This window comes from Rhipicephalus sanguineus, chromosome 11, assembly GCF_013339695.2.
Source record: "Rhipicephalus sanguineus isolate Rsan-2018 chromosome 11, BIME_Rsan_1.4, whole genome shotgun sequence".
NCBI classification, from domain to species: Eukaryota; Metazoa; Arthropoda; class Arachnida; order Ixodida; family Ixodidae; genus Rhipicephalus; species Rhipicephalus sanguineus.
This window is the reverse complement of record NC_051186.1, coordinates 67,373,094-67,445,182: the sequence shown is the minus strand read 5'-3', so window position 1 is coordinate 67,445,182 and position 72,089 is coordinate 67,373,094. Positions and strand designations below refer to the sequence as shown.

The 72,089-nt window shown below is 46.3% G+C and overlaps 1 long non-coding RNA gene across 1 annotated transcript; it reads right to left on the bottom strand.

Annotated features, from left to right (window-relative positions):
* Positions 1 to 21,171: 21,171 nt before the first annotated feature.
* On the bottom strand, positions 21,172 to 32,144 carry LOC119373966 (uncharacterized). Its single transcript, XR_005180041.2, has 3 exons — positions 31,562 to 32,144; positions 22,979 to 23,100; positions 21,172 to 22,103 (listed from the first exon to the last, which is right to left on the bottom strand). It is a non-coding gene; the product is annotated as an uncharacterized LOC119373966 (long non-coding RNA).
* Positions 32,145 to 72,089: the final 39,945 nt, after the last annotated feature.

The following is a 72,089-nucleotide window of genomic DNA, read 5'->3' as shown; positions in this document are numbered from 1 at the left end:
ATTTTTGAGAAGTAGGGAAGCAGGCACTATGCCATTTTTCGTCATTCTACGGAGAGCCGTGGTACCTGCTAAATGCATGTAAGGCATTATGCGCACTTTGTTGATGCTGTGCCTGATGATAATGAGGAATTATGGCGGAGACATTTGGAATGGGTTGGAAGCATTCAACAACCTACTCGTTGCACAATTCGCAGTGTGTGACGCCTGGTTACAGAATTCGCGTTGTGCGACGCTTGGTGCTTATTTTACTCTTGTACCACGCTATATTGCATATGCTAATGTGGTTCCTTCCCGACATGAAGCCTGTATAGGGTCTTTTTGCAAAGCAGTTTTAAGCACCTTTTGATCTGATAATGTTGATTACACTCCACAGCATATGGAAGTGCAGGATGGCCATACGGCACGCTGATGTGGACGCCCGTCCGGCGCGTCAATACTTCAAAGAAAGCGTAACCCGTTTTGTTGAAGAACAAAAACTTCTTGAAGATGTTCCTGATTGGTTAGATCGTGTAGAGCTTCTTTTACAAATGAAGGAGGTTTAGAGCGTCCTCATTAGTCCCAGTATGGCCTTTCCTTTTTTTCCTGTCGATCCCGCTCCCTTTTTACACAACCAGTGTTTGTATTGTAAATAGCGTTTCTTCTCGTGTTTGTTTGTTTCTTGTCAAAAGCAGGCAATAAAGAAAAAAAAAAAACTGGCATGGCTCAGAGGTTGAATACTGGGCTCACACGCAGAGGGCCCAGGTTCGAACCTCGTTCCATCCTGGAATTTTTTTTCCTATTTCGTTTTTTTTTTCTTATTTCGAGCGATAGTGGTTACGGACACCGGCGGCGGCGGCGGCAGCGGCGGCGGCACAGGCGGCGGCGGCGGACAACTACGGCGCCAAAAACGGCCGCTGAAATGATCTCATAACAGCTTTCGCTGTAAAAGAACGGTAAACGTAGAAATTAAAGACCCCCCCCCCCCTTATCGGGAAAATGGTGGCAAGCGAAGCTTGGCGTAGCTGACCTACTACTTCTCTTTCTTTCTTTCTTTCTTTCTTTCTTTCTTTCTTTCTTTCTTTCTTTCTTTCTTTCTTTCTTTCTTTCTTTCTTTCTTTCTTTCTTTCTTTCTTTCTTTCTTTCTTTCTTTCTTTCTTTCTTTCGCTATGCGCAATGCTCCGTGCCCGGAATGGGGCCTTCATCGACGTACATAGCAGCGCAACGCTTCAGTTGCAACAGGCAACTTCAGTTGCACAACACTTTAGTTGCAACAACGACGGTCAAGGGTTCATATCCAGGCAACAATGAAATGCGGTGACGTAAAATGAGAAGTGACCTCGATAACTCCGATAAGCTATCCGATCGCGCACCAAAAACGGCTAATCGCCGACAAGCCCATGATTGAGGGAGCATCAGTTATTGGAAAACGGCGCACACAAATCCACATGTGACCGGCGCTCCTTCAAGGACCCATGGGAAACATGCGCGCCGGATATCTCAAGATGGCACCGCGTGCTGCACAAACGCGGTGCTCGTGACTTACCTGCGCAGTTTAAGAGAGGCAGCCTGCGCGGTGCCTCGGGGGAGGTCCCTTGGCTGCCGCGAAGGGTAGATGCTGCAACCCTCGCTGGCCGATTGCTGGTATACCGCAGCTGATGGACTCCCCCTACCTGTCCTTTCTCTGCCTTTGTCTCCCTTTCATCAAAATTCAGTGTCACCTCTATGCCGTGTGCTACAGAGCTTCGTTGTTTACATACTTTCACACGTAATGGAATGGTTCGTGTTTATACCATGCTCTATATGTCTCTCGCTATGTCGTCTGATGATGCAGAACCACTACCGCGGCCATTGCACCACGTGCACATGCAGCCTCCTCCTCCTCCTTGGCCCTCCCGCCATTACCAGCCGTACGCTCCTGTGTCTCATCACGTGGAACCATCACGGCTTGCGCCAACGGCAGCAGCGGCCCCGGAGCCGGTCGTATATCGGCAGCCTGCCCATAAGTATGCCACAAGGTACGCCGAATTCTTCGATCTGTACGACGCATAGGAGAACTGGGATGCTTCGGTAGAGCAGGTACTTGGGCCGCCTGGTGAAGCACAGTTCGAACATGGAAATCCTGCACTCAGACGAGTGGCAAAGGAAGAACTGCCATGTGTGTCTTTTCCCTTAGTGTAATTGTTGGGGTTTTACGTTCAAAAACTAGGATATGATTATGGTAGATGCCTATCTTGTTCCTTTGACTCCACCGCGGTGGTGCACTGGCTGCGGAGCTTGGCTCCTGACCCGAAGGCCGCGAGTTTGATCCCGCCCGCGGCTGTATGGAGGCTAAATGCTAGAAGCCTGTGTACTGTTAGAGGTCGGTGCGAGCCAAAGAACACCAGACGGTCGAAATTTTCGGAGGCTTCCACTACGGCGTAGCTCATAATAATACCGTGCCTTTGGCACGTAATACTCCAGATATTATTGTTGACCTTCGCCTTGTTTTGAACTCTACTCGGATAACAGCGTAGCGATGGGTTGAAAGGAAAAAAATGTAGCGCCGGTTTGAAAGTAATACATATGATGCCGTGTTCAGAAGGAATATCGAAAGGAACGTGTGCTTTGCCTGTGATCAAGTTGGAAGAATCACTTATAAGTTTATTGGTTGATTGTCGCATTGACGTGTTGTAGAAAGACGCTGGAAAACAAGAAGAATTAGGGTAGTAACTGATGTAAACCTTCAAGATTACGTTCACGTAAGAGGCCTCAATGACGATCTTCTGTGCCTTATATCAGAGCAGTGTGCAAGATCAGAAGCTCCTGTGCTTCGGTGTCGTAAGGTTTCATTTACCTTCAGATAGATACTTCTGAGACTTCCAGACTTGCCTAGTCGTAATAAGACTTTGTAAGAAGTCATATCAGAGTTTTATTAGTGAGTGTGGCGAAGTTTTAGTATCGTGCTCCGTACTTACAACAACGCTTCAGAGCACGAAGACTGCGGTACTCAAAGAGAAGATTTATATATAGGAAAAGGAAGAAATTTCTTGGTGAAGCAAAATTTTCGGATAACACAGAGGCACAAAGCAGCCCACTCGCATGGCAAACATCCCAAGAAATGGTGACGGCGCACACTCGAGCACTCCACGCTGACCACATCGTTATCCCCGTCGCCAAGGTACTATGGCTTAACACTCCCCCTTTTTTTCAGCCGTACTTGCGCTTACTGCGGCGCTGTAAAAAAATTGAGGAGGGGTGAGGAGTGTAGGATAGGGTGTTTCAACTCCACCAACGTGAAACCTGTAGAGGGGCAAACCATGCAGTGTGCGCCGGTGTTTCCGACAGCGAAATGGGCAATACTAATGGGTAATGAGAGACAGAAGAAACATTAGACACAGAGACCCGCAGTCCACATTTAGTTAACGTGCACGATGCGAATCTTTATCGTTCAACTACGCACAAGAGAAATCTCCCACCGGCACTACATTGCAGGTCAAGATCCGGTGCCTATATATACGGGGGTGGCCGGTGAACGGTTGTGTAGCGCGAGCACTCCGTTTTTTCAATCAAGAGACCCGCTAGCAGGCGCTGCCTGCGTCGGCGTTGTCTCTCGCGGACGAGGGCTCGTTCTCGTTCCTTGATAGCTGGTAGCTCAGCCTTCATCGCAGAAAGAGCGTTTCCATAGTCAATGCGCACCATTTGCTCTATCTCGCCACACGGCGAGCGCTGAAGCAGTGGCGCCCTCTCTTGCGTTCAAGCAAATGGACCGTCACGACAGCAGACGACGATGCACGCCGACGCGCTGAGACCCTAGGGTGCTTCGCCTCTAAAAAATTGTTTCATTGCTGTTGCAGACGCCGCCAAAGCCTCCACAGTTTAGGGCCCGACCGTGTTTCGGGCTTTGAGAGCGACGCCCGGACCTCCGCAGGGGCGAGCCTCGCGGAGTCGCGGCACGGGAGTGGAGCAGCCACCTCCGGAGCCACCACCACGCGTGCAAAGACCACAAGGTGTGTTACCTCTACTTGAAGGTGAAGCTTCCTGTTGGCTAAACCTGCCGCTATTTTTTTTCCCGGTGACTTGTTGACAGTGGTCTTTCAATGACCAATATCAGCGCACACAGCCCAGCACGCATACGCTCAGCGCATTCAGTACGACCAATTGGTGAACGTTGTACCAGCGGCCGGTTATGTTCTCTACGAAATTATGCTTCGAACGAAAACCTGACCTAACATCCTCACTAGCAGAAAAACAGTCGCGTAGATAACCAGCGGTCACTACCGGTTGCCTGTGGCACTACCAGTGATACTATCGATGGACAACGTATGTGGTTCCAAGAAATGAGAGGCGCAGCCGAAGGGGGCAAGAGGTTGAGTTGGGTGACGAAATGAGAATATGTGCATACATGGAATGGAATGAGCTCGCACAGGACAGCTACGTTGAAGACCCCTTCGCTTTGCAGTGAACGCAAAGAATATGGCGACGACGATAAGGACGATATCGTTTAAAAGGTTGAAGCTTTCGAAGACTTCCGTACCTCTGCATGAAGCCTAGACTTCTTGATATTACCTAGAATGTTGCGACGGCCGCGGAAAATAGGTCAGCAGCAAACTGGGCGATTGTGGACAAAAAGTGTTGAACAGGGGGTTATATTCCGAAGCCAATATACTTTGCATTCACGTTTATCACGCCGACAATGAGATTTATAATCGTGTTCCCGGCGTATTTAGATTTGTTTACTTGTTTGGCTACTACTGACGAAACACATGTACCTTTGCAACAACGGTTGACTGAGCAGTGGTCCTTGAAATCGATGGTTCTGGTTTCAAGTCAAGAGTTACATTGAATATATGTGATATCGGAGCGTAACCTTGCTTAAAATAAGGAACAATTACCTCTCAGGATAGTTATTGAAAATTAATTCAATTATTCGAAGGATTGTGAGCAGCCAGGATCGTTGCGGCACCTGGCGCAGCAGATTTCAACCACGCGCTTCTTTCAACGTGGTCTCTCAGATCCGCTTCGACAGCGTGACGAAATACATTGTTAACCCAAGGAATACACCAGGGTGAGCAACCTGGGTGACCTTGCGCGTAAAACCTCATCCAGGTTGCCGTTGTTGCTGCCTTAGAACCTGACTACTACGTAAATGGGAATGATGTAGAGCGTTCGCACACGCCCACATATCATCTTCCATCGCAGGAGTGGAAACTCGTCGTCTTCGTCCTCGTCTTCGGAGACAGCCCGCGTCATCCGCATGATGAAGACGCAAAATTTTCCGAAAGCACCGCCCGACAACTGGCAGTCGGCGGTGCGGCTCGCCACGGTCGTGGTCCTTTCGGGCACCGTCTTCTCGCTCGTCATGCTGCTCGCCTTCGTTCTCCAGACGACAGTGCTGCTCCCCTGGGACACCGCGAACACCGACGTCGTCACGTGAGTCCGTCGCTGGCTCATATGTTATTAGATTATTTTTTTTAGGGGCGTAGCTCCTCTTAGTCTAACGTTGTCACGTCTCCGTTGTCCGCCGTAAACGGATCTCCCGTATGATGCAATAGATGACGCTGTCTCATAGAAGTACATACAAACTGCAGTTCAGGGACGATATTCTAGATGGCGCTGTACACAACCTGTGTCGTCATCACCATTTCTCGTCTAATTTCCTAGATGGCGTTGGTCCAATAGAATTGTGTGCAATATGGCGCTTGTGTGAATCAACACTAGATGGCGGTGGAAGTGCCGCTGCTCTCCGATTGGCTGCTGCGCGGGATGCGCGGGGAGCGAGCGCTCTATCATTCTCCTGGATCGTCGCCGTACGTGTCGGATCGTTGGCGGAGCATGGACGATGCGCAGCGGCGGGCGCTCGCTTGGCGGTGGCGCCAAGGACGCCGCTGCGAAACGGGCTCAACGAGAAGCGAATCCCAAGACCATGATTGCTTCAGGAGCTGCGCCCAAGCTCTTCGTCATTCACCCGTGGATATGCTGTAATTTTTTTACTCTCGCATCCACGTTTAGCCCCGCCACGGCGGTATAGTGGTGATGGCGCTCGGCTGCTGACTCGAAGGTCGCGGGATCGAATCCCGGCCGCGGCGGCTGCATTTTCGATGGAGGCGAAATTTCTCGAGGCCCGTGTACTTAGATTTAGGTGCACGTTAAAGAACCCCAGGTGGTCGAAATTTCCGGAGCCCTCCACTACGGCGTCTCTCATAATCATATCGTGGTTGTGGGACGTTAAACCCCAATTATTATTATTATTATTATTATTATTCTTATTATGCATCCACGTTTAGAGCGAGCATACGTAATCTTGACCCCAGCTATATTCAATCGGTGAGGCCAGCGTCAGAGATTGCGGGTTTGGTTTGGTTGCGTCAACTGATGGCGAGCGAGCACTAGCGGCCAGCATGCGATAAGGACAGGCCGGGCATTATCGCGGTCGTCCGTTCCACCTGAACCGCAGCGCCCCACAAAATATGGCTGCACCCTGCAAGCGATCAAAATTCTGTTCCATATACTTTGAGATTTGACTAGCTAACGCAGAGGCCGTTATTAAGGCGAAAGCCTTAGATGCCTCGTCAAACGCCAAGTGTGACCGTCGGTTTCTGCACGAGTGCAAAAGATCATCACGTTATGACGTCACGCCATGACGTCCTCATGATGTCAAAGATTGTGAAAGTCTGTGACTTATACGTGAGATTACTATGACGTCATCACATCACATCGTCGCTTGGTCGAAGGTAGGCCGATCCCGGAGGCAATGGAAAACCATGTTGGATGCAGAAAGCTGGGGATCAATGAGATCACCTTGGAAGAAAAAGAAGATGGTTTTCGCCTTTGAATCATCTTAGGCAAATCTATAAGAAACCATGCGACTTTTGGAAGTGCGAGATGTCGCCATTTGGCCTTCAGTGCGCGGTGGTAGGCCTGGTCGAGTAAAAATGTGAAGTACTCGCTAATGTGTATGTTTGGGCGAGCTGGTACGAGGCACTCTTAGAAGATCAAATGGCGCGAAAGACAACAGCGTTCTTGTCTGTGGCCTTCTTTTAGCGGTCCTCTGTCGTTTGAGCCGTTTTAGTTTCTAGTATGTCTTACCAACTTGCCAGAGAACCACTTCAGCTGCACTAGTACGTAGGCCCCTTTTTGATTGTTTCGCCGTTACAGCGCTGTCGCTGGTGTCCTTCTGTGGCTGATCTGTCTTTCGAGCTTTTTTTAATATCTAGCAAGCAGTCGCTTCAATCATTCCACGCGCGAGATTCTGTGTCACGCTGTCACCGAAAGCAATAACTCCGATTACGGCCCCTGGTCGTAATTGCAGTGGAATCTGGTTGGTACAATTCTACATAATGAGTTTTTTGGCCCGATAAGGTTTTATTTTTGCTCCCGGCGAACGTTACTCCCGGGCAACCTCTTCGGTTAACACAATTTTTGCATAAACGTTTTATTTTCCAGTTCCGATGAAAAAAGTCACAGTTTCGCCGCAACGGCGAAGCACTGAATGTGATAGCAACAAATTGGAATGTAAAGCGAAGAACGGAAAGCAGCTAGAAATTTCCAGCGCGTCACTCGAGCGCAAAGGACGCACGAAAAGAACACACACAGGACGAGCGCGAACTATTACGTGTCACAGCTCAACACTGAAAGCGCGCTGCTCAAACATAAAGGACGCATGAAACGAACGCACAGGTATACACAGGACGAGCGCGAACAAACAACTACCACCACAGTTACCTATTTCTGTTTGAACGACGCGCTCGTTTCACAAACGCGGCCCCTGCAGTGAGCGAAGGGACCTTCGTGCGCTCTGTAACTTCAGTGCGGACATCGCAGTGAAAGCACGAGACATACAAACAGACCATCCCCTTACCCCCACGCTAACTCCACGAAAAAAGCGCGCGCGCAGGCGACCATGCTCTGTAGGGCGCAGTGCACGCAGGCGTGAGCGCATCACTGAGATCGGGGCGACGACCTTTAAAGCGCGCCCCTCGTGCACTTCGCGCCATCTCGCTAGTGAGCAAGAAAGCACGCTGAAGTAAATGGTATATATAAATAGCTAGCTCTTCGTGGCCTAGCCGTCTAACGCCGAGCGCTGCGGAGCGAGAGGTCGCCCATTCGATTCCGCGCGTCGGAACGTATTTAGTAGTATGTATTGTTCATGTTTTATATTGTACTTGCATGTTATGTACTTCTAATCATTTCCGCCCTACTGCCATGTGTATGTACAGGTCACCAGGGCCTTTGTCAAGCCGTTCTCGCGGCTTTTAGCCTTGGCGACCTTCCAGTTGTGTCTGGTAAATGAAATTTGAATTTGAATTTTGAATTTGGGGGGGGGGGATCCTGGGTCCCCCGCTACGAAGTGTATCATAATTGTTTCCTGGCTTTCACGCGGGAAGCACGAGATTGTAAACCATGCCATTGTAACTTGTATTTTTAGCTTTTCATAATTTACTTGCTCACTTCCTCGTGTAAAGCATCGACAAGGCACTTCTGAGATAATAAAGTGAATCAATGAACAAAAATTCCCCTGAAAGACAGCCAGATAACATTTCGTCTAGCACTGTTAGCAAAATGGTAGCAACAGTGGGACTCGCGCGAAAGTGATGAGCTCCATCTGGTGAAGCCCATACTTGGCGAATGGAAGACCTGCCGTCACGAAGAATGGCTTATTGAAGTTACATTATGCCAACTCCGCATTGGGCGCACACACTTGGCACAAAAGTTTTTATTCACAAGTGAAGAACAACCAACATGTGAAAAATGCCAAGAGTCGTTAACGGTTGTACATATCCTAATCGCATGTCCCGGTGCTGCGACGCAGGGAGAAAAATATTTCAGCGAATGATACAAATAACACATACTTTTACACCCTACTCTGCTTCTAGAGGATCATCCTCTTGCACCCTTGTCTGATCTACTTAACGTTTTAAAAGAATGTGGTTTTCTAAATAAACTTTAGAATTATGCAGTTATACCTGTTCATTACTTAACACATTCTGGACGGCACAGCATAGCCGCAGCTGCTCTTGCGCCATAAAACCCGGTTTAAAGGGGCCCTGTAACATTTTTTTCAGGTAATCATCGAATAGCTTCCTTAAAGGAGTTAACTGTCTCACAAATAGACGGCAGCAAGAATTTTTAGAATCCGTCAAGTACGAGCGAAGTTACAGGGATTTGCCACACGCTTTAAGCGCTTTCTCTCTCCTTTCGTACTAGCGAGCGCGCTGAAAGCTACGCAGAGGGGGAATGAAAAACTGAGGGAGGGGCGAAGCATGTAGTGTGGGCCAGTGTTTCCCACAGAAAAATCACTGCTAATGGGCAATGAGAGACAGAAGAAAGACTAGACACAGAGACCCGCAGTCTGCTTTCAGTTAACGTGCACGCCGCGAATATTTATTGTTCAACTAGGCACAAGAGAAATCTCCCACCGGCACTACATTGCAGATCAAGATCCAGGGCCTATATATAGGGGGTGGCCGGTGAGCGGTTGTGCAGTGCGAGCAGGCGGTTTTTTCAATCACGAAAATCGCTAGCAGACTCTGCCTGCGTCGGCGTTGCCTCTCGCGGGCGAGGGCGCGTTCTCGTTCTTGCGAGCTGGTAGTTCAGTGTTTATCGCTGAAAGAGCGTTTCCATATTCAACGCGCGCCGTTCGCTTTCTCTCGCCACACGGCGAACGCTGAGGCGGTGGCACCGTCGCTTGCGCTCAATCAAATGGACCATCTTAAGAGAAAACGACGATGCACGCCGCGAGAGCAGACGACGATGCAAGCACGCCGACAAGCCGAGACCCTAAGATGCCTAAGATGCTTCACCCCTAAAACGGGCAAGAACCGTTCGTTACGTGCGTAATGATGTTGACCGCTTTCTTTTTTTTTTCTTCGAACGCACGGATTACTTTCACTGTGATCGAGAGCGCACACGTGTGGGCGTGTGGCGGCATCCAGCGGCGGCAGCGGAAACTATGCAGGCACGGATGCTCAAGTCAGCCAATGGTCGTGAACTTTCGGTTTATAGCATGATGTTGAGAGAAGGGGGTACAATTTCTAGCTGACTTTGATAATTAATTGTAAATTCCAGGTCACGTGCCACGCTACAATGTTTGGCTCGCACGTTCTCAGGAGCCTCTACTACCGATCGGCAGTATGTTTTTTTTGACCATGCTGAAAAAGTGTTGCAGGTTCCTTTTAACAAACATACGAATGAATATCTTTGCTTACATTTTCGCAGAAAAGTTCATGGGCTCGACGACCCAACCGCGGAGGTGGCTGAAAACGACAACGCTACCACCACGGTCGCACCCATCATTGCCAACGATACTTCTGTGCAGCCCGAAAACCTTATGGACTACGATGAAGGAGTCGTGGATACGACGGCGCTGGTGTGACAAGCCGCGGTCGTTCTGCTTGACGGGGCTTGTTCATTTGTTTATTTCGATCGAGGATATTTCCTCAAGACGACAGACGCGTTCGCAGTACGCATAAACACTTCGTGGACACTGTCGCAACGCCGTCGTGTCGTTGAATGGGCTTAATGCTTCAAGCAATGAAAAGTTTATTTCAATAGAAAATTCTGGATGGTCTTGAGGCCTAATAGCTGATCTAGGTAGCCTGAATGATCCCGTGACGTCCCTTGCATTTGCAGCATACGGCGTTCGCAGCACGAATATGCATATCACAATATAATATTAAGACACGTGAGTAATACTGTAAGAGTTTCAGTACGGATCACATCAAGTAATGAATATATTATTCAGAGTTACAGTAGGATTCGCATCAAATGTGTATTACAACATAGACAACTTCATGATATAGATAAAGGAACTAAAGAGAAGTGTAGGAACGACGACATCGCGAAAGTCGGTTCCTCAACATATTGCATAAACTTGTAGATTGCGCTGTTGCCTCGGGAAGTCGCCTAGCCTACGTTTCTTTCCTTGCTCCTAATATGATCTCCGAAAATATATTGCGAAAGAATAGACAACTGGGCTATTTGTTTGAAATGCATCTGGTGCAATGAACGAAGCGCACCGCAGGCGAAGGCTAAAAGGAAGACAGCCGGACAAAGCGCCTTTTAGCGACAACGTGTGCAAGTTTTATTATTATTATGTAATTATTTCTGTTTTGTTCAATCCCTATTTTGTTGTGCAATACGGTATTGTTATTTAATAGCTCATATTGCACTATTCTACGTACCAAGCTATCCTTGACTTTATTTGTGTACTGCCCCTCCTGCTGGGGACAAGTTGTCCTACAATATTTCCAAATAAAACTTATATATATATATATATATATATATATATATATATATATATATATATATATATATATATATATATATATATATATATATATATATATATATATATATATATATATATATATATATATATATATTCTTGCGCCTGTAGAAATGCTTTATCAGAAGTGGAAGCTTCGAAAGTGGTTTCGTTTGCTCGTCACTGCCAGTTTTTCTCAAGTCAGGATCTTCGTGAGCCTCGGCTTATCCGACACCGCAGTCGTGTTCTACACAGATCCAGAGAAGCACTAAAGGGCGGAGCTTGACTACAAACAGCGCATTCGGAGCAATTGCCAAAAAATGACCAGCGGCATGACTAGCTGACAAACCCAAGTCACGAGGGCGAGCTACAACTGGTAAACACGGCTAGACTATCAGCTCAAGTCCACGTCTACATGCAATCGTGTAGTCGCTCACCTTCGGGGCACAACCAGCGTAGTCGTAAAAAGTCTCGTCACCCTTTTCTTATATGCGGTCCGTCACTGGAAGAACGTAATATTCAGTGGCACTGTGTTTAGACCAAGAAGGTTTGAAAAAGAATCCTGAAGTACCAAGAGAGTGACGAGCTGGTCTAGTTGGTACGTATTCATAGTAATAAACAGCGCGAAAACAACTACATACAAAAAGGGAAGAACAACACGGGACGAGCGGGACGAACGCAGAAGTACCGTGAACTTTCTTGCAGCAAATCTGTTTTTCCTGCATTTGCGCCGCCTTTACCTCAAAAAACGTAGCGAGCACGTGTGGCGTCCGCATAGAAGTCAAGTGCTTTTGTCGTCCTTACGTAATGGCAAAGAGATTCTTCCCGACGCAAGTAACATGTCCAGATGAGTATTGGTGATGTGATCTCTCATAAAACTGGTCAAAGGTTCAAAACTTTTTAGGGAAAGCACTAACACAGGTACAGTGAGCAGTATCTGCCCGGAACAATTAGCCGCCTTTAACTCGTAGGGCGTGTGAAGGCATGGAGCAAGGAAAACTAAGGAGATGCCCCGACGTCACATTCGTGAAGCCTCCACATCGCAAACATCCGCATTGCCTCCTAGCATGTGAACTCTTGTTTTTGGCGTATGAGCCGCCGTACATGACTTGCGCCGAAGGTATTGTATCGTGTTTTTAGGGGCTGTATCGTTCATACGGAAGGGCAGTAAACTTTTGTTGTTATCAGTATTTTCCGGTGTGCACGCGCTGCATGCTAGTAGTTGTGTGCACACTGGAATTACAAGCTTTGCGTTCACGATCGCGTACAAAATACAGCGGTGTCCTCTTCTCGACGTCAACTCAGGCTCAGGAAACTGAGCGCCAGTTTCGGTTTCAAGGAACATGCACGCTAGTAGCGGTTTCCGGGCATCCTAAGATCTGGTTGAACGAAGTGAGGTTGATGTGAATGTTCGCATTTATTGTCTTTCACAAGTTTTTACAAGTAAAGAAATTTGATTCAACTGAAAAGAACCATTCCTCTGTTTATTTTTTCTTTTTTTTCTTATTTTTCGAAATTTAAATCGGGTGAAGCGCGAGAAGTGGTTGATTTGTGTTCGTAGCGCTTGCCTCCGCTCACCCTTGCCACTCGCTCAGCGATCTCACAAGTCGGATCGCGCTCGGTTATCTACTCGGTTGTGTGCCGAGCATGAATACGGGAAAGATGTGGCGTGCAGCGAACGGAAGCCGCAGTGATCCACGTCGAGCTGGTCAACCATGCATTAGACGAAGATGGCTAAATCTGGGCATCACATGTTTTGCGCGGCTCTGCGGTGTGTTACCTCATGGATGTCTAGTTCCGCAAAGGTTTTTCAGGTTTCCTAGTGACAACGGGTGAGCACAAGTATTTGGGTCCATTATCTGAGCAAGGATTTATTTTGCGTGTGTACACGCTGAGTAAACCCAATTTTCTGCAAGCCTGACTGGACTGACATAGGAGTGCAGTGTCGCTAGACTAATTCGTCATGACGACAGCCTACCCGCTGCCGGGAAAATACGTGTAATGAAAGGCTTGAATGCGTGTTGGTTACAATGTAGATTACAATGCAGAATTCCGCGATTGAATTATTACCTACATAAAGCTGGACTCAAGGCGTCCTCGTTATGCATGTTTTGGAACGAAGTGAAAACCAGTTTTTTTTATTTTGTCGCCGCTATTCTAATCAGAGGAAAAAAATATACCTTGTAGCTCCATTTCAGAAGTTAGGATTAGCAATAAATGTTCCAGTAATTTTATCATTTGGCGGTACGTCGTTAGGTTATAGCCACAGGGATGTCTGCTCTACTGTGTTCGGTTACATAAATGAAACAAAAAAGATTACCGTGTTAGTCCATTTTTCTCTGTTCATAATCTTGATGTGAAATCCGTCATTATTTCTCTTAGAAAGCCCAAACGATAGTCTTCATACTTAATGAAAATTTCCAGGTTTGTTTAGTTTATTAGGTATTTGCTTTAAGCATCATCCTGCCACCAGCTTCTTGGCCCACCCCCCTTTGTGGGTGAGCGCCATCAGAAAGAGGTCATCATCATCATCGTCATCAATCCTTTGTTCGTACGGTGCGCCAACTCGGAGAAAAATGACCACGCCGTTGGATGCTTCACGGGATCCCACCGCCGGCACGGCCGCCGCCAGCACAGCCAGCACGGCCACTGCGAGCACAACCGGCACTGCCACGACAAGCACCCAGCCACGTCCAACGTCCCCAGCACAGGTGGAGAAAAATAGAATTTGGAGTCTCGGCTGCTGCCTCTGCGTGCTCGTTTCTTTCCTCGTAGTCCTCGTCGGCATCGCGTTCGCGGTCACCAGGAGTCATCATAAATCGCGCACCGGCCTGGCAGAGCATTCGACTACGGAACCCTGGTGAGATCTCAGTGCCTATACCATTCTGGTGGACCGACTCGTACGACGCCTTAAGGTCTGCGGGCTTCAAGAAAGTAGACTTCCATGGTCATCTACGCCTGCTGCGGTGTCTGAAGCTCCGCGAGACGTTTAGCGCGCATGATCGCCTCAGTCATCTTCAACTACGAATGAAAAAAAAAGTGTTGATGTGCGCAGAGAAACGTTAAACGTACTGGTTTGCTTGTATGTGAGACGGCAGTTGCACAGGGATAGTAACCCCGTACGCTTTTCAGTGACAGCCCTAACGTCTTGGCGGCTGTGATTCAATAAGTGCGGAAACAAGGCATTTTTGCCGTTACTTGCGTCAATCGTACGTTTTTGAAGAAAAATAAGAGCGCACGAAACACACGGACGAAAAAAAGACACACATATGCACATACACAGGCGCTTGTGGGTTCGCTAAGGTAGCAGTCTGGGCTTGTTGATGCGACTTGACACAGTGTGAAAGTGCATACGAAGACATAGAAGAGGCTTGAAGCACACGAGCTCTGATTTCTGTTTAGAAACAAGCGACCGCATACATAGCTAAAGACCAGTGACAGATCACGTGTGCGTCGTCTGCACAAAATTTGCAGTGCTCGTGTCTCTTGTGTGTGTATATATGCGTGCTTTTTTTTTTCGTCCGTGTTTCCCGTGCGCTTTTAGTTTTCTTCAAAATGGATTACGAACGTGTCCCAAACTGCCGCAATGGTGTACACTCGTATGTGGTCACGGCTTAGAGGGTGCTTCTAGAAAAAAACAAAAAAACAAACTGTGAGTGCTACAACTCTCTTCAGTTTCTGAGCTCCTTACCCGGCCACTTAAACTGACACACTGTGCGGAGAACGTCCTTGCAGATGAGGCGCATTTTCAAAGTCACAACGGCACAGAATTTCCAGCGATTATCAGATAATTAACCTGTACGAATGAAACAAACACTTTTTAGTGATGCCGACGATGTGGAAGAACATTTTTTGATGTCGTGTACTTCGTCAGCGCTTTCTGAACAGTCATTCGAACGATTGGTGGAAATGAGCGTCACTGGTATGGTCGCAGTGTCGTTAATATTTTGATGTCTACAAGCCGTGTTTCATACACTCCACAGGATTTTTTACTGACGAAAAGCTTTCGTTCGCATACGACTTTTCTCGCTCTAAGGGCTTTTCCCTCTCCGCATATCAGTGGAAGTGTTCTCCCTCATCCTCCTTAATGGTAAGTTTCTTGGTCGTCATGTGTAGGCTGAGCGGGTAACTATAAAACTTTATACTCTAACGTAGTAATTTTCTGAATAGCATTCGTGCTATCGCGTACCCTCGCAGGAATGGAGACTGATAAACATTTTTAAGCCTGAAAAGCGGCCTCTAAAGGAGAGTATTTGGTTACAAAAAGTCTTTCAGGATAGCCATATCAAAATTTCTTGCAAATCGTCAATTCAAATTTCGAAATATTCACGCAACCCCTTAAATTAAGCTTGAATTACAGAACTGTGCTCGACTCGTTACGTAATTGACATGTTCGCAAAGTGACAGGAATGCCTCGAGGCAGTGACGTAGCCAGGGGGCGGGGGGCACACCAGGCCCGTGATCCCCCCCCCCTCGAAATTTTTTTCCCACGGAATACAGAACACAAAATGACACTCGACCCCACTAATCTGCCCAGAACCAATGTCGGATCAAGGAGGTGTCCCCCTCCCCCTCGAAAGAAAAAAACATTCTGCCTACGGCACTGCCTCGAGGCCTATATTCAGACAGCTGCAATCTAACTAATTTCTTCAAACTAGAAACTATAGATTCTAGAAATTAGTATCCTCAAAGCAAAGCGAGTAGCAGTACATTCTGATATCGACAAGCATTCATCAAAACAAGATAAATATGGTACACGCGCCATATAGGACAACGTTTCCACTTATGTTTTTAAATCAACATGGCAGTGTTTGTACTTGCAGGTTTTAGCAGAATATTTGGCATCACAAGTTGCACGATTGGAGAGGAAAATAATATGACAGTTCTTCAGCGCCCGTTATAATCGAAAACAAGATATGCGGGGGAAATTTATAAGGGAAGCACTGACACTGCTGCCTGTCTGGGAACTCAAGAAGTCTAGGGGCAGCGGCCGTGGATTCCGAGATTTCAGCGGTGCACCTCTAATGTACTGGTGCACTCTGCCACACCCTGAAAAGCAATGACAGCGTTCCTTTGACTACACTGTGATTTATGTACTTCAGAAATATTTTGCGAACATCTCCTAAAGCCACGAATGCTAGAAGATCAAGTGTTTACTTTTACGAGACGAAACAATATTCTAACGGCCTGCGCTCGTGACCACGAATTAGGTGGTCTTGCACTGTCAGAGGCCGCGTGCTCTTCACAGTGTTTCTATTAGTTGCCGGCAGGTGGCGGAGCGTGTCAACTTTGTAGGAGCTCGGCGGATGAGCCTTGGTCGCCTTGGTGCTGTTCTAGTATCATGGTGTTTGCGCAAGAGTGTAAGCGAACTGTCACTCCTAAGCGAAGCTTGTTTGCTTTCGAGCAGTGTTGTGCACGTTCCTCTAAAACTGGAACGACAGCTCGTTCCTCGTTCCTCTATAATCTTGGAACGAGTTCCCGTTACAGGCTCCCTTAATGCGAAAGGAACTCGTTCCAGTTACATTTCAAAAATTGTAACGTGTCCTTACATTAACGCTGCATTTGAATTTTTAATCAAAATATAGTGCCGGTCACTACCGGATAATCCTGAGGCAAAATAAAGCAAGCAATTTAAAGCTCACATCGAGCAACACATATTTTACGGATTTGACATCACCGGCAGCAGGTTATATGTAGATAAAAGGAATCTAAAGAAACGCTGATAGACGAATTTTTTATAGACCACCGGCCTACAGACATACAGACAGACATAGCTAACTACAGACTACAGACATAGCTAACAAACTTTCGTGCTCGTCTATTACAAGTACAACACCTGTGGCACTTTACACGTCAGTCTTCAAATGTGAAGTCAGAATGCTGCGCTTCAGATATTCAAGTGGAAACTTCCCCACAAGATCCAATATAATTAGGTTTCTTCTACAGGAAACCATATCCAAAAGAACAATACATAGGCGTTTAATGAGTGCTGATTCAGTATTGCAGTGTGAGGGCAAAATATTGTCCAGGATAGATATTCGCGACTTAGTAAAGTCCCTTGTTCGCACTCAGCAAGAGTTGCATCTCAATGTCTGTATGAGTAACTCAGGGGACGAATTGAAACACATGATCACTAAACTGGACAGGGAAATCAAAGCTTTACATAATGAAAATAATATGCAGAAAACTAAACTAATGCACAACAATCTCGGAAGAGAACAGCGTTTTGCGATAGTTAGCGAGGCACTGGAAGTTGTAAAGCAATACGTCTATTTAGGACAGGTAGCGATCGCGAAGCCGAACCATGAGAATGAACTAAAGGAATAAGAATGGGGTGGAGCACATTCGGCAAGCATTCTCAAATCATAAATGGTAGTTTACCTCTATTCCTCAAGAGGAAGGTATATAAGAGCTGCATCTTACCAGTACTTTCCTACGGAGCAGAAACCTGGAGGCTTACGAATAGTCTCAACTGAAATTGAGGACTACGCAGCGGGCAATGGAAAGGAAAATGATTGGTGTAACCTTAAGGTACAAGAACAGAGCAGAATGGGTCAGGGAACAAACGGGTGTTAAGGACATCTTAGTCAAAATCAAGAAGAAGAAATGGACATGGGCAGGGCATGGAGCGCGTAGGCATGGTAACCGCTGGCCATTAGGATCAACTTACTGTATTCCAAGAGAAGGCAAGCGCGCAAGGGGGAGACAGGAAGTTAGGTGGGCAGATGACATTAAGAAACTTGCGGGCATAACGTGGCAGCAGCAAGCACAGGACCGGGTTGTTTGGCGGAACATGGGAGAGGCCTTTGCCCTGCAGTGGACGTAGTCAGGCTGATGATTGTGATTATTATTATTATGATGCTGATGGTATCCGACAGCCGAACCTGTTTTCTCGTCAGCACTTCGTTGGCAATGTTGAAGAGCCTCTCCATCAAGCACTTGAGGGTACTGCCGTGTTGTATACAAGTAGGAACAATGTCAACCGAAGTCGTAGGGGCGAGGGCAGGCTCAGCGGCCGCAACAAGAATGTAGCGCTGGATGTAGGCGTATCGTTTATTGCAATGCAGACGTCATCGGTGCGGTGGCTATCGAAATGGACTATAATAAAAATTATAGACCGATAGCCACGGGGATAACTCGCATATTGAAGGGATGCCTGCCCAAACGCAAACATCGAAGGCACCGGACAGGCGCCACTGCAGCGCCCGCGTCCACTGCGTTTCGGTCCTCTTCACCGCTATCCAAGCAACCGGTTGACAGCAGACATCTTTCACGCGCCCCCGCCGGACGCCTTGTTCAAGTGAGAGGCGAGCTGTAGATTCCTGCGCCTCACACCATAACCCATCCGACCTGTCCTGCATGATGTTCTGCGTGCGTGCGCCTGTTCAATGCCGAGGAACGTTTACAGAAGCAACGCCGTTCCCTCTGCCGTCCCTACGTAAATGTAACGAGTTACCGTTACAGTTCCACCGATCCTCAATGGAACGGTGGCGTTCCTCCGTTCCTCCAAGAAGGAACTAGTTCCTGTAACGTCGTTCCTTGGAACGCTGTTCCGTACAACACTGCTTTCGAGCCCTCAGATATATCGGGGATAGTATATTCTCGAATACCTCATCTCGTCAATGCCCACACACCGTGCGTTTCGGTGAAATAGAAACTTACTCGGAAAACAGAGTGGTATGCCTCAAACATACAAAAAAAAGCGGCCCTTGTCAAGCAGGACTTTCAGTTTGATTTTTTTTTTTTGTGGTCGCATTCGAAAATCTCCATGTTCCTATTTGCTTCTGTCCCTCGCATCAAACGTACTGTCTCAGCTTCTGTCCCGTTCTTTTTCGTGACTACCGGTTGTCTATTTATGATTTGAATAACGCAGTAGTTGGATGCAAACTTCGCCTTTCAATCTGTATCGGGTTTACGCTCCTATTCCTTCTTTTCATCTATATTTGAAGCTTCTTGGAAAAACTACAGGCATTGAATGCGGAAAGGAATGTTACTGTGAATGAAGCATATTAGCAACCATATACAGTAACTCCGTGCAAGATAACTTAATCATGCTCATTAGTCTGTGCTACAGGTGAAGTTGGTAGACAAAGGCAGGGTTGCCGTTGGCTGCACTTGAAAAGGAGCCAGAATTCAGCCTAAAAGTAGCGCGAAGTAGCTGCCAGCCCCCTTGTCGATCTCTAGCAGCGTACCAACTGGGTACACTAAATATGAATAATGACTGGCGCCATATTTTTCTCCAAATAATATCCTAAGAAACACTACAGATGGCTCGCACTGACGTCATTGAAACCGCCATGTAGGAGTACCAATTAGCACAGGCGTGCGCATGGTTCCGCATCAGGGGGGGCCGAAGGTTCATCGCAGCACCCCCCCCCCCCCTTGCTAAGTCAATGTATGGGGAAGACTTCGCCCCCCCCCCCTCTTAGGTGACAAGCCCCCCCCCCCCCCCCCAGCACCCCCGTGCGCACGCCTATGCCAATTAGGTGAAACGCGAAATTGTGTGTGTCCCGTTAATGTTATCAGTACACTGCATGCAGGCTCCTTCGTTATTCATGCACAGTTGCCAGAAACGTTCTAGCCATGTCGTTATCACATTGAAGCAGGTTAACAGCCACGGGATTATGTTGCCTTGACGTCATAAATACCTTATGTAGGGGCACCACAATGCTACCTACATGCGTCCATGACGTCAGGTGCAAGCGGTCATTAGCGACGATATTCCGACATCCAGCCTCAATTTGACGTAGATTCCTGCTAACTTACTCCCAGTGTCTTGCAGTGAGTTTTCACGTACTCGGACGCTAAAAATGTAATTTTAACGACTATGCAGAACCGCTCATCCTTTTACAGTAACGCAAACAAGGAGACAATAGAAATCGCGCAGTCGCTGTTCTGGAATGATTTTACCTAAGAAAAGCTCGTACACAGTGGAGACTACCCAATGGCTGAATAAAAGAAAGAGAAAGAAAGGTAAAGACAGGAAAGTCAACCATGATACCTATTTGCTACCCCAGCCCCGAGAACGGGGAGAAGGGCATGAATTGAAACTCACAGGGTCCCTCATGCATTCACCTCAGACGACTCGGAAGCGAAAGCCATCTCCTTTTCCTTCTCAGTCGACGTATTGATCCTGCCCCGCCACCCTTTCTGCACCTAACGTGGTTTAGCACAGCCTCCAGGATCGGAGCCGCCTCACCTGGTTTAGCACTGCCTCCGTGATCGTCCCACCTTTGACCAAGCTAAGATGTCACTTCTTGACGTCATCATGCGACGTCACGTCATGATGACTTCACAAAATTTGGCGATCTCTTACGTCATGGTGACGTCGACACGTGATGATGATTTGTTGCAGCATTCGTGTTGTCTCCGACGCTGCGGGACGTCGACGCCGCTGACGCAGGATGTCGACGCCGGCGGTCAATTTTTGCGTTTTATGAGGCATCTAAGGCCTTAATAAAGAATCGTGAAAGACCAGAATAGTCTATGAAGGCGCTACGAGGTCATCATGAATATAGTAATGCCTAGCTGACACACACAAACAGCGTTTGATCTACAGTCACAAGCTGTACTATGTCTTCTAATTTGCATGGCTGCTTCCAGAAGACACCGCATCCCCAAAGCGGTGCAACAAAAGCAAAAAAAAAAAACTTCACTTTCAAATACTTAGGCGCGTGTACACAACCACTGCTCAGATGAATTAGAAGTGTGGATGCACTTGTTCTGCGCAAGGGTGTGACAGGGTATAGTAACCCCGTCACAACCTTGATCCAATGGCGCCACGAGACCTGAAGCACCTAAAGCAATGTCACTATGCCCCGGTCTTACGTGGCTCTTTAGGCTAGAAAAATTGCTGACGAATTTTGTACGTCTCTGTGGGATTATTTTCTAAACGGACAGCAAAGCGAGCCGTGCCACACGCAGATCACACTTTGAACATTTGTGTTGTGGAGGTTTCCACGGAAAGTTTATTTATTTTTGTTTTCTTTATTTTGGAAAAGTTCCGACCGGTATTTCTCGTCTTTGAAACGAAGACGCCGCTTGCACACATCTTTCCTTCCGTTCGACACCTTTTCTGGACTTTGCGTAGAAAGTCATGTACGAAACTGGTCAACACACGAAGCTCTTCGATAGCGTCAGGCACATTTCAGAGTGGATTTCCGAACAGCGTGCAAATTACAAAACGTACAGAGACAAGTAATAACAGAAAAGAACACCCATGACTTCGTCCGATGGCTTCGTCGTCACAGTAGGCATGTGCACAGGGGGACGGGGGGAGTGCTCTCCTTATTATCTAAGGGAGGCCTATGCACATACCTTTATTCCGTCGGTTCTGTCCCATCAGTGCTTAAAGTGCAGGGATATTTGAACGCATGTTTTGAACGATCATGGCGGCCGAGGACAATGTTGCGTTCGAAGAACTGTGTACCTCCCATCTTTACACCAGGAAGTCTCTGCACCGAAGCTTTCGTTTTTGAATCTATTGCGAAGCGTGTCTTTCTTTTACCTCCGCTCCGATGTCACTGGATTCAGGTTTCGGTGAGAATGAAAATTGTCCTCCCCCCCCCCCCCCATTCTAGTACCCTGCCCACGCCTATGGATTGACCTTGTGCGTTGTTTGTCGGCGCTGTTGTTAAATTAACACCCATAAACAAACTCATTGAAATACCGACCCCAAATGCACAGTTCACACGATGTTCGATTCCGCGAACGTTTCGGTGCGTACCCCAACTCCGGAATTCTTGAGGTGCACAACCGTGGGCAGAGGTTGGGGCATGTCGCAGGGCTCTTCCGCGGTGAGGGACGCCCTTGCCGGGGGTATGGTGCGGCAAGTGGTCGCCAGCAGCAGCAAAACTATGGTGGCAAAGACCACAAACACGACCTGTAAGAGAGGTGAGAAGGCAACCACGTGAAATCTCGAAATATTGCTTAGTATAAGATAAACCAGCGCCAAACAGAATGTGTATTTCGCAAAGCTTGTACAGTGTAGGCCACAGCTCATTCGCATGATAGCGCAAAATATAATTCAGCGGCAAACACGCTCTGAACATATCAAGGATTGTAAAAAAACAGGCTGTATCTGCTTCGCAAAAATAGAAGAAATCATTATGGAGCCCTATTTAAGTAGGATGGTACATTTCGTATTTTTGTTTTGACGACATATGAAACAACAATGCTGCCGGAATTCAGGAGAACTATCGTAGTTTAAGCATCGCATGAACTGTTGCAGCTTGAGACAGCGATGTCTGCATATAGTTAGTGTGGTGTTTGTTTTTTTGCTGGTTTGTTTGTTTGTTCCGCAGTAACCTGGCGCAACCCACCGCGGCGGTCGGCCATGAATCGGGTGGCCCCTTGCTTTGAAAATTGAATTGTTTATATTCCAAATATGTTTCAGAATATATATATATATATATATATATATATATATATATATATATATCACAATATAATTCATCGATATAATGAAATGAAAAATAAAATAATAACAAACAATATGGTTGAGAAAGAAAAAAAACTGAAATGGCATAACCTTAACATTCAATTTGCTTTGTCTCACGAAAGAAATCACATTTGGACATGGTGAAATGTAGTGGAATCTCGATGATGCGACCCCCGAGCTAGAGCCAATCGTCAGGGCGGGGCACAGACTACGACCACGAGCGGCGCTCCCGTTGAAAATCTCGGCATACCAGCGCTTCCTCTTCACTACATACTATTTCTTAGTTTGAAAAAAAAAAATGTTGTCTTGCCACGTACACTGACGTAGACGATGGCATCAGCGTGCTGTTCGTTCGGTGTGCGGTGTGGCCAATGGAATCCATGGCGAAACGGGAAGCTGTTCCTTGTCATCAGCGCCGGCTGTCCGTCAGGCGATATTTCTGCAAATACGCGGCAGCAACGTGCTTGAAAAAAAAATTGTATGAAGTATAAGAGCGTGTGCAGTAAGGCGAAACGCTTCTTTAGTATTCAAGTAATGAGAACAGCACACTATCCCTCCATGGTAATACAATATCGACAGCCCCGCCACGGTGGTCTAGTGGTTACGGCGCTCGACTGCTGACCCGAAGGTCGCGGGATCGAATCCCGGCCGCGGCGGCTGCATTTTCAATGGAGGCGAAAATGTTTGAGGCCCGTGTACTTAGATTTAGGTGCACGTTAAAGAACCCCAGGTGGTCTAAATTTCCGGAGACCTCCACTACGGCGTCTCTCATAATCATATCTTGGTTTTGGGACGTTAAACGCCAGATATTATTATTAATACAATATCGACAGGGGTCCGCCGCTATGCTTGAAGTCTGTCCCTTAATGAACTCGATAAGGGTCAGGTAGAATTTATTTTTCGTTGTATTTGCGTCTATGTATCGTCAAGTGTATGTAGTGGTACAGTTTTCACTGATCCTATCTTCCTCCTAATCTTCCAATATTAATGATGATGATGATGTGCCTCTGCACATGGCTCATACCGACACTGAGGGGTTGGCCAAGAATTGTTGACATGAAGTTTTAAAGTTATAACTAATGATTTAAGACAAAAGACGAGCAAACATATATATCAAGCGCAACTTCCTTTTCATATTTATTTACGTCAGTGTATTGTCAAGTGCACGTAGTGTCGGGTCGAGCGAATGGCCATTGTTTCCACTTGCGATAGTTTTACTCTATCGTTGTCTGATTTAAATATTCATTTCAGTGCGTACTTATTTTCTGTAGTGTATTTATTAAGACACGTTTTATATTATGTGACGACTGCGCGACTCTATTCCACCATTTTAACATCGGGGCTAAGAGCACCGCAAGCTGCCACATTGAAAGAGAGTGAAACAACTTTAATAAACATCAGTCTCCCAGGTCACAGTGAGTGGGGCCCCTCGTCTGGGGTCCCACTGGAAATTGCTGCTCGCCGGGCCTTGTCAAGGGTCACCAGTTGGTTTCCCAAGTCCTGTCCGGAGAGTCGCCCCCCCCCTCCCCCGCCCCACGATCAATTTACGAGTCTCTCTTTAATTAGCGGCGAGACGGCGTCTGCAGGACGCTGTGAGCACTGGTATAGCTTCTGTTGGAGTGTCAAGTTGGAGTCGCACCACGGACATTTGTCGCTGTGTCTTTCGGGAAATATCTAGCGAAGCCTACTTAAGTGTGTCTAGGTAACTGCGGAACGCCGAGATGCACACTCGAGGCACAGAGACTGGGAAAGCGAACAAAGCCTCACCTCATCCCAAACAGGCGAGGGACTGGCGCCGAATACAGACAAACACCTGCCTCATTGACGCCTTTATCTGAGCAAAAGAAAACAAAGAATAAAACAAGGGCGTGGATAGAATCCCGGTTAAGGCGGCCGCACTTCGATCGAGGTGACGTGAAAAAATTTTCCCATACGGATAGCATACCTTCAACATTTCTGTTCGCTTGAGAGAAAAGACTCGTGGCGCTAAAAAGTCTGCGTCGTAAAGTCGGTCACGCAGAATTTTCCATTATAGGTAGAACTAACTTCATTCCAATTTACGCACCACCTGTTTAATGAAAGCCTTTATGCACGTTACTTGTATTAGAATGGAAAAACGCGGTTGGCTTCGAAGCGAAGATATCTTCTAAAACTATGTTTCTGTACCTGATGGTAAGCTAGCGTGGGGATCAGCGTGTCTTCTTGCATGTGAACTTGCACTAAACCAGCTGGGAATGTTTCTAACTCGCGCTTCATAAAGGCGATAAAAAATCATTGGAACACGGTATGTTGCTGAAGCCAACGTTTCCACAAGCGATCTTGTCTACTTCAAGGCTGCAACAGAAACATTGACTCCAGCGACAACCGGTGTTCGAAAGATTTTTAATCACTTAAGCTTGCATCTTCTCATCAATTTCTGCTGCATACAGGGGTATTTCATGAATTTAAAATAAATATCGCTTCCTTTGCCTGGTACATCCCAGCTTGCTGGGATGTACCAGGCAAATGAAGCAATATTTATTAGCATGTACATCAACGACATTAGGTATATTGATAGTGATTCTAGGTTTATAATTTACGCGGATACTATGACATTATTGTCAGCTGACACTCATCAGGAGTTACGTTTGCGCGGTAACAATGTTTTGGGAAAGTTAGAACTATAGACCTATGAAAATGCATTGTCCGTTAATGTAACCAAAACTAAAGGTAGTATTTGTAATTGGAAGAATAAGAAAACCGACACTCCAGTAAACCTACAATATAAATCACAGTCGCTTGAAATTGTGAGATCCATAAAATCACTTGGAGTTTATTTTACGCAAAGCGTGCAATCGGAATGACTATGCCAATAATGTTTTACTTAAGGTATCTAGAGCTGTTGGCGTACTTTCGCCTCATAGACCGCTGCCACCAATAGAAGCAAAGCTTGCAATATACCATGCTTTATTTAATTCACATATAAATTGCCGTACGTTAGTGTGGGCCATGAGGACACAAAGTAAACTAAGAAAGATTTCTGTATTACATAACAAAATCATTCGCTTAATTTTAACCTTCCTCACAGACATAAAACTCATCACTTGTTTACTGAACATATCATTATCAACACTTTCAATTTATACAATTATAGACTGTTACGGCACTATAAGATAGAACAAAAAAGTAGTTTGTCTACATTATCAGTGTTAGCCGGTATGCAAACTTATAAGTCATATTACCAACGTCGTTGTCAGCCACGTTGGGTACTTCCTCACACAAGAACCAATTATGGACTGCAAAGAATTTCTTATCAGTCACCGTCGAAATTAAATAACCTTCATTCTGCGGGCATTGAAACCACAGGCATTACACTTGCCCAGCTAAGCGAATTCCTCATTAACTCTTCGAGCAGCTAAAAGTATCTCATTGGCCTTATCCCCATATGCGCATCAACTAATGTGTTGCCGTGTTCTGTTAATTTTTTTATTTCTTTTTGCGGTCACTGTTTTTTTTCTTCAATATTTCTACACAGCATTTGTACAAGTGGTTATCTATGCCTCTTGTTATTTTAAAAGTATATAACCTGTGCTGTCTCCATTTAAAATTACTCCAATTTATGCAAAAGCTTGTATTTTGTGTAACTAGGGCCAGTTATCGCTACCATTTTATTATGTGTCCTGTCGCCACCACCACCTCTGCCTGATGCAACTGGGGGGTGAAAACTTAGTCAAGTGGCTAGTCGCTTTTTAAAAACGATAGTCTTTCTTGGGGAACTTAAACGCAGAAATTTTGGTCTGTCTGTCTGTCTTTCTGTTTGTGTGTCTGTCACCCGATTCAGCCACCTGACCAAAGTTTAACAACTTGCTGAACGCCCAGCCATGTTGAACTGGTGGCGCCGTTCATACTTGTGAATATTGTCTATCAAAAAGCAAATGTTACGCATATCTGAGGCGCAACATCAATACGTAAGTATTAGGTCGTGTGTTCCTTTACAAGAAAACACATAGATACGTAATTCTAAAGACCGTAGTGTTTCTTAGGCTGCGCTGAAAGTGCGGGTGCGCTGAAAATGCGACGCTATGCACAAAAAGCCCTCTTCCGACGATATGGTGCTGCCACCGGTTTCCCGACGTATTGCCAGATAGCGTCCATATCTCACGCAGCGCCTCCTCTATCGTCTTTCGACGACATTTGCAGCGAAGCACGCAGATACGCGGCCAATTTTTTCTCATCCCCTCCATGAACACTGTATTGGTGGGAATAAAATTAATATTATTATTATTATTATTATTATTATTAAACATGAAGTATCCTTTCTCTTCATATGAACGTTAGAAAATATTTGACATTCGCTTCAGTACCCTCCAAATGATGCCCAGTAAAAGATTGCATTCAATCTAATTATAAAATTTGACTTGTTGAACTCGACTACAACAAAAATGAATCGTTGTTGAACGTGAGCGCTTACATAAATGTGCGGTGAAGTTTAGAAAAATGGCGAAGCTTGCACTAAGTCACGCAAGGCTTGAAACAGCGAACCGGAACGATCCTGCAGCCTAATCTAGTTGCTAGGCTTTCGTTAGGTGATTCTAGGTTATTTCTAGGTTGCTTCTAGGTTGTTTTTAGGTTGTTGCTAGGCTTTAGCTAGCTGATGCTAGGTTGTTTCTAGGTTCTTTCTCAACGCATAGAGGTTCGAGTTAAACCACAAATAGTCACAGACACGACACGGACGTCCAAGCACCAGAGAAAGAAACTCGCGCTGAAACCGACTGTTCGCACCTCCTATAGACCTATGGGCACGTCGTCGTTCGCGTAGGGCTTCCATCGCTTCGAGATCTTCCCACAGTCGACGTCGCCTTTCCCGTCCTTTAGCCTTCTATCGTTGAACGTACCGCTGAAGCACTCCGTACAGATGCTTCAGCGAAGCTGATACGTGCGGCCAGGGTGTTTATCACTGAGTTAATCTCGACAATTTATTAAAGCTTTTCTCAATTACTGCTTAACGTCTGTCTAGAAAGCTTAATTCGTGTTTGTCGCCCGTCTGTTGCCGTGTTCATTTTTAGCGTATCAGCGGGAAGTAGTGGGATTTGTCCAATTTCTAAATTCTGTGGCACACACCAGTTGATGATAATGATCAGGGGCGTAGCCACGGGGGGGGGGGGGGGGGTTGGGGGTTCAGCCCCCCCGAAACTTTTCAGTTTTGCTTGCGTATATATACACGCACACATACAAACGCACGCACGAACATACATAAAGTATGATGAAACCCCCCCCCCCTGAAAAAAATTTCTGGCTACGCCCTTGATAATGATCGATTTTTGTACACAATTTTACACACAAGGTTGTGTACACACAAACAGCTTGTACATACAACCAACAAACACACATACAAACAGCTTTGCTCTAAAAAAACTAAGTGCTTCCCTTAACCCTGCGGGTAGCCTTTCATACCACAAACGCTCTTGGCAGCCTGTGACATTGTGTATTTTTGGTGCTAGTCTGTCACATCTGGGAATGTACGCGCAGCGGCTTAGACACATATAGAAGACCGACTGTGCGTCAGTCAACGTCGCATCGACTACAGCGAGAATAGAAATAAATGATTAGCGTGACCTGCGTGCCGGCCTTCCTTGACGTAGCAGTGCCACGTGGGCATGAATCTACAAAGGCTGTCCTGTGTGACTGCCCTCCGTACGGGATCGAACAACGGTAGAGCTTGATTAATGGTCCTGCCAGCCTCGACAGCAAGCTGCTGTCAGAGGACGTTAGATTTGGCCCTTAATATAATTGCAAGTCTAATTCCCCGGTCCCATTACGGACCTGCTGTATCGTTTGGTAAAGTGTACGGGTCTAGATCTTAGGTGTTGACAAAGCTTCGTGTCCTTGAATGAAAGAAGGGTAATGGATCAAGGGCTCGTTTTCGGTTAGACGCAAACTAATGAAACTACGGACAATGACGCCAAGGGCACATTGTTTGTAGTCTACAAATAAACCCTAATACAGTGGAATCTGGTTGATACGATTCTGCATAGTACGTTTTTTGGCCTAATGCGTTTTGCTTTTCGCTTCCGGCGAACGTCCCTGAAAAATAATGCATTTTCATGCGTTTAATACGGTCACATTTTTGCCCATAATTGGATAATACGACCGGGAAAGTGGATTTTGACCGACATATCTAGAAACCCTACGTTTATTCTTCGGTATACTAGCTCAAACCGTGTTCCAACAAGCCAAGATATGCACGTTGCAAAGCCGCTGATGTCGTAGCAGCGTCGGTTTTGCGGCGAAAAGATCGCTGCCACGTGCGACCGCTGCTTCCAACGATGATGATGATGTGCCTGGCGATGCACCGCGCCAAGAGAAGAATTTACTCCTAGACATTCAGAAGAAGAAAGTCTTCTTCGTCTAGTTCTTCGACCGCCTTGATGATGATACGTGCAGAGCACTTTAGCGGCCCGGGCTGCCGTATGCTGTCCTAGCTTGGCGGAACGCAGACAAAACCGCGTGCGCTGGCACGCGCTAGCGCGTTCGGGCCTGTGTAAAGGGCTGGGTAAGACGCTGTGGCCTCTCCCTCTTACACTCTCTCAGCAATGATGTGATGGCGTCGGCGAATGAGATTCTGCAGACGCGCGATAAACCCGCGTGGCGTGCTCCAACACGAGTTCGGGACGAGTAACAGCAACCACAGTGAATTCACGGTGTGCTCCACTTACAAGGACGCGTTAACATCGGGCAAGGTGCCCGTGATGAACGGAACTTCAAGTAGACCCATGCGCTGCTTCGCATCTCTACAAGGTTCCCTTCAGTTGGAGATGGTGAAATTTTTCTAAACATCTTTGGTTTATATGGTTTTTGCTAAATAGGTTTTATTTTCTGGTTCATGTAAAATACGTATCAACGAGATTCCAGTCTTTCTCCTATACCTTCCTTGTACCATAATTACCACACTACACTTAAAAGGCTACAAACAAAGCCCACTATACGCGTATTGGCGCCATTGTGTGCTGATTTCATTAGACTGCTGACGGCTTGGCACTTTCCTTTTGTCGTGTAGTCGGCAACAAACGTGCTTTCTTTCTTTCTTTCTTTCTTTCTTTCTTTCTTTCTTTCTTTCTTTCTTTCTTTCTTTCTTTCTTTCTTTCTTTCTCTTCTTCTATTCTTCATTCATTCATTCATTCATTCATTCATTCATTCATTCATTCATTCATTCATTCATTCATTCATTCATTCATTCATTTGTTCATTCACGATTCATGAGTGAATGTCTTCTGTGCATCACGATATGCTGGTTAGAAGGATTTCACTCAGGTCGGCCTTTCTACCTTCCGTATAATTCTACTTCTTTCCTCTCCCAGATAGTCCATAACGCTCGTGTAAGGTGAATGATTAAGTTGAAAGAAGGGAAGGAATTAGAATTACTTCTTTAAATCATTCCTCAAGATGTGCATTTAGAGAGACCCAATAAAAGGTAAGAAGCATTGCAAAATGTGCCCGCACCATTAGCACGCTGCCATGCATTCTGCTAGCGCTGATTTTTGCACACCGAGACGTGTATTTTCCTATGCTTTCAATCCCTGCACACTAACAGGTGCTGCCGGGGGTGGGCTACGTTGATCAACAATGTTGAATTTCGCAGATAAGCTATCTTCATCCTTACTACCACCTGACTAAAGATGTAGCTCGAGCGCAACGATGGGGTCCTGCAAATGTATGCCTCCGGTTTGAAGGCTATCTGTCCCTGATCCAAAATTGTCATGACGCCACCTAAGGCGAGAGAGTTCAGATACGATGATTTTTCCTATTCTCCACTCTTTTCCTTCGGTTGCGTCGTACGCATTTCGGATCACGAATGAACCAACTAGTCCAAGATGTTTTGATCGGTTGTTTTCCTTGTCTCAGCAAACTTGCTCTCCTTCAGTACATTACATTTTTATATGAATATTCCTGCAAATGGATGGGTTATCAGAGCAGACTCACCGTGGAGTTAGACATGCTTTGCTGCGGATTTTACGTGCCGAAACCACGAATATGATTACGATGCACGCAATAATGAGGCACACCGGGCTAATTTCGGCCACCTCGGGTTCTTTAACGTGCACCTAAATCTAAGCACATGTGCGTTCCTAGCATTTCGGCCGCATCGCAATGCAGCCGCCGGGGCTGGGAATCGAACCCACGCCCTCGACCTTAGCGGCGCGATTGGGTTAGGCATAACAGAACAATGTGCTCACTGAGTGGCATGGAGTGTTCTCGACTGAATAAATTCGCCGATATGCCCTTCAAAACCTTCACTTCTGATGCATAAATTGTTCTCTTCAGGACAGACTGTACAATGCGTCTTAAATACTAAAATTTCTGTTGAGAACGCCCCTTTCAAGTCTTGCGCATTATGTTGCTTTGCAGTCTACACTTAGGCTAATTTCGAATGTACAAGCTACAGTGCACGTTGCTGAACAGACCTGTGGACTATTTTGTTCCTTTCTTACCTCTTATACCTTTTGTATGTTTAGCCTGGTATATTTTATAGATAGTCGTGCATACCGCGTAGGTGATGCAGGCAGAATAAATCCGTGCATAATGTTGCGTTCGAGGACTGTAATGTAATAAAAACACGCACTGTTTAATTATACAATAATTATTAGTTTAGCCCTTCATATCTCTAGTAAATTTTGCAGCATTGTAGAAATGAAGAAATGCGCTTTAGACTGAAACGAAAGCTTTATGGCATTAAGCTAATGACAGCGGCGAAGCGTATCTGGTATAAGGTCAGTCAGGAAAGTCGTTTAGTAGGAATAGCTAAAAAAGAAAGGAATGAAAAAGGGCCGAGAAACTATATTTAATCAAGAACCGGCCCTTTTGAGTTAGGCACTGTTAGCTCTAAGCCGTTTATAAGCCGGATACAAAACTTTAGGACTCACCGCTTCAGCTGGAAATTGTCAGGCGGTAAAGCACCGGGCGTAATCCGCAGACGAGTTCCGCATGACCCACTGTAGAAGTGTAGCTTCTAAAGCACCGAAAAAGGGAGGCAAAACAAGGCGAGATAAAAGTAGGTAAAGGGATATAGACTAGCGTAATGTATCCTTAAATGCAGCTCTGCCCTAAAAGCGGTTTCAAAGCGAAATCGTAACTCGGGAGTCCTGTGCGAGCTACGAGTGCAGAGCCGTTCAATTTCCGCCCATTTCAAGACTGGGGTTTCGAAATCGCAGCTCCGGTTCTCTCTTTTGCCGGGATTCGCTGTACTAAGCGAGAAAGAAACTAACGGGATACGAAAATGGATCTCGGAGTAGTTTCTAGAGGAACGTTTTGCAAGGACAGCTAGCCATTCACGGAACGACGTAGTAGAAACATAAAGAAAAAGAAGTGGACGAAGTTCAAGCGACCTGCCCTCAATGATCCGTCTTTGCTCTTCTCCGATTCTACGGTATAGATCGTTTACCGGCGCCCGACGTACAGCGCGCTCCTATAAGATGAAAGCAAGCCCCGGCCCGTGGTCTCCCCGAAACCTGTCTGAGAGCTTAGGGCGAAACGATCCGCAGTTGGCGACGTTGGAGGGCCGAAATGCCAAAAAATCAGCCCACGCGACTACTCAGTCCAGGTGGCGCTGGGACCCCTGAGATGGCCGGGTAGAAGAAGCCGGTGGGAGGGGAGGGGGAGAGTTGGGGGATGGGGAGAGAGAGTATAGGTGGCCGGCATAAGGGTCAACTCGATCGAAGAGAAGGGCTGTATATTTTTCCCCCGGCGCCGTAGCGACCGTCCGACGGAAAGACACACGTAGTGGTTCTCGACTGAGTGTCTGTTGTATTGTTGCTAAGAGCGGGCCCGCTTTTGTTGTGTTTTTGGTCTTTGTCCTACGCTCGCGCTCCGGAGCGACTTCGTGAATAGTTCATTATCCTGAACGGTGAAACTATTGTGCACGCGCCGGACGTAACGTACAATGCACCCGAGCGCGGAAATTCGAAATCTTGAGATATTTGATGGACCATTAAGATAAGAAAGACTAATTTGTCCAGAAGGGTTGATAGGCGTGCTAGTTGGTGTAGATTCATTATGAAAACTTGGCAGCGCAAACAAACGGGACGCGGAAGGAGCAGGACACAAACAAGCGCAGTTTGTGTCCTGTTCTTTGTGTGTCCCGTTTGTTTGCGCTGGCAAGTTTTCACAAGGATTACTTTCTCCCTTGTGCTGTAAATCTTTTCAGGTAAGAACGTGAGGTGACGAAGGAGAGAGCTAGAGAGAGATAGAGAGAAATGCAAAGGAAAGGCAGAGAGGTTAACCAGGTTGCACTCGGTTTGCTACCCTGCACGGGGGGAGGGAAAGCGAGGAAAAGAAGGAAGACGGAAAGAGAGGACAACTAACACGCTCGCACGCATAGCAGCGTTCACCGCGCATGCCCAGAAGGCTTCAAATTGCGAACTGTTACAGAGCATAGTTCGACTGAACTGTCTTAGATGAAGCAGACTGAAAAGGAAATTTGATGTCACTTAGGTTTAGATGTTGTCCTCTCGCTGCGCATAATCACTCATGGTTTCTTCAGAGGAATACCTTGTTTTCGCACATTCCTTAAGAATTTGTAGTTATATCCCGCAGTGCGATTTAGCAACTGAGAAAAAAAATCTACGCGCAGTCGAGTATCATTTTTTAGTGGCAAGTGCATCGATCATAGAGTTAGTACAGATACTAGAGGAAAAGCTCCCCATAGCGCCCATGCATTAGAATCTCTGACCACAAGGGCGCTGTCATTGCCGCCATTACCCCACCGTGCGAGCGTTACCAGCCCCTGAGGTGCGTGCTAGACTTGACGGTGCTATTCAGTTTTCGTCGTAATTAATGAAAGTGAGCTCACGCGAACTACACACACGTGAACTAAACACACGTGAAGTAGGGTATACGTGTCAATAGAAAGCGCAAAAGACGACGCACTACGAGTCACAAATCAATTCAGAAGACGAGGAATCGGCCGCGCTCTTCAACTCAAATTGAAACGGTGGCGCCATCTAGTAAGAGAGACTGCAAATGCATCTTCTTCCGACGTGATATCTGCGCACAGTAAAATGCCTAAATTTTATTGAATCTTTTATAAAAATTTTCTAAATGAACATTAAACACTGTCCGCGCATTCTTAATTCGTCAGAGTGCCCGTGTTTGATTTATATTGCGGGCGTTACTAACATTGAATAGTACTAATTTTAGCCGATCTTTAAATCACTGCAAAGGAAACAATGACAATGGTAGGATAATGGAGCCACCATAATAATGGCGGCGTTCTTGTGGTCGGCGCCCTTTCAGCCCCAGCTTTTCCTCTAGAGTCTGTTTTAACTCTATGACATCGAGTAATAATACTCTTGTTCATTTTCTAAGCATATCCGGTCGAGCAATTACTTCCCGTTTAAGAGTACTTATAAGAAGTAATCTAAAAATATATAAATCGATGGTTCCGTTTCAAGTTCAGAAATATACTGAACACATATGATACCGGGACACAACGTGACTTAAAGTAAGGACGAATGAATTGTCAGAATAATAAAGGAAGATTGATTGAATGAGTTCATTTAAAGTACAAGGTTTTCTTGTAAGCAGCTAGGATCGTTGCGGCACCCGGCGGAGCAGATCTGAACCACGCGCTTCTCTACGTGGCCTCAGAGATCCGCTCTACGTGGCCTCTCAGAACCAGGGCACACGAACGGCGACGTGCGATCGCCACTACCAGACACCTAAGTAAATGACGATGGTCGCCTCTAGAATTTTTTCTTAAGCGGGAATGTATCTTAACAGCCAACAACAAAAAGTCACAGTTTCGCCGCAAGGGCGAAGCAATGAATGCGATAGCAAGAAAAGCGGCCCATGATGGACGCGCTGCGACTACCTTGCGTCCATCACTACCCGGCAGCTACCAGACAGTTTTAATTTCACGTACGTAGGGACTTCTCATACGCAAACGTGAAAAGTACACGTACGTTACGTGCACGACATCTGAAACGCTTTTAGCTACATGCACGCGACGCGCGGTGAGAGTTGCTCAATCTGCTGAGAATTATGAACACTGCGGTAGTTTGTTCGAGCGCCCGTGCGAGCAGACAGCGGAAGGGCAAGGTTCTCGCTGCGCAAGTATAAGAAGCGAGAGAGCTGGCCGACGCCTTTAAGCACGGTGTAAGATATATACTCTTTAGGTGAGGACACTCGCGAGACGCGATCGACCAGATAAAGTAACGACGCCGAGAGCCTGTCGGACACGTCGGACCGCTGACGGCAGCGGATACCTACCGGCGGGATGATGCAACTTCAACACAAAAACGCGTTCCCGTAGCAACTGGCGCTTCGCGGGAAATCTGAATTTCCTAGTCAGCGAACGCGGCTACGGCACGCCAGCTACTCAAGTTAGAAACGCATACCGCGTTTTTCACGAGCGAAAAACAAGACATGCAGCGGACGCCGGCGTTGCCGCCGACTGCGTCGGTTGCTATAGTAACGGTGCAGAAAGCATTTTCTCTCTTTAGGTTGCGTCTTCCCGCCGCTAGATACCCGCTGCGGTCACCGGACCAACAGACGCGCGCCGTTGTTACTTTATCTGGTCGATCGCGCTCTGCATGCAAGCCGAGAAGTGTCCACACCTAAAGCCCCAACCGCATGCACGCGATTTTCGGGCGACGGCGACGAGCGACAGCGACGAGCGACATGATTTGCTGTTGCGGAGGGCCATCCATCGCCGTCGCTTGTCGCGTCGCAGCTTTCTGGAAAACTAGAAAAAATCGCTTGTCGCCCGGAAGTGAGCGTGACGATTTCCGGCAACATGGCAGCATCACCGATCCTCGCTTCGGTCGCAATTTGCTCTTGATGCTTCCAATCGGCGCATACTTCAATGAATGCAAGTTATAGCCTACCTTCTTTGCAACCCCATCTCACGTGGAGAGCGAGGCAGCGGCCGTATTTTGTCGTTAATTTTGATCGACGGCTCGTTTTGATGTTTCGTTGGTAGCTTGCTGCAATGATGGTAGCTTGCTGCAATGTCAGTTTAAAGTGCGTCGTAGCCAAGGAGATTAAAAAAAATTGGTTGTAGCGTCGTAGACGTCGTAGATGCGTAGTAGATAGATAGCGTGCGCCCACTCGAGGTCACAGCAGATACTACTGTCGCAGTTAAACAAAACATTGCAAAAAAAAGAAAATCCCGTAATGCTGCTGTGACTTCCTTATCTCACACAAGTCAATAATAAATTTGACATGCTGCCATTCATCTACTCTGTAATTCTTTTTTGCAATTTACCTGCGTGCACGCAATAGTTTTAAATCTAGCAACCATGACACTTTGTCGCGAACATGTGGGTGCTCCCGTCGCGACGCGACATCGCGACGGAGCCCGTTTGTCGCTGTCGCTCGTCGCCGTCGCTCGAAAATCGCGTGCATGCGGTTGGGGCTTAAAGAGTATATATCTTACACCGTGCCTTTAAATGCGCCCGCGCGCTGCTAGCGCCATCTCGCTGGTAATGAAGAAACGCTTATAAGCGCCTCCGTCTCGGAGGACTGCAAACGGTAAAGGGTGTGTATATAACGGTCGCCGTTAGCAGCCTGGGGGATGTACGCTTTGTGGAGTAGTGCTTAGCGCACCGCGCTGCGCATGCAGAGGTCGCTGGTTCGATTCCGCGCTTCGGAAGCATATTTCTGATTTATTTTTCTTTAAGATATTGATGTATATATACATACTTATACATATACGCAGCATGACGACGGCGACGGCAAAAATCAGCCGAGACTGTCCATATAATTGCTATCGCAATAAAAACAATCACACTCAATTCAGGTCCACACATTGCCTATTACGAGGAAAATTCGGCCGTTCGCCCTTGTACAATGATCGTAGTGTGGTATACTCCGCAATATACGGTATACTTGAAGCTTTAGGCTCGAATGAGCTGGTTACAGTGCTGCGTCTCTCAGAGTTGCTAATGCGCGCTCAGTAAGTGAGCGCTCTTCGAGCGGAAGAGGATACATTTAAAATTTAACGAAGTTTCTTGATCACCTTACAGTAAAGACAATCTTCTTCAGCATCGCCCGCTGCCTATCGCAAAGTGAGCCGAGCTGCGTTCGCACTCAGCAAAGTCGTTACCGCGTCGTCCCAGTCGACCGTTTTCAAGAAACTCGTTACGCCATTAATCTCGAGGAGTTGACGACTTCGCAGCCGGCGTGCCGCCTCAAACGCTCGCCTTCAAAGCGTGAGAACGACTCGTCTCTAAGCCTTCACAGCCGAGCGAGTAGAAACCCATTTGCCAGGAAATGTTAATTAGCCTAATGAGAGCGCATCGCCCCCCCCCCCCCCACACACACACACAATGGTCGCCAGAGTGAGATTGGTTTAAGCTACGCACTGGGCGAGAAAAGCGTTGGTTAATTTCCCAGGCGCATCTTAACGCCTTTGCGCGCGCAGTAGCGAACTTCCAGCGGCCCAAGCTCCTGGGCCTTTCCGTTCAGAATTGGGATTGTTCCGCAACTTGGAAAGTTTCTTCTATCTATCTATCTATATATATATATATATATATATATATATATATATATATATATATTTAAACACAGCCTTACTAAAGCTTCGGCAGGTGGTATGCCTTCGTCAGAGCAACGGTATATATTATTTGTGCAGCGCCAACTGTTAATTCTTTCGCGAGCGAGGGTACTGAAGTTATTGTTCTGGCTCAGTAGTCATCTCCTTTTCGGGGAATGCAAACAACAATGTCTGCGAATATCGTTGCTCCCGTTTATCTTGAAGTGCGAGCTGTAATTCCATTTTCGCAGGCAATAGGATCACCAGCTTCTCATATTTGTGGGGAGTTGTGCCTATAGTTTATGTACCTGAAGTGATGAGTGTAGTAAAGGTCAGAAAATTGTGCCGACGCTTCACAAATGGTCGCACAAATGTGCACGAGGAAGAACAGAGTGGCATATCCGAGAATCCATACCCACAAAACCGTTCAACAAGTGAACTGAGAATTGCCATTATATTGACGACTACTGCCAGTTAGTGGTCTGTCGGATGAATTTCTTCTTGTCGGCCGCACTACAATTTGCACGATTGTAAATGAAGAGCTCGGATATCGTAAAGTGTGTGCAAGGTGGGTACCAGGAATGCTTACCGACCAACTGAAGCAGCGAGGAATTACCAGGCGGCGCACTTCTATGCAGAGGGACTAATGAAACTGGCGCAGCGGTGCGAAAAGGGCTTAGAAGTTAACGGTGATTACGTAGAAACGTGGAGTAGGTTTGTACTAAACTACACCCGCCAATAAAAGCTTTTACTAACGAATATTGAGTTGTTTGGGACCAAAAGGCGCTTACTTCTCGAATAAATAATCCTCGTAAATATATATATATATATATATATATATATATATATATATATATATATATATATATATATATATAGGTGTGTGTGTGTGTGTAAAGTAGAGCGTCCCACTAAGCCATGTGACTTGAAATATTGCACATTTACGTGACGTGAGTACGGACAGCTGTGGTTGACACTGTAGATTAGCTAAAGATTGCTAGATTGCTAAATGATTGTTGATGTTGTCTCTACGACCTCTAAATATTATCATTCTGTTCGTTCATTCCCTATGTAATGACTGAGTTGTGTACCTCTTATTTTAAGCTGCAGTGTTTCAAAGCTTGGAATGCCAGAAAATTGAGCTATAGCTGGTAGAAATTCCATATGAAATAAGGTAAAACGTGCATATACGGACACGAGATAGCCAGGCAGCTCAAATCTTTGTGTCGTCTGGCTCTCTTCTCTTCTGTCAATATCTTCACTCCCGTCTTTTTCGAGAAGTACAGTCGGTTACAACCAAAGCAAAACTAAGCTCCGCCCACAGCCGTCGCTCCGCCACCGAGAAAGAATTGTCATAGGTGCTCCCATCCAATTCAATGCGCTCATTTTCGTGACGTCCACCCCTTCTCGCATATTTCAGGTAGGTAAGTTTCCGATAGCAGGCGCACCTTCATGTCACTGGTTTTTGGTGGAAAACTTAAACTGCCTGCCAAATTTCAGCATCGATTCCGACTTCACTGCTGAGCCTTTGGTTCCTTTCCTTAATATGTGTAGTATTTACGTTAGCATAGAAAAACTACTGATGTTGAGAACGGAAAGCACCCAGCACGACTCTCTTGCGCAGATTAAGGACAAGCACGCCGCAGTGCTGGGGGAAGAGTCTGTATTTCCTCTTGTAGTCGTTTACAACCTAAAAATTAACAGAAGCTCCGCCCGCACCACGCCTATATCGGCACGCCTAGGTATATATGAGTTGTCCAAGCTGGTTTCCTTTCGATTGATGACGATTTTTATGTGATGATGTAAATACCATGCATGTAAAAAAGTAAAGGTTCTTTGTTCCTATCTGAAATATGATCTTTGGCTAAGCACTAATGTCACAGTCTCTGGTGAAATTTGCCAAGAAGTCCGAGTTTTTGATTTAAAGGGACACTAAAGAGAAACAACGAATTGGTTTAGATCGATAAATTGTGCTCTGAAAACTCTAATGTCGTTAATTTCGCCATCATAGGTTTATTATTAGAGGAGAAAATCCAGTTCAATGCTTCATTTTTAAATTTCGCGCTGAAATCTCTTCGCGTGACGTCACGGATTTCAAAGTGTATTTATCGTACTTTGGCGCCACTGGCTCAACAAAATTATCCCGTATTTGTTATGCTAAGTCTATGGCCCCCTCAGAGTACAATGTACTTCATTTTAACCAATTAGGAACTACGTAGTCCCTAGTAGGCGCCGTCAAAACATGTGACGTCACTGCAAATGTTGCGGAAACTTCAAGCTAGCGTCGCCACCCACATTTTGTGTTTGCGCGTTTTCTCTCTTACTAAGAGTCTTCTCGCAGCAAGCGTGGTGTTTTTGGTATCCTGAAAGAGTACTTTACTAATATGAGAAAAATCGTTTTGCTCTTTAGTGTCGCTTTGAAACCAGCGACACGGACATGTGTCTTTGTAGGCACACCAACTATCTGTATTAAAGTACTTAACTTCATGGAAAAGAGCAAATGTGATTGGATGGAGCGTCTACGCAAATTCTCTCTGGATGTGACAGTGATGGCAGCGGGTGGAGCTTGTATTTATTTTTACGTCGTAACCGACGATAGGTTGTAGCCGCCCATAGCATGCAGCGAGCCTTACGGAATGCTGCACAGAAATTTCATCAAGGAGGCCAACGTTCCGACGCACTCTGGGGACACGCGATGGGGCCCTTGCCACATAAAGCCGTACATTATGTCTGTCGAAATGTGTGTCGTCGAGTGGCTACACCAGCTACACTTTGGCGTGCCTCCATCCCATTACTCGCGCCAATGCGTCAAGAGAGCTTGTGTCGTCGCGAAGCTGCGTCGTCACGTTTTGGCGGGACCGTTTTACGCGCCGTTGGTCATATAGGGGCCCGCAGCCGGTTATCAGTAAACCGCACGACGCGATGGTTCAGCGCCTGCGACAGCCGCCTGTATAATGAAGACGAGGTTATCGGTTCTTTTCATGGCCCTGAGAAGCGCACTCGTATGGCGAACTGGTGAACATATGCCTCTCTCTCGATATCATAAAGTTGTTTGCTCTCTCCACCGATATTCGACGTTAAAAAACAACAACAACAAAAACGCCAACTCGCGAAAAAAAAATTATCTGCTTCCCACTTAAGCTCCTTCTCCCATTGCCCTATAAAAGTGATCTCTTACGTATCACTTTGGCTTGTAAAGCAGTTTTCAAGCGAAGCTTTTATAACTCACAGATTTGGGTGTCGTACATTGAAAAAACCGGTGCTGGGAAGTATAGGTCCGCACACGGGGGTCGGGGGGAGGGGGGTGGCACCCCCACTGATCGCCAAGGAGGGGGCGCAAAGTCGGGCCGATACGTTTACTGAGTTATGACCACGCAGGTTTTGAACGATAACGGCGGCGGAAGGACCCTGGCGTTGCATTCAAAAAACAGTTTACTTCTCATCTTTGCTGCCGGTTAACTAGGGACCAAAGGCGGGCCATTGTAAGAAGCACGTCATCCTTCCATGTTTTGTTTTCATCCGCTGTGCAGCATGTTGTCCTTTGGGTTCCAATGCGGGGGGCGGGGGGGGGGGGGGCAAGGGGGGAGATGGGAAGATTGCGCTACTATGAAAGTACCCCCTCCCCCGTTACCGGTACCCCCTAATGGGGAACCTTGCGCATGCCTATGGTAGTCGTTTCAGTACGCCATCACTGTCACGGCACACATCATGGGTATTGGGCTTGCTGCATCCCGTCCGTAGTTAAAGCAAGGAAGAAGTAGGCTTCACAGAACAACGGACAGCAGCAGTTAGGAGGGTGGTGGTGGTGTCAAACATTTTATTCAAGAAATTCACAAGAGAGCTGCTGTGTGCCTGAGTGGCAGTCCCTAGTCCGGGACGCCATTGGAGATGGCCGCTGCCCGGGCGCACGCCACCAAGGAGCGTTTCGCATCCAAGGTAGAGCAGCCGAGCAGGTACTCCTCCCAAGCCTCTCTAGTTGGGATGGGGAAGGGGGATGAGAAAGAAAGTGGAGTTGCAGGACACGGAGCCACGACGTGAAAGGTGTCGCCGAGGACCTGACAAGTCGGGCACGTGCCAGAGATTTCCGGGATGAAGTGCCGGGAGCATCGTGCTGTAAGCGGGAGGGTGATATATTTTTATTTTTATCAAATAAGCTTTGATTTCACCAAATGAAATGATTTGCAGTACGAATATCTGTATAATAAATGTACACAAATATTTTCAAGGTATTCATTCAATCGCAATTACACGTCTTCTGCTTCTGCAGCTTAATTAGTAGGTTATCGCAGAAAAAATAACTTTTCGTTTCTCGTACGCTTTCTCTGAATAAGCTGTCTTTTTGTTAAGACAGTTTTAATTAACAAGAAAAGTGGGCTCTTCGGTATTGGTTACTCATACATAATTTTTAAGCAAATGTCTTCAACGCTGTGCTGTCTGATATCCACAATTGAAAACTCATGCCTCTTGCCCTGATTAATATTACTTCCGCAAGGAAGAGCTTACAATTAACTTATTGCGGTGTTTAGCGCGCAGCATCGATGTTTGCGCATCGATGTACAAACATGAGAAGACAAGAGACTCGCAATCGATTGTGTTGTTATTGTCCTTTTCAAGTTTGAGTTTACACATTCTGCAAAAACACTACAGAACATACGCTGTGCAGACTAAACTGAAATTCAAACGCTCGATGTACTACAAATCACTTGATTACTCAAGAAGATAAGAGCAATTTTGTTATTCTACTGTCTCATCAGCTCCCGCATCGCTAATATTCTACGTTAAGCTATGACATTATTTAATAGAGCACTGCCTTGCTATTAATTCAAATACAGCTATTGTCTCGTCGACTGCTGCCTCACTAATGCGTTGTGTCTCTGCTATCACCTTGGGGCAACGAGGAACTCTCATTTAGCCTGAAGTCCGCTGTGTCTAGTAATTACAAAACGTAGTCTATAAGACGCATGGTAAAAACAGAAGTTCAGTTTTGCAATGCACGATCACCAAGACTTTCTTAAACACGCAAACGAGGAAGAGCGAGATTCCAGAAAATATTTGCGTTCACGGCAAGGGATTTACAATAACTTGGGTTGACATTGTCTCCCCCGATGCCGCTTGGGTGATCAAAATCACCTGGAAGTGCCTTGGTTTTCGCAAGCCTTGGCGCGCTAATATTTTAGCAGCGTCAAAACTGTCCATGCGCTTTCAAAAATTAAAATAAAAATGGCACCCGCTTCTTCGAGCTCATCGCTCAAAGAAAAAAAGAAGTTCGACTGCAATAAAAAAGAAAGCAAAACAGTAAGCACGTGCGCTCGATTTTTTGACAGGAAAAGTAAACATCATGAAAGTATTGAATGTTACGGCCGGAGCTCTTAAGCCTGAGTTTTATCTTGTCACGAACGTCGGGTGGAAACGTAATCCACGTGTCGGCTATCGATTAGCTTGTGCCGAAGCCAGGTTTTGTTGGACCAATATCTGTGAAAGGTGACAAGAGGCGAGGGAGTTGGAAATTTTTGTCGCTTATCGTATTTATTACTTCGTAGTTATTTCTGTTCTTCAAAAAAGGGCCAGTGTAGCGGTGACCGCGCATATGCGAATGGTCAGGATACAGCAAACCAGAACAACTCTATTGAAACTTCGGGATTGGCGAAAGGAAAAGATGAACGAAATTTTGGATTGGCGAAGTGAGACTGGCGAAAAGAAATTGACGAAATATTTAATTGGCGAAAAGTGATCGGAGAGATGTTCAACAGGACAAAAGATACTGACGAAATATTCAACTGGTGAAAAGAAATTGACGAAATATTCAATTGACAGAAAGTGGTTGGCGAAATGTACAACTAGTGAAAAGAAATTCACGAAACATTTTGTAGGCGAAAACAGGTTGGCGAAATGTTCAACTTGCGTTATTTCCAGAACAAAATGAGTATGCGCAGTGCTAATACACGTTCGCTACAGTTCTCACGGATTGAAACGCAACAATAAAGCTTTTAGTACCACAACTAACATGCGCCAGCGCTCGCGATAACCGCGTCATGTCACTACGAATATGGCCACTAGAGGTGATGCCGGCTTTCATGTAAATTGCACGAGTCAATATTACTCCGATTTTGACACGAACTGAAGACGGTGGAAACGAAAATCAGTGTATTACTTAGCTCACAATGGAGGAATGAATGAACAATGGAGGAATGAAACATAATATTGTTTGCGTTATCGATGGACGCGGTCTGTTTTAGGTTCCTCAGTTTCGTGTATCTTTAGCGCTGGAAGTTCGAGATTCAGAACACGTTCTGACAAGCCAAAGCAATCAATCCCTGCACTCCAAAGGAGTGCCGTGCTTTGCAGTCAACATTTGTTGGGGTAATAAAGTTTCGCATAGCATCGGTTGATTCTTTGAATTATCACGCAGACAATAGAGCCCGTTATAGTTATAAATAGTTATAAATATGCACGATTTAGTTATACGTGTGCGGTCGGTCCTTTGTTAGAGGCTCAGGGTGCACGATGATGTAGTTTTGCGAAATGAAAATGCGCGGGAGCTTTCGAGTAAGAAAAGCGCTTCCGCGGTTACAAAGCTAGAGGTTGCGAAATACTGCAAACATCGACGACACACCTACAGAAATTCATCTCGGCGAAGAGTTTGAGAGGTAACGCGCAGTGGTGTGGATTTACACACTGATGCTTTGTAACTGTTTTTTTCTGAGATTGCCGTGGGAGTTATTTTTGTCTCAACGACGAGTACGCTCCCACGGTCGATGACAAAAACCAAAGTTCCAAATGGCATTTCGCACTCGGAAAATCTATAGGATATGTAAGAATTGCGAAAGAGTGCGGTGTCCAAATCTGTACGACCGCAGCGACTTAAAGGTGTCCAATAAGAACCGAGGTTTCACTTTTTGTTTATTATTTCCATGAGAATGTCACGCACGTGTCAGCTATCGATCTCTCCTATGTTCTTATTCGAATTTATTTGCTAAAATCGCCAGCAACAAGTGTCGAACTCTGAAATTGAAAAGTTTCTCGAGGAGAACACTTCTTACAATTTTGTTTTCTTGGCACGCGAGTAGGGGGGCTTATTGAAGAAAAGCATCATGTGGCACTGACGTATTAAAACAAATTGAGTTTGAAGAATCTGCTTTCGAAGATGAATCTAATGGAATTTATTTTTCCTAAGTCAGTTTATGGGGAAGGATAAGCGATGCTGTTATCTTTAGCAACTTCATTTCAGTCTGGATTTGGAATTGCTGGGCACTAAAACTTCCAGCGAGAGATTGTAATGACATTTATCTTTCTGTTTCTGAAATGTATCTGTTTATTATTGAAATTCGAAGCGCAATTGCTAGAATTTCAAACAGACATGGAAGCACTTGCTCCAAAGTCTTTGAGAAAAGTGTAGGATTTCAAACCTATCCCAAAAATTTCACCTGTAAAAAAGAATTCTGGATCCTCTGCCCTATTGGGGAAAAGGGGACAAGCGAAGCTTCCCGCATGCGTGTCTGACTTTCTTTCTTTCTTTCTTTCTTTCTTTCTTTCTTTCTTTCTTTCTTTCTTTCTTTCTTTCTTTCTTTCTTTCTTTCTTTCTTTCTTTCTTTCTTTCTTTCTTTCTTTCTTTCTTTCTTTCTTTCTTTCTTTCTTTCTTGCATTGCGCAATGCTCCCTCCTAACTTTTTACTTCCTCCTTGCTGGGAATCGGACCTTCATCCACGTGCTTAGCAGCGCAGCCCTTACGTTCAAGCGTTCGTATGCCGGCAACAACGAAGTGTGGTAACATGAAATGACAAGTGACATTGATAAAAGAGCAGATTGCCGTATTCAGAAACGGCTTATCCCCGACAAGCCAACGATCCAGAAGGCAACAATAATTGGAAAACGGCGGGTACAAACACCTACGTTACCCGCGCCGATCGAGGGCCGCATTTTGTGTACACTCGCCGGCGCCGTGTTGTTCTCGTTCGCCAACGCCGCCACCGAAATCTGTAACTCGCAACAAGCACAGCATCCATCATGTTATTACGTTCAAAATATTGCAGGCAACTCGAACCGAAGTGATTAGCTGGTTAGAAAAGTCTTTCTACCATGCCATGCCTGCGAAATGCAGCAGCTGTTACAATGACTCGATCGCTTGCTTCCTTGTACTTCATCAGTGGCTCCCTCGCGAGGCTACTTCGGGCGTTTGCCGCTCGAAGTTAATCAACGGTGCACCGAGATGTTCGCCCGGACTCCGGCACCGAATGATTCCTCATCACGGAACAGTGATTGCCTTCGCCTGCAGGCTAGTTACTTTGTTCTGTTTCTATCTCGTTATTCTTTTTTGTTCCAGGAGTTTCGAGCGTGCCCGCGGCGTTGTTTGAAGAGGCACGCAGAGACATTCTGAAACCCTCGAAACGAAGGATCCTCGCGTGCGTGTGTTAATCCGGGCGACTTTTCCTCGTTATATGGGCCGCAGCTTGACTAGAATACACTCTTGAATGGAACTGTGATACATACTGTTCTTTTGAACAAAATAGTTTGTAGAGTTCACATAAGACGTTTGTTCATTCTCGTGCTCTTGAAATTTTGATATTGAGATTCAGGTCGTCGTAGCTTGAAACAGGCAGGGCGTTCTGTGTTTTGAACCGGGAATGATGTTACTTGCACCAGCTGTTTGGGCTGCGTTGTGGCAAATGTATTTTTTTAGTCACTATTTCATATTATATATATATATATATATATATATATATATATATATAGAGAGAGAGAGAGAGAGAGAGAGAGAGAGTGAGAGAAAGAACTTGCTTGAGGCTTGTCATTTTCTCACAGCATTTCTTGGCTTTGTTTTATGCCTAACTGCTTCAGCCAGCGCAGCTGATGTTTCCCTGAGGAGTCGTTTCCATCCGCAGCGTAAATCCTACACCATTCCTCCCCGTGGATATTTTAATGGACAGTGCGTGGTTTCCTCAACAGTAACACAAAAATAAAGCCCAAGTTTTCTAACTAACCGCCGCACGTGTAGACCTGTGATTTACAGTAGCGCTCCCAGGGTCCACGTATCCACGTATGCGCCGTTAAAATAAATGACAGTAAACGCTGGCCACTTTCGTGATATCCATTACACTGAACAATTATGCGCTGTAGTAAATGACTTGTTACGTGGTACCACCCATTTGCACTAACTATGGTTGAAACATTTAACTTCGCTACGATTCAATTTTCTAATAGTTTACTCGTGCCACTTAAGACTGTTACCCCATTTTTGCATTTCAGGGCTTCAGTAACATCTTTTCTGTTAACTTCTGACAGTTCACCCATGGTATTTTTTTGTTCTGGGGTTTAACATCCCAAAACCACAATATGATTATGAGAGACGCCGTAGTGGAGGGCTCCGAAAATTTCGACCACCTGGGGTTCTTTATATGCTTATATGCGTGGGTTCTTTATATGCTTATTTACGCATGCGTAAATAGGCATATTTACGCATGAGCATATTATATATCAAGTGTGTATACGTGTATCGGCATCTGGGACCTTTACCTGGGAATTGGATAATGTACATTGCCCCGTTTTGATACTTTTTTTCTGGTTCTTTCGGAATAAATAAACTAGTATTACGAATACAGCTATGTCAGAGCGTGTTATCCAATGTCAACCATGGCTACAGCCTCCTGATTCCCTTTGAACCGGGGATGAAGCTCGTGTCACCAAGAGCTGAAAGCTGGGTTCTTCGTTTTGCCGTAATACTTCTCTGCCACTCGGTGCGACGCATTTCTGCACGTTCCAGCAGTAAGCGTAGAAACTTGCATCACAGCCGCAAAGGCTACAACGGATCAGCTATAAGAGTATGAAAGAATCATTTCGACGCCATTAGCGATATTGCAAAGGAGACAAGACGCGGCGTTTCCTCCAAGACGTGATCGGAATGATACAGAAAAGAACAAAAAAAAAAGAAAAGAAAAACAGAGAAGCACGTAACACGATGCGTCAATACTAGAGCGGCGTACGAAAAGGAGCATCAAAAGGCCAATGGGTGCAGAGAGTGAGGCTTTCTTACGCGTTAGCCTGCAGCCTCAATGCAGGCATCGATCCGTCACGATCGTATTTCCGTGTCCCGTGTCTACGTCCCAGATACATTCGCTGAGTAGCTTTCGACGGGTAAACAAGACAGTGTAAACAACGAAAAAAAAAGAGAAACATGCGAAATGGCTCAGAGGAATGAAGAAGCGTCCTGTGCCGGAGACCCTCGCCGCCTTAATGAATGGCGCATCTTTCGGCACGGTGCTGATTCTTCGCGCCAATGCGAGCGGAACGGCATGGACCCAAACGAGACGCTGAGTGCATCTCCTGTTTGTTTGTTTGCCCTTAGCGTCATTCCCGTACTCTGTTAGGTTTCTTGTATCGGAAGACGCGGGTGAAAGCCTTTTCCTGTAGCCCCGTCATCTCACGCTGAGATTTCCCCCGCCCGTTGGGGATCTATGCGACTAGCCGCAGCGTCTTTCACACTTAGGTTATCATACGAAAACCGTGTCGTCGGCGGGAGTGTCGTCCCATCTGCAACGGACAATAATATATACAGCATATGAGCATATGATAGAATCAACATCATTCAAAGCACAGTTAGAGCTATGATAAACGTGGGAGGCAATAGATTTTGACGCAATGCGCCATATAGGTTGTGTAAACAGGAACAAGGTAAGACAAGGTGGCTATAGCCTGTGTTAGGCACTTTATTAAGGCGAAAGCCTTAGATGCCACATAAAACGCAAAAAGTGACCGTTGGCGGCGCCAACACGAGGGATGAGAAGAGTCATGTAATGAATACATCCTCTAAAGTCATCATGGTGTCACAGGCCACCAAAATTTGTGACGTCATCATGAAGTCATCGTGACGTTAACGTTACGTCACGTCGCTTGGCCAAAAGTGCGTCGATCACGGAGGCACTGCAAAACCATATGAGGTGAAGGCTGCTTGCGATCCTCCGATCCCGAAGGCAGTGAAAACTACGTTGGGTGCGGAAATGTTTCTGGTGGAATCAATACAATCGACCGAGAAGGAAGAGAAGATGGTTTTCACCTTCCAGTAGTCCTAGGCAAATAAAATACACAAGGGACAACGCGACTTCTCTTTGTTTGTGCAACATCTATAGCGAACTAGAACTATATTGAAAGAGAGATTGTGGTACGATCTAAGGTAGGATAATAAGGCCGTGGAAGCGTTATTCATTGTAAGTAGGACAGTATTTTAATGTTTTACGCCGGTGTCTACCATGGCTCCACTGACGTATTTCCGTCACGGATACGGCGTTGTAAAATATAAAGACTAACAGTTGGCAAAGAAAAAAAATCACAGCATATCTACGTGGTGAATTATGATGAGTGGGGCGAAGCTCCGGAGAAAATCATCGGTAAACCGTGAATTTTCTGTGTAACGCCCCATCAATCGTCATAAAAGAGTGAGAAACACTGTGTGTATATTACAAACATCAAACGTTTATTTTTCTTAATTAGATGATGCTTGGCTTGCGTTGTCCTTTCAATATCACGGCTTTATGGTCCGTGAAATGAAGGGATAGCGGTTCCTGTACGGGTTGCAATTGGAAATTTGAAAATACCAGGTCCCTCGGATGGTCGTTGGTTTCATATGATCAAATGATGTGCACGTGAGAGTATATTTGGCTGCAATATGTTGTATTAACAACTCATTGTTCTTTTCGGTAATATCGACATTCAGGTCACCAACTAACACAGTCTATTCTTGTACTTGTCATAATTACACAATGCCGTGCCAATGAATGTCTTGATAATGCCACTCGACAAATTGGGTGCAAGGTACATGGTCATGATGATGCATCCATCAAAATCGATGGCAGAATATTCACCGTTGTGGCTCTGTGTCGTTGGTAGTAGTTTCAGATCTTGTGCCTTTTCTGTTTGTTTGACGTATACGGCCACACCACCTGCAGGACGCTCTGCATCATCGATGCACACGACTGGAACGTATCGTTCGATATACGGTCTTTTGGCGTTCCACGTCTCGGTAAGACAGAGAACGTCCACCGCAGTAAGTATGGGGTCCCGTTCCACATCGTCTACAAGCTTGACAAAAAACTAGCTAGGCTTACATGGTAGGCGGGAAACTAAAGAAGGCAACAACAAGTAAAGAAAAAATAAGAGAACGGCAATCTTTTGCCAAGACGTTCGACTACTGCAAAGTTAACGGCTATCTCGTGGGTGGGTCTCTGAGCATTGTCCTCCATCCGGCGACTCCGAGCGAAAGAGAAAGCGCGCCAAGAGGGAGCCTCATGGCGCGTTACTTCTGAAATGTTCACTTACTTCTGAAACTGCCTTCCCCAGCACAGGGTAGCCAGCTGGTCTGAGAACCGGAGCTAAACTCTCTATCCTTTCGTCTTTTTCTTCCTCTTTTTCCTTAATTGCCACGCATTTCAAGGACGAAGTTGTCAAAACTCTCCCTGAGCGACATCGGCGTGCGCAGGGTTCCCCTTCAGGAGGTGGGGGGGGGGGCGAGAGCGGGTGAAGGTTCATCGCAGCGCCCCAGCCTCCCTATTAATTCAATGTATGGTGCAGACTTTGCGCCCCGCCCCTCTTGGTGACTAAGAGGGGCGCCCCCCTGCCCCTCCCCCTCTGCGTACGCCTATGCTCGTACCGTTTTTAATTGTCTCTTCTCGTTCTTGTTCGTTGGTGCTGCAGAAGTACTCTGCCTCGTTCTGTCCATTTTCGTACTAAATAGTAACCATATAGCCTTTGCAAATATATTTTTCGATTTAGCACAGTTTGGTGAAATCCTGGTGAGACAGATTTTGGGACCATAATAGACCTAAGTGGCAAGCCTATAGAATTAAGAAATATTGTATTTTTCGATATTTGATAGTTTGGTCGTATTGTGATGAAATATATTTTGGGACTATTTTCAAGCAAAAACGCAAGCCTTTAGTAATGTATTTTGCGCTTTTTCGTAGTTGTGTGCTGTTTTGATGCATTCGACTTTGGGACCATATTTAACCTAAACGGCAAGCCTATGGCCTCTGGATATCTTGTATTTTTCGATTTTGCGTAGATTGGTCGCGTTTTGATGCAATGGACTTTGGTGCTATTTTCAGCCTAAATGGATAGCCTTTATATATTTTTATAGCCTTTGGAAATGTTCTTCGAAAATTCTTCAATGATTCGTTTTATCGCATTGTAAGGATGTCTAAAATGGAGAAATAGAAGGTTAATAGAGACTATAAATGAAACGAATATTTTTCTCAAGTCCTACACCTACCGAGGCTTGGACAATAAACCCTAGCATTAATTTTTATGATTATGGCGTGCAACAATGTGCGAACCAACTTGTAAGCGTGGTTCGTATCGCCGTTCCAATAGCCCAGGGGCTAAGATGTTACACTCGTAAACAGAAGGGTAGTGGTTCGAATCCCGGTGCGGGCATCGCAACCAAAAACATAAGGCAATAACCCTCGGAATCCTTGATGGATGCGGTAAAGGGGTGTGTTCCTGCAATGAAGGACCCTCCCACTTAGATCTAGTGACCCTGACCTTTATTTCATTCATTTTGAGTTTCCTCGGAAATTCTCATGCAACCTATATCTTGCTCGTTGTTCACTAGTACCCCCACCGAATTGGTGAAATGCTTGGGCGTTCGCTTCCAATATGGGAGGTGCCGGGTTCGATCCCCAGTGCCGGCCGCCCACCCAGTGGTTTCAAATGGGTACAGGCCGGCTTCGTAGTGGTGTTACAGTGCCGCTGTGGTGCGGAGCCTAAGACGCTTGGAGGATTCCCAACTCGCTGCACGGGACCAAGGGTACCTTCCTGTGCAGCGAACCGGGGGTCCTCCTTTTTTTTTTATGAAATATTCAGTCCGAAAAAAAGAAAAAAAAACACCCACCATAATTTTTAGGCCTGGCCGTCCTTTCTTCTGCGTTTAAGGGTCGGTCAGTACCTTATTGTAGCGCATGCTTATAAATCCAATGGTGGCCGTGGAAATGCGAGTCCCCATACATGAATGATGTTATCATGCTAGGCTCAGCATTACCGACAGTGCAATGCGAACCACCAGTTTTTGATCGGGTTTTTGCCACCGTAACCGCATCAATGCGTCAAATCGCTCCATTTTTTTTCTTGGTGATGCCGTCAGCGGGATTCTAACCAACGCCCCTCCGCTTGTGAACCGAATGCTTCACCGTCTCGGCTACAACAACGGCACAGGAAACGGTGCTTAGAAATTGCAGTGCACATTATCGCATGCACACAGGGAGCGCATGCGTGTATCTCAAGGTGTAGTAGCGCATACGTCAAAATGAAATGCGGCGCTTGCCTGTCCATCCTTGGGCAAATGCACAGCTTCACAGGTAACTTCAGGTGTCATTTGTGAAAAGAAATGTAACGCTGTAGCGTCCAGCAAGTTTCATTTCAAGGTTTTTAAAGGTTTCGTCGAATTCAGATGGAACAGATCTTATGGAAGTTTTTAACGTAAAAGGCCAGCCTAAAGCGTTTGGAAACATCGAATTTCTGGATTTTTGAAAGATTTATTGTATTTTGAAGAAATAGATTTAAGGTAGAATTATTTCGGAGTTGTCTAGTTGATTGATAGCGAAGAAATTATGCAGTGTGAACAAAGATGGACCAGATCGGAGTCATCAGACACATGAGAACAGGACGAGCGCTGGCTACAACTGAACTGTATAGTTTGAAACGGTTGACGCTTGTGCAGGTTGGTGTGGATCCATTGCAAAATGTTAACAGCGCATAGAGGGTTTGGAAAGGAACGGGGCCAAGAGAGACAAAGAGCGCTGTTTGCCTTTCTTTGTGCCGTTCCTTTTCGAATGTATATATGCGCTGTTAACATTCTGCGATGGTTGGTACTGAACGTTTGATCACAAAATGCTAGGTATACCTACATGTGAATTGCGAGGTATACTACAAGCGCAGTTAATTACCACTGTTTACAATGAAAAAGAATCGCGCGCAAGAATAGTCCATAACACCCAGTTTATTTGTGTTCACGGGCACGCTGCCATTTTCCAAAACACCACGTTTTCTTATCGACCGCGGCAGGATAACTTTGAGCGCGAAATTCTTGAAGGTCATATAATTACCCTGTATCGAAGTACTGTCAGTACGCCCTGGCTATCACAATTGAAGACCGAAGTCGGTTGCTTTAAATGTTTCATCTGATTTGTCAATGATGTGCGCACACATATATACGTCATATTTTCTAAAAAAAGGACAAAGTATTCAGTAACGTTAGCACTCGTACCCATAGGTGTGCGCAGGGTTCCACTTCCGGAGGGGGGGGGGGGCGAAGGCGGGCGAAGGTTCATCGCAGCGTCCCCCCCCCCCGCCTTCCTATTAATTCAATGTGTGGGGCAGACTTTGCGCCCCCCCCCTCTCGGTGACTAGGGGGGGAGGCCGCCCCCAGCCCTCCCACCCCCCTGCGCACGCCTACGCTGAGCGATGTATTGATATTCTATCAATAACCACATCAAGGTTGGGCTTCGGTTTATAATAGGGACGCGAGTCTCACATATACGACGAAAATTTAAATTGCGGAATTCAACGCTCCACAAACATAATATGGCTATGAGACTTAGAAGACTGTAGGATTGGGCGAGTTGGTACAACATGACTATGAGTGCAAAACAGCGCAGCCGACAGGAGGAGACAGAAGAGGACACACAGCGCTGAATTTCCAACAGTTTATTTCTTTTGAATGCCTGTGTAACAGTGTGAAACTGTATAAAAGCGAAGGCATTCAAAAGAAAGTGTTGGAAGTTCAGCGCTCTGTGTCCTCTTCTGTCCCCTCCTGTCGGCTGCGCTGTTTTGCACCCATAATCAAGGCTATGAGGCAGGCCGTTTAAGGGGCTCCGAATCAATTTCTACCTGCTGAGATTCTCTAACAATAGCTTTCGTTTTTCCTTGTGACCCCACTGAATTGCGATCGGAAGTCGCATCCGCGTCCTCATGCTCAGCAGCGCAACCCCAAGGAATACAAGCTCTGGCTTTGACATTGTCATAAAGTCATGCGTGTTTATAGACTTTTGTTATTGCGATAGCAATTATATAGAAACTCTCGGCTGGTTTTTGCCGTCGCCGTCACCGTCATGTCCCGGATATGAATATGTATGTATATATCAATAAAACCGACAAAGTAAAATAAATCAGATGAAAAAACTTTCAACGCGCGCCGCCCGGATTCGAACCTTCAACCCTCGCAACCGCAGCGCGCTGCTTTAAACAACTCGGCCACGCGCCATTTAACATAACAACGGCGAGCTATTTATGTACACCATTTAACGCTAACGGCACGCAGAGCTTGGAGGTGCATCAGTGTGTGTATAGTATCACCCGCGAGATCGCCCGAAGGGCGCGCTTAAACGCAACGCCCCTATATTTTCCTTCAGTTTGAAAGCTGCCTTTGAGACGCGCACTAAAAAGTGGCCAATTTCTGTACCCACTGACAGTAAACAATGCGTCCAACACTACCGCGCGGCAGGAGACACGGAGGAGTCACTCCACGCGACGCAAAGAAAAAAAGGTCTTAGAGCGTTGCGTTGTAGCGCGCTGCTCAAACAAGAAGTAACAACCGTAACAGTTAGTTCGCTCTCGTCCTGTGTGTACCTGTGCGTTGTTTTCGAGTGTCATTCCTTGTGTTTGAGCAGTGCGCTGCAAGTGTCGAGTAGTGACCGTTGTTAGTTCACGGTCGTACTGTGTGTGTTCTTTTCGTCAGTCCTTTGCGCTCGAGCGGCGCGGTGCAAGTATCGAGCTGCTTGCCGTTTTTCGTGTGACATTCTAATTTGTTGCTATCGCATTCATTGCTTCGCCGTTGCGGCGAAACTGTGACTTTTTGATGTATTCGGGTTTCAGCCACAAAAAATTGTTAGCAACGCTCGGAGCAGACCGCGTAGCAATGCTTGGGAAGCTTCGCGATTGTTCGAGGTCATTCTGTTAAGATTACGCGCAGGACGCAGATAGCGATGTTTATTGGAGAGGTTACGCGAGCACCAGTGATAACGCTGGAAGGTTCGCTGACTGCTTTATAAAAGGTGACGCGCTTCGCCGATCTTCAGGTTATCGACGGCCGACGCTCTGTTCGCCGCTATCAGTGTGAATTGCTTGTACCTTGTCTTTTCATTTTCTGGACGCAAGTTCGCCCAAGTAAAATCAGCAGTTGTTCCGTGTACGAATACAACCGATGAGCGAAGCTCCTTAGAAATGGGACGCAAACGACTATGTGCGTTATGAAACTTTTTTTTTGTTTGTTTGCGCCGCGCGCGCTCATTGTCTTTTTGCGCCGGCGCCGGGTGGGGAGAGCGTCTGCTACTACCTTCGAGAAAGCGCCCGTAGTGCACAAGAATGATGGCTTTCATTTCACAATCCACCATAAAGGTGGTGAAAGTGAAGACGACCATTATAATAAGATGTGCACACAGCTTATTTCTTTTAACCTCGAATTTCTAGGGCGCTAGAACCAAACTGCTCTGATATGAACCCAAACTGATATGAATCTGCTTGTGGAACAAAGACCGCGCAAGACGCGCACACCCGAGCTTATTCTAGAAATTGCTGCCAGCGATACCGAATATTCGCAGTTAAATGCCGACGCGCTACGGTAGCCGTCATCTGTTCGCCGCTACTGTCACCCCGGCCACAAGTTGCAAATAAACAGTTACTGAAAATCGGCGCCGTCCTTGTGCAGCGGACGGGTGAAGCTGACTGCTGTCTACACCCCACAACAGAAAAGGAGTTGCCATCATCTGAAAAGTTTCTTACAGCAAAGTTGTGAGCGACCATCACGGTGTTGGCTAAGCATAAAAGGTCGCCTCGCATGGTGCTCAGGAGTTTGACCTTGTTGGCTAAAAACCGCCCGACGACCCGGATGAGGACAGCTTCTTGGGAAGGATAACGACAGCGAGCCGACCCGGAACTAAAGAGCCTTGTGGATTATCTCGAGGGCAGGACCACCGTCGTTCCGAAGAACGCGGGGACGGACGTTTTTTCTTGCGCACTTCAAAGAAGAACTTCTCACCGACCAGCCTTCTCGTGGTACCCTCGAATTGCGGCCAAGGTCCTCCACTCTACACGCCGTACTGGGTGTTTCCAAGCAAGAATACAGGAGAAGTCACGGCCGCGCCTTTCCGCCGACCGTCGTAAAGACCGCAAAGACACCGCCTAACGACTTTCTCGAGCCACCTACGTACCGTGAACTTTGGTATACCGGAAACAAGTGATCGTCGTGGCGATCTTGCCGGCGCGATGCCGCCGAGGTCTTGCGTCTTGCGTCATGGCGCCCCAAGGTCCTCAAAAAAAAACTGCGGACCTAACTCAGATTGCCGAGACGAGCCACCGCCGCACCACCGCTTACCACCCGCAGACCAATTTTTCTTTCTTTCTTTCTTTCGAAGCGGAGCGGACATTTTCTACGGACGGAGCCCGGCAACGACGCTAATGTACCGCCGACGAGGAAAACATGGACCACCTACCTACAGCGGACAGCAGTAAAGTCTACGTTTCACGACGCCCGACGTAAGGAAACTGAGACAGATATGCAAAAGACAAAAGGGGGGCCCCCGGTGTCCACTTTCAAAGAATTGCAGGTTACCAGGCTTGTAGTAGCTGGAACTTGCGCTTGACAGCAATTTATCTAGAGTTAGTGCCAGTTCGCTGAGTAGACGTGGCGGTAGGTTTCTGTATTTTTTTTCTCTAAGTGACTGAGGATTTTGTTCTTGTGTAGAGGCAACTGTCAAGGCTGTCTTTTCTTTTCTGTTCTACTTTGGCACTTTCTGTTAATCTTGGAGACGTGCTTTTAGGATTTCAAATTTCCTGTGCCAGAACTAGTCAGAGGGTTTTGTTTTTTTACTTTCTTTCGCAGTAATGCAATGAGAGTTTAAGTTCTGTCTTATATCCACAGAGCTTCGAGTTAGCTTGTCTCGCTGCCCTTGTACTCCGCAGACGAACACTCTCAGACTTCGTGTAAGGTTAGAAAAACGATCATGGTACAAAATTCGCCGAGGGCTAGCTTTTACTTCATTGTCTGAAAGAATACTGCAACGCTAGAGCGAAGTTTCTTGGCCACTAGCGTGCTGTCTTGCGCAAGCTGAATTTTCGGACAGAGGCGGTTTAAAATATGCAGCCCGCGGAACAACGGGCCACAGAATGACGTGTCACGCGTAGACCCGGAGTCACTTTGTCCGAGTCTGCCCATCGAGAAACACAGAAAGAAAGAGGACTTTTTTGGTTTTGTTTGGTTCGTTCATTTGTCACACTGCTCTTGATTGTGTTAGGAGCACTCAAGACATAGCAAGGCCTGGTGCAGTTTAGTGTTCTTTTCTGTTTCAGCGTACGTGGTCTCCTTCGTTGCGGGAATCCCTCAGTACAACGTGGCCATTGGACCGTTATTTCACGGCGTCACAAGTGTCAGACCACCTCATCGTCGACATTGGCATGCATAGAGTTCTCCAGTGGGGGTGGAGGCCTGTTTCACTCCAGCCCCCCCCCCCTCCTCCCGCCTTAACGAGTCCGAAAGAACGCCACCTCCGCAATCGAGTGCAAAAATGACGATGAAGCAATGGCCTGCCTTTGGTCGACGCCTTCACGGGCGGAACGGTGGTAAGTAACCCGCTCTTGGAAAGCCACATCAGTGGTCCTCGGCCACTATTAGCGTCAGTGTATGTCCATAGCCCCGCACACCAAACAATGACAGGACAAATCCGACTGAGTAAAGTTACGGGGCTGACTCGGAGCTTCTTGAGGTGTTTAGGGAAGTGCGCACCCCTCTTCCTCCTCCGACTGCGGTCATGACTATGATTGTCGTCATAGACCTCCTCCTTGAAGACGTGTACCCCTGGAACCAGGACAAGTGCTAACCGAGTATCTGTCCCGACGCTTCCATGTTAGACCATTTGAGCAGGTTCTCCTGCGTCACTCGCACTCATGACGAAGCGGCGTCTGCCTGTGCATAGAACAGAGACAGCGGCGTCTGCCTGGCATAGACAATGGGACATATATACGACAAATATGGTTATTATATATGAAGTTCTTTAACCGCGAAGCTCTTTCGAAACGTAGTGATCATTTGCTGAATCGGTCGCTTTTCGCCGCTCCACGTAATGTACACGGCACGTAAGTCAATGCAAGTGGGTGCAAACATTTGCCCGTTTACACTTGCGCGCATTGAGCGCATTTCACACTAGTATGCACTAGCACGTAGGACTCTAACACCACCGCTCCAAGAGGTTATCCAATCACGCGGGAAATCGCTCAGTTAGAGGTTTTCCTAGGGGTGCTCCTAAACCGCAGGCTTACGCTATCTGCGCATGGTAGCTGTCACCATATCAGCACACCGTAGAGACGTTAGAAGACCGCATAAAAATTATATATACACACGCCATTGAACTCTATTTGGAGTTTTCCTGTAATGTTGTAGAACTCTGACTTTGTTATGCGAATGACTGCTGTGCATTAATGGCCCGGGCATCTCACCATACTGTCACGTTGTCATGACGGTGAAGAAGACGGCACTCGGGCTTTTAAAGGGCCCCTAAACCACCCAGAGGTCGAAATTTAGTTGTGGCGTCACAGTTGTGCACGAGACTGCAGCGAACGCTGGCGGAGTTGCACGCGCTTTCTCGTTTCGCTCTTTCCTTCGCTAGGCTGCGTTCATCGGCTCGTCTATCCACCACTCCGAGTGCCCTTCCTCAGCGTCCGAGATGGAAACGCAACAAGCTCGCGCATATGGTAGCAGAAAACAGGCTCTTGTTTGCCCACTGACAGCGTGTCTTACTCGCGACGTCACCTAATCATGCAGGTGACGTCACGGCGGCTGTTGTCGACAGAGCAAAGGCACGGAAAGGAGCAGGCGAGCGTCTGTTAGTGGTTTAGTGGCCCTTTAAAGAAGAAATTCTTTACTGGGCGAATTTGTGCCCAGAAAACGAAAAGTCAAAGTACAAGCAATACAAACTGCACGCTGATAGCGGTGCATAAAAACAGGGTTGCCGTTGGTGGTTAATTTGCGCCAAATGGGCCACTTTACGACTCCGTCTGGCGACGGAGATTTCAGGTTGGCGCCATGGATACTTTCTGGCTTCTTTGAACTTCTACTTTGGCGCGTATAGTAGCCATTTTTCTTATTATTTGTAGACAAAATACCGAGCAAGCCTAACAATACCCTTTATTGCCAAGCTTTTCTGACGTGTGAGTCGGTGCATGCGCATTTCCTCCCCCAGTGGTTTTCATCGAGGCACCTCAACGCAACGCGCGGCGCTCCTGCCAAGGCGGAGCGACGAAGTTCTTGTTTTTGTTCGCCTAGTCCAGAGGTCTCAAACTCATTTCAAAGATGGCATTTTCCATACCCCTTATATGGGTCATTTCTGAAGGCGATTGGGTGTCAAGATTCCAGAAACATATCTGTACCCTTAGGCGTGCGCACAGGGGGGCAAGGGGGGAGGGGCGGCCACCCCCCTAGTCACCTAGGGGGGGGGGCAAAATCTGCCCCATACATTGACCCCGTAGTCACCTAAGAGGGGGGCAAGCGCAAAATCTGCCTCTTATATTGACTGAATAGGAAGGGTGGGGGCGCTGCGATGAACCTTCGCCCTCCTCCCCCCCCCACCCCACTGATGGGGGAACCCTGCGCACGTCTATGTCGGTACCGATCTCTTGAATCCCAAAAATCTGGACGCGGATTCTGAAATATAGAGCTTTCCTTCCAGGGTTATGTTCAAACACATAATGACTGTTTGGGGTGCCGCACAAAAAAAAAAAATGCTTGAGACCAGTCAGGTCTGTGTAGTTAAACAACATACTTAAGAAATTAAGTTTAAAAATTCGGACGAAGACATTTACGTGCAGTCCGCGCCGCTAGCTAAAGGTTCGCGGGCTGCGTGTTTGAGACACCTGGCCTAGTCGATGTGACTATCACCCACTGTGGGGGGTTGGACAAGAGTTCGGTGGCTTTATAAATTAAAAAAAAATACATATGGAGAAGCTATACAATATAACTTTCAAATTAAAGTTAAAATTTAACTACGCCTCTTGGCTATCAGACTGACGCATGTTGGCGAACGCGGGGCTAGCACGTTGCTCAAGCTGCCCGCCATCGATGCTGACGATACGAGCCAGTTTCTAATGCTCATGCACAGCGTGTTCTCGTGTTAACTTGACAAAAACAGAAATATGCAACAAAATGAAGCTGGACTGGTCATTTTCAACAAGATAAGAATACACTTGATGCTGGACTGGCATTGTGGTAACTAACAATCCTTTTTGGTCCGCGCCTGTTTCTACGATTAATGATCCTACTGATCGGTTGTCTGGAATGCTCCAATCTTCTTTGTCTCTGGGAATTACTCCATCCATTCTACATTGACTCTAGGCAAGCGAAGGGAACTTATAATTTGTTCACCTATTTGCCACTATCTCGTTGCTATTGACCAAGCGAGTGCAGAAAAAAAAACTGCTCTTATTTCTATTTTATTGCTGATTCAAAATGATGTTATTCATTGCTCAATAATAAAAACTTTGTTCATAATACTGCTTTTCTACCATTTGGCGACAAATTTAACGATAAGATTAAATGGCTTGGCTATATACTTTGGCTACGTTTAGCTTCAGTTCTCGCTCGTTATCGGGTCTACCCGACGGCAACCCTGCACAGAGCGTCGGCCTTCGGTAATCTGATCTGCGGTAAGGCGCGTCGGCATTTATACATGCGGCATCGAAGATTCAGGCCTTATCTTCGGTGGCCACGTTAGTTCCAGAACAAATTCTACAGTGCGCGTTGCGCACTCAAGCTTATCAGAAGATTCTGAAATAATCTCGAAGGTTCCCAGACATTCGGGCGCGGTTTTACGCAAGGCAGTGGTTGCACAAGTAATGGACCGGTTACATAAACATAGAAAAAGAAGCGCACGTGGCAATATAGAGTTGCGAAAATTGCTACGTGTTGCTGCTGCAGCACCAAATAAAATGGAAGTCGGGGAAAACTACTACAGTATCCTTGACATTCTTAGTTTACAGCTCACCACTGAAACGACAGGAATGATGCAGCTGTTTGGCTACGTCATTATACGGCGTTGCTCTTTGGGAACAGTGTTGCTGACAGATAAGTTGAACAGGTTGCACTTCGCTACAGACAAGATGCGAGAGGAAGCTTTTAATACCTTAGCAGGCACTTTACGAGTAACCTTATAGCTTGGAGCAAATAGCAGCTCTAAAAAAGTGAAAGCTATTCTGGGGTACGCATTTGGGTTGGTCGGTTCAAGATTACGAGTGAAAGTGGTCTCGTGTCCTTTCTTGTCCCGTCTTCTCAGCGCTGTTTTTCCCTCGGAAAGTTGTGCGTCAACATTACAAGCATGCCTTGAGTCTAGACTTCTCAGAATGCAAACGTAAAGCAATATTTCATGGTAATGTAGCGTAGACTGCCCGGAAAGCAAATGTAGAGCGTTGCTTGACGAGGCTACGTCAATGTGTCGCTTCAGGCAGAGTACGAAGCGGGAATTCTTGGAAGCACTTACGGGTGACATCAGGGAACGCGTTACCACAGCATACATTATGTCGTCGAAGAAAGTTGAGACGTTTCGAAACCCGGGGACATGAATAGATGAATTTTCGCGCGTCATCGTGATGGATGAGGCGCCGCTGTCCGAACCTCACGCGTCTCTCTTTTTCTTTTATGAGCGCTTGATTTTAGACCATAGACACATGTAAAAGGCAATCGTTCATAACAACATATTTGATGTCTGTCGACGGTCGTGGACAAGTCCGCGCGACACGCCTCCGATTTTTCCTCACCATAATTGACGGATTAGACTGCCCAAATATGTTTCAGTGATCGGCCCGCGCCTTTCCGAGAAGACGTGTCCTCTGTGATGACCAAAAGACACGTCATAATACTACTTTACACCGTCTACTATTCTAACATATCCTGCTGCTGTAATAAACGAATAAGCATGTACATACTTTATATTTCAGCGGCACGTGACCAGCTATTTTAGACTAACCTTTCAATAAGATTATAATTATGCCTATAATGAAATTAAGAATATGCCCCAGCATAGCTCCGAACTCTCCCACCGACACTACACTGTCCATTCAAGGTTGTAACAAGTTTACCGAAGGGTCCTTTTCGGTGGTACAGTGATTACGGTGCTCGAATGTTGACCCGAAAGTCGCGGGTCCGATCCCGGCTGTAGCGGTCGCATTTCGATGGAGGCGAAATACTAGAGGTACACGTATTATGGTATATCAGTGTACGTTAAAGAACACCTCATGGTTGACATTCCCAGAGCCCTCCACTACGGTATGCCCCATAATCATATGGTGTTTATGACACGTAAAATCACATATATTATTATTATAATTTCACCAAAGAGCCGAGTTGCGTAAGAAGCCAAATTCACATAACTCTTCGGTCGTTAGCATTTCTCGCAATTGGCCGACCCCATCGCTAATTATATGTGGAGCATACTACTTGAGCGAATACATTTTTTTGTCTCGCGAACAATTAGAGCGCCAGTATGTTTCTCGAATACGGACCAACATTGACTTGGTTGTTATCGCAGTTGCCAAATGCCCCAAGTTAGACATGGCGCCTGCGCTTAACGAATTCGTGAAAAGTTTGCCGTACTCTGTCTCGTTTACTGGGCGCCACGTCAGGGAAAGCCGAGGATTACTTAAAGAGACACTAAAAACAAAACGTGTTTTTGTCGTATTTGTAATTTACTCTTTCAAAATAGCAAAATAACCACGCTTGTCGCGAGAAGACGCTAGGTAAGAGATAAAACGCGCAAAAAGAGACTGTGGGTGGCGACGCCACCTTGAAGTTCCCGAACCAATCGCCATGACGTCATAGACACTGACGGACATTGACGAAATTGACGGAAGGAAATTTCGTTGGTCCAATGTCACCAAAATACGAAGCATGCACTTGCGAATCCGTGACGTCAGGGGTGGAGATTTCAGCGCGAAACTTAAAAATGAAACTTTAACCTTCATTTTCTCTTCCATTACTAAACCTATGCTGATGAAATCAACGACAGTAGAGTTTTTCAAAGAATGACTGATCGTTATAAACTGATTGTTTTACTTTAGTGTCTCTTTAAACATTAGGGAGATGCCGATAAACGCCCGTTGAACGTAATTCACACTCAGTGTCAAGATTGCTGCTATCATTTCCCGCAAGTGAGCAATGCGAGCCCGCGTTCCTCGACACACCGAGTCAAGGAGTCATTCCCGATTGGCCGAAACACGACCTGACTTCGCCGTGCGGCACTAAGTCAAGTGCTGTGCATCGCCCGCATGAAACAACGAGAGGCGATCTTAAGAACGAAATATTTCCCCTAGCGAATTCTTGAGTTTCGACACTCGCCGCGCGTTTCTCGCGCGAAGGGTTCGCCTTCAATGATGCTTCTTCGATGTTATAAAGTGCGAAGAGCCCATTTCATCTGAACAATGGTCAAAGATATGCAAATATTGAAGCCATCAAGCACAGGAAACCAAAGGCTGGTATCTATATATTGTCTATTGAACTGTGAGTGTAATTTAATCTCGACGTACGTTTTCCGGCGAAACTTGATAGGAACGCACGAGCCACTTGCGCGTGGGAAAACAATCATGGTTTTAACGCCGCTTGAATAGTTGGCTTTACATCAGCTTATTTGCCAAAGAATCTGGCGCGGGAACGAATTGATAGAGCCTCCTTTCCTCGGCACAGAGAATTAACTGCTTCTTCGGGAATAGGCTTACGAGAAGTCTCGCAGGAGATACCAGAGTGCCGAGACCAGCTCACGTGTTCTCAAGTGATGCGCACTTCCTCAATTTGAGCTTATGAATAGGAAAGGCTCTTATCTCCCACCGCAAGGCGCCGCATTAGTCGCATGTTCGATAAAGATAAGGCCTCTGTCCTTACGTTCCATTCTCCTTCGCCTGGCAGGAAAGATAATTCTCAAATCCTTTAAGCTGATTACGGCTTCCGAAAAAAAAAAAATCTCCGCATCAAATGGACCGTGGTGCGGTCTCCATAATAACCCCTTCTTTTTTTTTTACACCCGCCCGAGCCACCGTATCAGACGTAATCCTGTTTTTCTGAAAAAAAAAGAGTTTTCGTGGTGGCACGACAGCTCTCGCCGAGTATCTGTATATATATCTATAGTAGCTCGCCGGAAACCGGTGAAAAGTCACCGTGTAATCATCGTTACGATGACCACGATAAACCGGTGGAACGCGAATGCGATCTTTATCCGCCTGTCACATCATCTGCGCCACTCCGCATCTTCGTCTAAATATGAATCCAGAATGCCCCTAACTATACCCGGCCCCTGCAAAAACAAGAGGAAGTTAGTTATTCGTGAAGTCTATCGTGTTTATTACGATTACGAAATGCACTTGAATCATGGCCACTGCGTCAACTGTACACAACTATATGCCTTGTACTAAGCCATTCACGCGACAAGTCGCTGAAAACCTCATAGTTGAAGCAGGAGGAAGTCAGTTCTTCCGAGTCAGTTGGTTGTGCAGTTATAAACAGTAGAGTACCTATGGGACTTTATCGTTTTTTGGTAACGTAAACGACCCAAATGTGCGGTTTAGGAAAATAAGTATAGCAGGGGTGACCCCACGATTTGAGATTAGACAGTGTGTTCGCGCTGGCAATTTTAGAATCGTAGTTCTTCATTTTGTGATTCACATGTTGTTCTCAAGGAAAGAAAATTGTTTAACAAAGTCGTCTAATATTGTTGACGGGTGTACAGTCTGCAGAAAACAAGGTGGAAAGTCTCTTAACCGTGTAGTTTTCGAAGTGGCCACCACTCTCCTGCTTTGCATTGAGATCTACAGCACCGGAATACACTCATCACTACGCTACCAAGAATACAACTTGTTTCTCAGCAAAAATTCAGTAGCCCTTTCCCAACAGAGAAAAAGGGGGCGAGCGAAGCTTGGAGTGAGCGTACCTGAGCTATATTCTTTCTTTCTTTCTTTCTTTCTTTCTTTCTTTCTTTCTTTCTTTCTTTCTTTCTTTCTTTCTTTCTTTCTTTCTTTCTTTCTTTCTTTCTTTCTTTCTTTCTTTCTTTCTTTCTTTCTTTCTTTCTTTCTTTCTTTCTTTCTTTCTTTCTTTCTTTCTATCGCATTGCGCAATGTTCCCTCCTAACTGTTTCCTTCCTCCATGCCGGCAATTGGACCTTCACGACCGTGCTTAGCTGCGCAACACTTCAGTTTCTGCAGGCAACAACGACGGTCATGCGCTCATATCCAGGCAACAATGAAATGTGGCAACGTGAAGTGACAAGTCACCCTCAATAAAATATCACATTGCCCTATCATAGGCGGCTCCCCGCCACGGTGGTCTAGTGGTTATGGCTCTCGACTGCTGACCCGCAGCTCGCGGGATCGAATCCCGGCCGCGGCGGCTGCATTTTCGATGGAGGCGAAAATGTTTGAGGCTCGTGTACTTAGATTTAGGTGCACGTTAAAGAACCCCAGGTGGTCGAAATTTCCGGAGCCCTCCACTACGGCGTCTCTCATAATCATATCGTGGTTTTGGGACGTTAAACCCCATATATTATTATCATAGGCGGCTCATCCCCAAGAAGCCCACCATGGAGAAAGCAACAATTATTGAAAAACGGCGCCGGCGCTCCTTCGAGGGCTGGATTTCTTTACGCTCGCCCGCGCCGGGTTTCTCGCGTAGAACGCAGCCGCTGCCGAAATATGTAGCTCATAACGCTTGAATAAGCAGAGCGATCTTGCGTTATTACTCGACCTAGTGTTTACTAAATTCCAGCAGTAAAGAAAGCATGTTTTGTCGCCGATGGACGTCGTTTAAGCTGCGTCACTCATGGCCGCAACTTCCAGTCCTGAATTCCTTATATTAGGGACCAGCAGGGAACGTCGATGAAAAGCTTTAACTTAAAGAAGAGCGCGCCATGATCGGGAAATTTAAAAGAGCGGTCCAAATCCATGGTTTCGAAGAAACGACGCCCAGCCTATAGTCGCTTTACTTTAGCAAATAAAACACTCTGCTTTCAAAGAGAAGCCAGAGGTGACATTCGTTCGGCGAGGCGGAGCTAACTCGAAATAAATTGCGCTGAAACGTGGAATTCCTCGAGCCTGGACAACAGGACATGGTGAGCTGCCTTCGACGAAAGCGGCGACACTTGAAAGGCCCTGTGACGCATTTTTTTTTTTTTTACCTTTAGTTTCGCGCGTTCAAGTGTCACGCGTACTGTAACAGCTGTCGGATGTGGGACACTGTAGAGCGCCCTTCTCTTCGGCTCTTTCCAAATAAGAAAGGTTTCCGAGAAGAGTGGCAGCTTTTTTAATCCCCACGTCTTCTGCGCTGAAAGCGGAGGTCATTTATCTTGAGGGTGGCGGGGCATGGGGGCAGGGACCTCAAGCCTTCTTGGACGCGACATTTTCGAGGCTGTAGCGAGACAATGCCTGTTGTTCGGCGCAGTTATCCAGATTTCTCTTCTTTCTTGAGAGAATACCCCTAAGAAGCGGATGTGTGCTACACTGACGACCAGTCCAATAACAATGGCACTCCGAAGAAGAAAACAGGCGTATGCCCAAACGGTTCGAATCTGTTTTTTATGGAGCCACCGATTCGAAAAACTACACCATCTACCGCTAAAGGGAACCATGTGTGGATGCGAAGCAGCGGGGAGATGGTGCGCTTGAGCGGGAGATGGTGTAATTTTTTTTAGGAGCTGGCTCGCCAGGTTCTTAAGCTGGGGCGAAGTCCCGGTCCCGCGCCGTAAGCTGCATCCATCCATTCGAAGCGTCGTGGAACGCGAAGAGGAACGCTACGCGCGTCGTGTCTTCCCTCTAGCCTGGCCGTTAAATCTCACAGGCATGCGGAGAACGCGGTCGACAGGCGCGCGAGAGGGGCAAGCGGAGAGGGGGAGGGGAGAGGAGGTCTGTGGAGAGGGTCTGCGCATGCGCAGTAAGAGTGGTCCGGACGCACACCACAGGATTGAACTCGGGCATAAGCTGCTTCGTATCTAAAAAAGTCGCACGTTTCCAAGTGCGTTAACATAAGACGGCTCGAAGGCGAAAGCCACCTTCTTTTTTTTTCTTAGTCAATTGTATTCATTTAGTCAGCTTTATGTCTTTACTCAGTCGTACCTCTCCCGTCAATGTTCAATGTGCTGGTTTATGACCATGCAGACTTTTAACGATAATGGTGGCCGAGGATCCCTGATGTCGCATTCCAAGAACTGTTTACTTCCCACTTTCGCCCTGGAAAGCCAAGGACCAAGGACAGGCTGTTGTGATCAGCATGTCATTGCTTCGGTTTCACTTCTGCATTCATTGCAAAGCTTCTTTGCTTTCCGACTCATCCAATGGGGGGTTTTAAAGTTTTAACACAGCCCCCTCCCTCCCCCACAAAGAACCCTATGCACGCATATGCTTATACGATCCCTATGTCCCAGCATACGATCCGAAGTTGATCTTCCGGCTGTGAGCTGCGCAGAGCAGCCTCCCATCGCTCCTGTCTCCCAGCCCCCGCAAAGGGGGGATTAGGCTTGTTTGGACTATAACGGCATATATGATTAAAGTCCGCTCGCGGACTTGAGCAGAGCCCACCATAGGGTACGGCGTCACCGTGTTGTATTTGGGAATTGATGAAACGGGATATCAAGGCCTCCGTTTGGAGTTGGCGCCAAACTATGTTCTAGCTACTTTGGCTCCAACGTCATTCCCTGTTCAACGATTTCTCTTCGCTGCGAGCCTCCATAACCCCCGAAATTCTCTCTTGCTGAGCTTGCGTGATGACACAAAAGCATGAGACGTGGCCTAGCTTGCTCTTAGTCAGACTACCCACCAGTTGTACGCTCAGATATATTGACCGATGGAATATAGAGCACCTTATTAGCTGCTAAATCCTGCATGACCGCAACTGGCGAGCTCCCAGGCCTACAATCATTCAAGGACACTGTAATGACCTCTGGAATCACAATGGTATGAGGGATGAAAATTCTTCAACAGGGGTGTCTCTGGAGCCAACGTTTTGACATGCAGACTTTGTCAAGGCAACAACGTTGTTGCTGCCTTGACAAAGCCTGCATATAGCAGGCAGCAACATTGCTGCTGGCTGCTACACTTGTTCTGCTATACCAGTACACGCCTGCTATACTTGTACACTCACACATTTGCGTCGATGATGTGCTTGTCGAAACATTGGCTCAAGTGGCAACCCTGATCAAGACTTGTTTCATCTCTTCAAGCTTGCATGTTCCCCTGGACTTCTGGCTTAAATAATAGTAGTTAGTGCTTCGAAATAAAAAAAGGAAAAAATATATATTTTCTCTTCCACGTGCCACGGTCCTCAATCTTTTCCCCTCAGCCTGTGTTGTTTTTGTTATAATCCTGAATGACGCATAAATTTACATTTGCACTCACCTCTTGTCTTATCAGTTAATGACTGGAACGGCCTTTTTGCAATCCATTGCCAATATTAAGGAATTAGCTTCCTTTCAAACGGTTCTATAAAGCCGTTTGAAAGAAAGCTAACGTACCTAAAGGGCCATACCTGATATATTAGCTGATCTATTAACAAACCATCAGTTTGATTTTTTTTTGTCTGATATATCTAAATATTCGTTACGTTTGAAATCTGGCATGTTTTTGTTGCCCTACTCCAACAGGTATGCAGGTCGATCTTGTATTAATACATTGGATAATAATTGCATTATGCTACCATTATTTGCACTGCCTCTCTGTAACTGTGAATTTATTGTGTCCTTTATTTATGTATTATCAGGCTCATTTCTCTGTTCCTTTTTACGTTTGTTGCTGTCGTAACAAAATTGCTGCAATGTTATCCCCCTTATTTATTGACCGATACTGGGTCCTTAAGGTAAATAAATGAAATGAATGAAAAATAATTGCCACGTACATGCACAACACGACTTTCATCCGCTTGTTCTTCCAAATCAGCAACAGTCATCAACTCAGCAACCACCACCAGCACAGACAACATCAAAATGGTTCTGTGGTACGAAATCCCATTTGCTGCAGTATTTTTTTTCTTGGCGACCACGTGTCTCCCGTATCTTTTTTTTAATTTCGAGAGTTTGCCTAACGACACACATAGTTAAATATACAGGTAGAGGCCGGCTTCCGCTATATACATCAACAATGCTCTATGGTGGGGCCCATAGAGCCACAAATCATAATCTGGTGGTCTTGTCGGATGAAGGCCCACTGTTCTCAGGTAGCACCGCCGTATCTGATTCGTCTCCCGTATCTAAGACACCGCAGTCCTCACTGATCCTGCTGCCATTCAATTATGCAGAAAGTCACCACGTACACGGTATCGATCCCTCAGAACCTGTACCTCTTCTTCGTTCGTCATTCTTACTGTCTGTGTCTTATACTAGGCTGTTCTGATTTTCTATCTGGGTCATTCGTGACACGGAAATGTCATCTTGACCGATCGATGCCACGCCATGCGTGGAACCCTGGTGGGCGCACGGATGAAGGACTCGTCCCTAAAGCTTTCGAACTCTACGTTCTCGTCTATCGCGTGTCGAAAGAACCAGCAGGTGATGCATTCGCTTTTGGCTTCACTGATATCAGGCTGGACAGCACTGGCTGCTGTTTTCCATGTCTTGAAATCGCGCTCTCCCTACCGGCTCCAGTCAAGTAGAGTGAAGTTTGATCGCCAACGAATACAATATACATGGTTACGAAAGTATTCGGACCGTTAGCCTGTGTGGATAATTATAGGCCCAGTTTAGAACATGATTATCATAAAAACAAGTTTAGGAGAAGATGTACTGTTAATAGATCTGCAAAGAGGTGTGCATACACAATGAGAATCTAAGTTCTTTACACTTCGTTTCAATAAAAAAATTTACCAAAGGAAAAGTAGAAACTCTAAATACATCAGAGGAAGCATTAACACACGGTGTTCTGTTTGAAATTTCTGCTATTTTGGATTGAATAAAACTTCTTTGAGTCTCCCTAGCCTTCTTGAGAGCCCTTGATCACTTCACTGGCAATCAATCAATGAAAGCAATTTTTTTAACACGAAAGTGCATTATGCCCGAGTCCACCAAGCTTCAGTAACGTCATTTCCGTCACGGAATCGATGTCGGTAAAATGCACATGAACCGATGACAAAAAAAAACATGCACAAAATGTTTCGTTGATATGGGAGACTTCGGAGTTGAACCCACGACCTTCAGACCGGGGGGTAGCTGGCGGGTGCTCTACCCACTGCGCTACCGGTGCACATGCACGAGGTTTCACAAACGCGCCTTATATCTCTCACACTTTCTCCCTCGCGCAGTGACCTTGGTTGCCGGGGGTGGTGTCGCCGTCTGGGAGCAGTGAAGTGAAGTACTGCATTATGACACTAACGAGCGCCGACAGGGAGCGCTTCGGTAGTTTCTGCGGTGATTCGGTTCGGTGACGACGAAGTACGTGCCTTTCGCGTAGTGTTAGCATGTGATGCCTCGTCGCAAGAGTGGTGCAGCTTCCACTAGCACCAACGGTGTTTCTCCGTCGTCTACTGCTTCGAGTGCGATAGCACTGACTAATAAAGCAGCTTCGAAAAGCGGCCCAGAAATGCCATGATGTGGACGGGCGAATGTCGCGCAGTGAGTGCTTTGCTGCAGCGAGAGACACACCATCGGGAAGAGGAACGTGGTCCCGCGTCCACGGCTCAATCTACGATGTCTGTCTCTCGCGTTACTGAAGCGCTGCATGGTATATGCGTGAGCACATGCGTACTTTAGCCTATTACTGGGGATGACGCTTGACGATGCTTTCAACGAGTCCATATCGAGCGTCATTGTTTATTATATGGTTGTTGATGCCATCTTTGCGCGGGATTCAGCATATGCCGTGTCGAGATGCATGTTAACTACTTCAGCTAGCTCAAGGGTTATGTCATGATCATTCACATTTGTCGTCGGGATGAAGATGTGCTACTAGGCATCAACGTGGGTGCATCCACGTCAAACAGTGCTTTAGCTGCCAAACACCAATAGAAATTGTGCAAGCTTTCACACATCAATATACAATAAAAATAGAATATTCCTCTGAAGACACGGTTGACTTTCGTGTTGTAGCAATTCCTATGATGGAGGGGTCAACCATGATTTTTTTTTTCATTCCGGCCCACCAAATAGAGCCAACGTAAGTGATGTGTCAAGTGATTCTGCCACGCTACTGGCGAATTTACATCAGCACATTGTTCCAGACATAGGTTGCACAAAGAGTGCAATTAATTGCGCCCGTAGATTAGGCAACGAGGTGCGGCTTGCTCACTTCCTCAGGTGTGTCAGTTTGGAAAGCGAGCATGTGAATATGTGTAATCTTTCTATATTTTGAATTCTTTTTTCCCTTCGTTTGTTGACAGCATACTCAAACAACAAATAAAATTGGGAAGGGGCGAAGCATGTAGGGAAGGGTGCTTCAGCTCCACTAGCATGAAACCTGGGAAGGGGTGAAGCGTGCAGTGTGCGCCGGTGTTTCCCCATAGCAATATCGCTGCTATTGGACAATGAGAGACAGAAGAAGATGAAGGGCCTGACCGAGTTAATTCGCCACATTGTTTTGAGAGATATTTCTTTGATGAGGCACTAGTGGTGCCAAGCCTGGAACCGGGCATGTAGGGAAGGGTGTTTCAGCTCCACTAACGTCATCGGAAAACTGTGTCGGAATGCAGGTTACCCTAAGGTGCTTCTTTTTCCATGCATGCCCGGTTTCAGTTCCCTATGGCATGTAGGGAAGGGTGTTTCAGCTTATGGGGGCGCTCGGCGGCTGTGAGCGCCCGTAGAACACAACGATGATCGCGGGTGCGCTCGTGGCACATGGCAACCGCTGGCAGCGAGCAGTTACGGCCGGGCATCGGCGGAATAAAGATGGCTACTGGTCTGTCTCGGTGTCTTCCCTGAGGGGTTCCGGGCTAGCCGCAGCCCAAGACCCTACAAGCTCCAAGAACGTCGTCGGCTATTTGTTGGGCTAGCTGTTACCTTTTTCATTTTTAGTGGACCGGTGGCGAGTAAAGCAGCATCACTTTGCAGATATGTTTCAAGAAGTGGTGTATCAAATAGATGACTGCCGTAGAGATCCACGTTTGTGTCACTGGTTTTAGATAATAAACTTGAGCGCCTTGGTAAATTTCGTCTGAGATTCTGACACCGCTGAACAGCCAAACATAATGTGTTAAGCAGTAATGACGAACCATTAACTTATAATATGGTATGGACCCGTGGCGGGTAGTGGGATTTACCCAATTTATGTGGCGCATACCCGTTTATAATGGACCATGACGATGACATGACACGCCGACAAGCGGAGACCCTAAGGTGCTTTGCCCCTAAAAATAAGTTAGTCTGCCCATAATTAATATTGATCCACTTTTTATAACTTCAGAGCAAGCGCTGTCCTTGTATTTATTGGCAGCATTGTTACATTGTCAAAGCAGGAGACAGGAGACTAGTGGTGAACATTTCGACATAATAAGAAGTTAGCTCTCGGATAGGTTTCCGGCTCTAAACACGGAACTTCAATACGTTGTCGAAGAGCTTGCGCTTGCTTTTATTACAATGACTAAAGGAGCTCGAAGTCGCAAGTTTTCTTCTTCTTTTCCTTTCCTTCCTTCCTTTCTTTCTTTCGATCTTTCTTTCTTTCGTTGCCCATAAAACGCTTCAATACGAAGTTCATCAGTTCGCCAAGGTATGTAGCGTTACGCAAGGCTAAGCAGTGCACTGACAGCGTGGCATAGCTTAGCGAGATGGCGCAGTTGCACAGTCAAGATGCATGCAAAAAACCTTCCTGTAAAAAAAATTAAAGAATAGATATTGTACGTAAAAATGTTTCTCCTTTAAGAGTGAACCTTTCGTTAAAAATATATTTCTGAAATTTATGCCTCTATCTGATTGATTGTTCACAAGTACTCGAGATTGCGTTAGCACCGCT